Source organism: Cynocephalus volans, chromosome 5 (genome assembly GCF_027409185.1).
Source record: "Cynocephalus volans isolate mCynVol1 chromosome 5, mCynVol1.pri, whole genome shotgun sequence".
NCBI lineage: Eukaryota > Metazoa > Chordata > Mammalia > Dermoptera > Cynocephalidae > Cynocephalus > Cynocephalus volans.
In genome coordinates this window covers 6,185,206-6,256,427 of record NC_084464.1, presented here as the reverse complement: position 1 = coordinate 6,256,427, position 71,222 = coordinate 6,185,206, and the positions used below count along the sequence as shown (strand labels likewise).

The following is a 71,222-nucleotide window of genomic DNA, read 5'->3' as shown; positions in this document are numbered from 1 at the left end:
CACCACTCTGGTGGGGATGTGGATAAGGGGGGAGGCCGTCCACTTGTGGGGTCATGGAGTGTATGGGGAATCTCTGTGCCTTCTGCTTAATATTGCTGTGAACGTAAAACTGCTCTAAAAATAGTCTATTAAAAAAGACAACTGAGGTCCCCAAGGTTGAGGTCGTGCTCCTCCGATGGCCTGTGACCTGCGGCTGCAGTGGCTCCTCCCTGGGTCTGCAGCCCCCTCCTGCCCTGCAGACGTGGGGCTTGCTGACCCCCAAAATCATGTGAGCCAATTCATAAACATAAACCTCTCTTGATGTATATAAACACATCCTTTTGGTTCTGTTTCTGGAGAACACTGTCTAACATGCCCCGCATCGGAGCGTATGCAGCCTTGGTGACGGCCCTGTGACTTTCAGATGTCTTCTTGTGGTGCCTCCCTCCCAGCTATCTAGGTTCTGCCTCAATTGGCTATGGTTCTCCCATCCCGTGTGCGGGCTCCAACTTCCATGGACTCACATGCACAGGTTTTCCCACCCAAAATATTTGTATTTGCTTATAATCTAAACCCTCAGAGAGCAGTTGAATTTTGGTAAGGGACCTCAGCTCCCCGGGCATCAGCTGGAAGCCCCATGGGGGTAGAGCAGAGCCTTGACCACATTCTTGACTTGTTCAGCATGTCACGTCCACTGCTGGGGGCATGCTTTCCAGACCATAGATCAAGTTCAGACACCTGAACCTGCCATAAAGGGGCCTTGACAGCTTCGGGGCCTCCCACCTGGTTTCACCACCACCCTCTCATAGGAAACGACACAGACCTGTCCCTGGGCCCCACCCAAAGTGGCTCTTCCTGCTGTTAGCAAGCACAGGCCACTGCAACCCTGTATGTGTGCATGTGGTCTCCCTTGGGTGTGAGCTCCAGGCCTGGACCTGGTTTTCATTTCCTTCCCCCAAGACACATGTGAATAGTCCTGCGTAAATGTGCTTTGAATAAACTCATCTTCAGGAGTGTGCATGGGGGTGCAGGTGGGGTGGAGCTGGGAGTTCATGGGCGTCCAAGCCTCCCAGGAGAACAATGCCACGTGCCGTACTTGGAAGCAGAAGGCTTGCTCTTGAGGCTGACCTGCTGCTCTTTCTATGAGATCTGAGGACAGCAATGTATGTCATTGTCCCAGGCCTTTCTGTTCACGTTTGAAAGAAAACTGGTTTGGTGCCAGTTTGTTTTAATGGATGGAGAGCAATCATCTCCACACTGCATTGTGCGTGTGGCACTGGCACCCCCCTGTACTGTTTTGTGTTATATTGAGATGAATGCTTCTTTAGGTTTAGTGGGAGAGGCCCATGTTTAAAGTCCCAACTCTCTCAAAAGCTTTCATGTGAAAATGGGACTGAAGCACCCAGAAGAACCGGTGGAAGGAGAAGCACTCTGTTACCTCACTCCTGGCTCTGCCGACCTTCAGTGTGAGCTGGGACACGCCCTGGAGGTACATGTGAGTGAGCGTGTGTGTCCCTGCTGTGGGGTGGAGTATGACAGGAGATAGCATGCTGGGAGACCTTCAGTGTGAGCTGGGACACGCCCTGGAGGCACATGTGAGTGAGCGTGTGTGTCCCTGCTGTGGGGTGGAGTATGACAGGAGATAGCATGCTGCTGACCAGCGCCTGGACACTGGAAGTGACGCTGGAAGCGAGTGGAGGGGAGGGGAGAGAAGAGGAAAGACAGGAGAAGCCAGAAGGAGGCGACTGCAGGGAATTAAGAGCAGTAAAAAGGAAGAGTCGAGATGTATGGGTTCGCAAGGTCATTCCTCTGCCTGTTCAGCTTGCACATGTGCGCGCGCGCGCGCGCGCACACACACACACACACACACACACACACACACACACACACACACACACACACACACACACACACACACACACACACACACACACACACACACACACACACACACACACACACACACACAGCCTAGCTCCATGTCTGCCTCGCCTGGAGGGCAATGCTGTCATGCTCAGGTAGAAGCAAATTCCGATTTTATCTGTGTTTTCATTTTACCTGTTTCATTTACCTGCTTTCATTTTACCTCTTTGGGTCTGTAGAGCTAGGGCTGGGTCTGGAGCTCACAGACCCCTCGAGCCCATTCACAAACCCTTCACATGCAGGTCTATGAGCTAGGTAACCAGCAAAAAGGTCCTTGGAGCCTTGGTTGAAGAAGAAATAGTCTTTATTCAGCACACACAACACTAGGAGCTAGGCAGTACAAAAAGAAACTCAGAAACTCAACTGCTACTGGCAAAGTCCAAACAAAAACTAAGCAGCTGCCAGCAGAGTAAACATGCTCTATTTTTAGACACCAGCTCTGCTGGCCAGCTCTGTTTCACAAACTGAAGAACACACAATAGCAGCAAACTAAAAAGATACATGGGAGCTCATGCGCACTAACTCCACCCACACACAACTTGTTTACAAAGAAATGTGCTGCTCCACCCCCAACCGGAGCTGAGCTGAGGGAGCCTGACTAAATTATCCTATTTTCCCCACAGGGTCTCTTTTGCTGGTGCCACCCTCTGGTAGGCCCAGTGCCTCCAAGTTTGAATACCCCTTGCTGGCCCCCAGTCCTTTATTTACTGAAATGTCCTCAGGTGTCACGTGAGGCTGGCCCTGCTCTGCTAGGGACTTGTCCACGACAGACAGACGCACTGGCCTTCCAGCAGCAGAGCCCTTGGAGAGGCTTTATGATTTGAGGACAAGTGACGAACTTTAACATTTTGTTCTAGAGTAAGTGACCTATTGTGCATAGGGTATTGTTGTGCAAATTATTTCACTGCTGCCCATTCTCGGTTGACATCTGCACACACTGGATCTTGAAAGAATTTGCACTGGTTGACCTGGCATTCTATGTTTAGAGAGTGACTTTCACACTTTTTTTTTTTAAGTGTGAGACACTCCCTTCTAAAAAATAAATCGTTCTATGTTTAGAGGGTGACCTTCACACTTTTTTTTTTTTAAGTGTGAGACCCTCCCTTCTAAAAAATATTTTAGGAGGAAGCTTAAAATAAAACATTTAACAGTGGCGGATGCTCTGTTTGAGATAGTTGTTTCCCCAGGCCCCAGCCCTCACACTCAGCTCTGCTTTCCTTCCATTGTGCCCCTGAGAGACTGAGAAGACCCTGGGAAGGCTTAACAGAGCACAGCTTTAAAACTGCTCTGCCAGGTGCTTGGGGTCCTCTGGGACCTGGAATAAGAAAGACCAGGTGATGACCCCTCTGTGTATGTAGGTGAGCACAGGTACCGTGATCCTTATCTCTGGGTGGAGCTTCCTGTCACTTTTGTCTTGCTGATTTTCTTTCTTTCTATTTTTTTTTTTTTTTTTTTTGGTGGCTGGCCAGTATGGGGATCCGAATGTTTGACCTTGGTATTGTAACATCACATTCTAACCAGCTGAGCTAACTGGTCAGCCCCATGTCTTGCATATTTTCTAATTTGCCAAACTGGAACATGTATTTCTTGTGTGGCTTCCAAAAAAATTAAGCAAAAATGTATGTGCCTATAAAAGAAAAAGAGGATACCACAATAGGGAAAAACAGCTAGTAGGGTTATGGGATTATGGATGATTTGTCTCTTTCCCCATAATATCCTCAATAATAACAGCAAAGGGACTCAGGGAAGTAGAGGTACATTGATGAATTTTAATATTTTGAGAAGTAGCCCAGCCCCAAAGAACCCTATTATTATTAAATAAGACTTAATAGAAATAAACAATTAATGCTGGACTTGTAATAATTTGCTAAAATTATAACCCCCACTAGCAAGCTGTAATCACTTTTGATTTAGTAGAAAAGCTTCTTCAGGTTCATCTTCTCCTTCTGCTTTCCAGGTACGTATGGGTGAGTCCTACTGTGTCTTCCCAGGAGATGCCTCCTGGAGCTGCCCCAAGAGACACAGCAGCTGGACCCAAGTCAACGCCTCTACCTCAGAGTGTCCCCTTGGCATTAGGGCTTTGTATGTGATGTTGTAGGGGTCAAGGGATACTTCCCCTTTAACCTCATGAAGACTCACTGAAAAACCAGCTGACAAACACAGATTAATAGGGAAAAGGTATAACAAATGCATTTGATCAGAGCTTTACGTGAGATGGGAACCTTCAGAATGAAGATCCAGAGATATAGGGAAAATTGTCTGTATTTATGCTTAGGTTCTGTGAGGCAGGCACAGCATGTAGAAACGTGATTGGGAAAGTATGACCTAATGCTTGCAGACTGAGTGGGGACTCCCAGCGAGGCCTGTCTGTCCAGATGCTTCTCAGCCTCTCTGTGCAGCATTCCTCCCTCCAGGGTATGGGGCAGGACCCTCTCTGGAATGGGGGTCATATGACCTACCATCAGACAAGGGAGTCAGAGAATGTTTTTATGTCCAGCTCCAAGACAGAGAGGGGGGTGGGGTGGGTGGGAAAGATTAGAGTTGTTTCTGTGACCCAAGCTGGGAAAGAGAGCTTCTGGTTTCTCTGTGTGCCTCGGGAGAATGTGGCTGGGAGTCAGGAGGCAGGAGGAGGTCAGAGGAAAACTTTGCTTTGAGGCTGCTTCTGAGGCTTTCATTTTGTCACTTTATGATGTCCATGCTAAGGGCCTCCTAGACGGCTCCCTTATCCAGTTTCAGCAATTCTAGTGGAAAACGGTGTTATCTCTTTGGACTCCCCCGATTCAAAGTAATTGTCTCTTCAACATAGCCCATATTTTAGGTCAGACTGTCTCAGACAAACCCTCTAGATTTGGTGAAATCTGCCCAGCTGTTTTCACAATACCATGGTAACAGAGATGTAGTTTTTATTTACAAAAAAATTACACTCTTTATTCATAGAGCATTGCTCATAAATTATACAGCAACATGAAGCTGAGAGAGAACCAGCAGCAACAGGGGATTGCAGGGAGTGATCAAGGACGCGGGCTCTGGAGTCCCACTGTGGGCTGCAGCCTGACTTCAGCAGTGGCAAGGACCTATGGGGTCTGGAACGAGCTCAGTCTCCTCATGTCAGCAGGGTGGTGACATCCGGACCTCTGCGTGCTGATGCGTGTGAAGTGCTTAGAAGCTCCTGGCACACAAAAGTGTGGCAGTTGTTACACTAAGGGAGGGTACAGGTCTCGGAGGGTGTTGGTGAGCCCTGCAGATGCCTGTTGCTGAGGGTCACCAGGGTTGGCTCCTCACGAATAAACCAGCATTAGTTTCCTATTGCCGCTATAACAAATTACTACAAACTGAATGGCTGAAAACAACCCAAACTTATATTACAGTTCTGAAAGTCCGAAGTCCAGACTGGCTCAGCAGGGCTGGCTCCTTCTGGAAGCTCTAGGAGAGAATCTGTGTCCCTGCATTTCCCAGCGTCCGGAGGCCACCTGCTTGTGGCCCCACATTACTCAGACCTCACATCTCCTCTGACTCCAACCCTCCCGCCTCTGTCTTCTGAGGATCCTGTGATTGCACTGAGCCCAGCCAGGTAACCAGTGTCATCTCCCATCTCCAGATCCTTCACTCAGAGGACCGCATCTGCAAAGTCCCTTACACCATGTAAGGTGACACAGTCACAGGGTTAGGGATTGAGAAGTGGATATATCTTTGGAGCCATTATTCTGCTGACCATGCCCAGTGTCCACTGACAGGGGGACTAATGACCAGCAGATTGCAGGAGGGCTTGGCTGATGTGCTTCCGGGCTGGCTTGGTCCAGACTTTCCCTGGTGGATGAACTCTGTGGCTCAGGTGGTACTTTTGCCATCAGTTTATCAAGAATGTTGGGTGATGAGGGCAACTCATGACATGTGCTTTTCTTGCCCCGAGATCTCCTCTGCCCAGGGGCAAAAAGAACACACCCGCCACTTAGGAAGAACGGTGACATGTTTTTCCTGTGCTTCCACAGAGAGGCTTCTCATACCTGCACATCACTGATGAAAGCGGGTGACCTGCAACGGAAGGAGGGACACCGTGGTGCCAGCAAGAAGGCAGACACAGGTAGAAAGGTGAACTGTGTAGAACAGGAAATCTTCCCATAGTGTTTATGGGAGAAATCAAGGGACCAAATTACTCTCTCTAGACAAAGCATCAATAGATTACCCCTGATAAGTAAGGGAAAACTACCAATTCTATTCTACAAAAATGCAAAGAGTTTTAACCTTGTTATATTTTAAACCTTTTGTTAAAATTGTATTTAAAATGGAAAGACATTTCTCTGTAAACCTAAAGCTGCTATGAAAATAAAGTCTTTTACTTAAGAGAGTAAAATAGAAACGTAGCTGTGTAAATGAACTTTTTGTAAAATGTGTTATTTTTAGTGTATGATTATGCACAAGTGAAAAAAGAATAAACACAAGTGAGAACTTATATCTCTTGGAGTTATTTAAAGGAAATATATAATCTGATTGCTCTGAAATGGATTGTGTGTGACCTCATGTACAAATGAGGTAGTGGAGTAGGGAATAGTCATAACCTCTCTGAGTCTTAGGTTTCTTTGATAATCTGGTGAAAGTCTTACTATAGGCACAATCTTTTGCAAATAATATTAGGGGTGTATGGACAATCTCCTGAAGTGCATCCACAGACCCCAGTTGAAATCCCCCTGTGGTGTTTCTTCCAGCTCACTGGAGGAGGGAGGCCTTGGGCTGGGATGGGAGGAAGACACAGGAACAAAGTTAATTCTCAGTCTGACTTGAGATTTAAGTCACAGTCTGGCCTGGAGAGCTTCTTTAAAACTGCTGGTGAGACATGTTTATTTTTACGGCTCTTTTTTGTCTTCTCTTGGGCCATGTCAGATTTCATCACTAAGATTTATTTTTTCTGTTCTGCCTCCCTCTTGCTATCATGACTTGGTGGCATGAATAAATCTGCTAGACCAAGGATTTTTCACCTGGGGGAGACTGCACACTTCTAGAAAACATTTGGCAATGTCTGGTGACATCTTTGGTTGTCATAATTGAGGGGCGTGCTCCTGACATCTACGGGGTAGAGGCCAGGGATGCTGCCAACCATCCTAACAGCACAGAACTGTCCCCACAACAAAGAGTTATCTGGCCCCAAATGTCATCAATGCTGCAGTTGAGAAACCCTGTGCTACACAATTAAATCAAACTCTTTATCACACAGGAACTTACATAATTTTCAGTACAGAGGTTTGTTTGGAGGCTGTTCCTTGAGGAATTAAGAGGGCAACGTTCAAAGCTGGTGGTGGTGTTTTCTACTACCAGGCGCTGTGTTTAAACAAGGATGGAGATGTTCGCCAAGGCTTCCAAGAAACACGCCTGGCACGCTGTACTTCCTTATAAACGCTGACAGACTCTTTGGAGAAAAAAACACGTTTCTGTAAGTAGTGTTCACACCCTGATAAAAAGGAAAATAAAATAGAAACTGCTGAATAGTAAAGAATGAGGTAAAACTCCACTGCCTTAAAATGTACCTAGAATTCCACTTCTGTAATCATGATGTTGAATTTTAATATTGCTTCTGAATTATGCCTGTCTTTTCTGTTTTTTCAGGTAAGTCCTTCCTGCTGTAATTTCGGTATGTCTGTCCCCCTGCTTCTCCCCTGTGGCTCCCTCCTCTCCGACGTGCTGTTCTAGAGAAGCTCAGCCACCAGGCCTCCTCCCAACCTCACCTCTGGTTCTTGGGCTCCTTCCTTCTCAAGGTCTCTTACACTCGCCCCCTTTCTGAGTTACCACGCTCTTGTCTGGGTTCACAGTCACACTGTATCCTGTACACTTCTATTTTACCTGCTTTTTGACTGTTCTCTCCAAGTGCAGCTGGTCCTTTCCTCTGTCTCACTACTGACAGAATAGTCTCTCTATTCATGACACTTTCTGTTCATGAAACTGAAACTTTAAATGTGAGTAACTTCTGTTTATTTAAACATGCAATTACAAAACTCCTTAGACTAGAAAAAGCTTCCATAATGCAGTAAGTGAGGTCCAAACAAATTCTACCTGGTAATATATGCAGGGTGATGTTACTGGGAGAGTAAGGAACTGATGGGGTGATCCTGGCCATGTGACGGCTGGATTCCAAGGGTTCTTCTGTAAGATTGAAATACATCCCCATCACCTGCAGTTGGGGGCTGCCCCTTCGAGTTCGCCTGCTCTGGGCTTAAATCCCACTGGGGGTGGTTCTGGGTCCATTGGCTGGCTAGGTCTTCTAGGATAAGCACTAGTCATTCCAGGAATCATTTCAGAACATCAGCCTCGTCTTTGACTACTGTAATGTGGAATATGGGGACGCAGGGAACCATCTGCCACCACTTGTGGTTGCCTGGCCCCTTCTCCCTTCTACATCCTCTTTCTTCTGTAGAAGCTACAATATTCAAGAACAAGAGATGGTGAAGGCTGGGAGCCAACTGCCAAGCACCTTGTGTCTGAAACCAAGTGCTCACAGGGTAGCTGAGTTATCTCTTGGTTTCCATGTATTGCACAAGGCACTTTCCGATTTCACCTCAACTTACATTTCAAGGCTCATCTCCTGCCACTGTGCTCTCCTTAACCTCCTACACACACCCACACACCCACCCACACACCACACACACACACACACACAGCCCACCCCAGGGACCTTCCTAACTCCCTGTTCTCTCAAGCCACTATGATGCCCCAGGTGGAAAATGCCACCTCCCTCTTTGCCCACTTGGAGATCTCTGAGGTTTCTCGAACATCTAGTCCATGAAGTCTCTCAATCGCTCGAAAAGTACGTCTCAACAAATACGGTGCTACTGATACAAAAACTAGTAAAGGAGGGTTGGGCTGTCCCGAGGCTCATACTCTAGTGGGGGAGACAGAAGATTAAACAGAATGTCCACACAGAGCGTCAGTGTTTGGCAGGGGTGTTCCTGGGGTGCTCGGGGTGTGGCTGCCTCTATCCGTTTTCTCCTAGCCCCTGGGAAGTAGCTCTGTGTGTCCCCTCCTCTCCAGACTGTGGCCACCTCGGGCCTGCTACTGTGCCTTCACCTCGGTGCCAAGCGCCTGGTTGGTTGATCATTTTTTGTGAATTTAGTTATTGAGTCTTGACTTACTGATCAAAAGAGACACTGATCAAAATTCCATATGAATTTATGGCAGAAACATGTGAAGAGGGGGGAAATGTTTCAAAGTTGTGGAAACCTTTGCAGAATAGGGCCAAACAGTGTTGTTCTCCGTACAGGCCTTTAAGAAATCCTGTGAGGTGTCCTCTCAGGCAGAGAGGAGGAGCTGTCCTTTGCTAGAGATGCAGAAGAATCCAGAAATACATCATGATGACTGGGTCACAGAAAAGACTGTTGGTGAGAGATTTTATTTTCAGTAAACTCTGAGCCAATGAAGAAAAGAGTAGCTGGGCTTTGCTGGGGAGTGGACTCCCCAGGTTGCTACTGGGCCCGGTTTCCGGAGGTCTCATGTGTGTGTGCATGTGTGTGTGCATGCATGTGTGCATGTGTGTGTGCATGCATGTGTGCCGGGTTTTCAGGCCAGTAATGCAACCCTGTTATTTCTGTTGGTCTTGTCCCATCATGAAGTGGTGATTTTCGAAAAGAACTTAATCCTAGTGCTAGGGTGTCAGACTTCCTCCCTGCTGACAATGCCAGAAAGTCCTGGAAAAATGCATCCTCTTTCGGGCCCTGTTTCTCTTCTAACTGGGAGGACCCTTAAAATCAACCAGATGAGAAGTATTTTTCAGATATACGAGTACTGTGACTTTCTTAAAGTAATAAGGTAGGAAAGATTTTGAATAGGAAACAGATAATGTATTTCAAAATCTCTTGATTCTTAATCTATTTCTGAATGGCTCTCAAGGCCTCTGTATATCTTTTAGTGGGGGAAGGAGGAGAAAAGAAAAACTATAGTAATTTTCATATTGATAGTTCTGTTTTTTCATCCTTGGACAAATCTCTCTTCCATCACTGGCTCTATCACTCAGGTTGGAGGCAAGTCTCCACTGGGCCTTGGAGTGCAGAGGCCGCCGGCATATTTGTGCCGTCCATCCTGATCTACACTGACTCTCACACTTTCTTGCAGTGCTAATGACATCCATACCTATTGGTTGCCTTAAAATTCATGGCTATACTGTTCGGAGCCCAGGAGAAAAGTGTTATCTGATGCTAAAGCTAACTCTAAACACTTTTCTATATTTCTTTTGACTGTGATAATAGCAGAGGTCAACAGCATGACTTTGACCCCATCAGTTTAATAATAGGATATTGCTCAAAGACATAAAAGCATACAATATATTTGATGTAAGTTTTAAAAATGGCTGACCCTACATACCTTGTCGAGTTCTCCACTCCCAGAAAAACAAAGCCACGAGACCAATTATACGACTGGATAACTTTTCAGGATAAAAGTGTCACTCCCTTTGGGCTATAAAATCTTTTCTCACCACATCCTTCATCCCAAAGGCTTGAATGTTAGTGGATGCTCCTCTTAACTTGGAGAAATAATTTTTAATTATAAGTTCCACGGAGTGCTTCTCTATGCAGCTTCTCAAACGGAAAGACAGAACAACTCCTTCCAACACTAATTACAGAAAGTAATAAAGGGCTGATATAGAAATACTTCCCAACCCTTTCTCTCTCACTTGGTAATATTTGATCTACTGGAACCATAGAACTTTGTACTCAATACTAGGATGTATTAATAAGGATTTTAAGTTCATCAACATAAAGAGAAAGATATAAAAACTCTTATCTGTACCTTGGGGGTTCTTGGAGTTAAGAGGTTTTTTGGGTTTTTTTTTTTTTTTTTTTATAAACTATCCTCATCTTTCAGTAATCTCATTTTAATTATATGTTTTCATTAGGAGGAAGAGACAATACAGAAGATATCTAAGCACACTACACCTAAAATGGAGCATATAGGCAGGTACACTCCCAGGTCCTTGAGCTGCCCCGAGGAGCTAACGTGGTCCTTCCGCTTCACCATGACAGCACTGTGTCGCACAGTGAGCCTGGGCAGTGAGTCTGTGTGTCTGTTCATCCCAGCCTGAGTGCATTTCTTTAAGTCCGCCCTCCAGAAAGAATTTGAGGAGTTTTACTACCTGAAATAATCCAGTTTAGGATTATTTCAGGTAGTACTGGATGAACCCCACTGTGTGTGTTTGGTGAACATATGTATGCATTTCTGTTGAGTATCTAATAGTGGAATTGCTAGTAAGGACAAATTTTGATGAAGCTAACGAGAGAGTTCCAAAAATATAAGAACATCATTCTTTGTTGGTGAAGGGAGGGGCTGCTATTGAACATGAGTCTTGGAAGAGAGGGTAGGGGTTGAGGGAGTCAGTGTTTATATGAATTGCTCTGAGTTGAATTGTGTCCCCCCAAATTCACATGCTGAAGTCTTAACACACAATACCTCAGAATGTGTTGGAGAAAGGGTCTTTTGGAGGTAATTACATTAAAATGAGGTCAGTAGGGGTAGGCCTCAATCCAGAATGACTGGTGTCTTATAAGAAGAGGAAATTTGGACACAGATAGATGCAGAGGGAAGATCACATGAAGATGCAGCAAGAATGCAGCCATCTACAAGCTGTTCGTCCCACCAAACCTGTGGCTGGAATTGCTCCAAAAGTGGCAGCTGCGGGGTTCCCATGAGGGAGTGCCCCAAACTGTCCAGAGATGGGACAGGTTGGGATTCCAAAGAAAGAAGCACTAAACACCAGGGTGACCATCCCAAAGCATTTATTAGTGGAACTTAGGTACAGAGTGCTGCAGCACAGGCTCACGATGGACAGCGAGAGAAAGGAATGTTCTACCTAGTTACGTCTGCAGCGAGGGGGCCAGGGTATGGAGTTTATGTGAGAGTTTAAGGAATTGGGCTCAGGGCCGGGGCTTCTTTCAGTGTTACAGGCAACCACCTAAGTACCTTTATCAGTGCCTGGGAATGTTTGAGACCCTGGATTTGTTCTGAGCCTGCTGGGAGGAACCAGCTGCTGGCTGGGTCACAGAGAGGTCAAGGCCCTCTGTGATTTTCGATCAGTGCTCAGAAAGAAAGTGGGGGACCCGGAGGTCCCATACAAGCCAAAGAGAGAGGCCTGGAGCAGATCTTCCTCACAGCCCTCAGCAGGGGTCGCGGACTTGGACGTCCTCCAGACCCTGAGAAGATGCATTTCTGTTGTTCACGCGGCTCAGTCTGTGCTGCTTTATTATGGCAGCCCTGGGAAACAAACACACGGTACTTCAGGGATCTTGTTAAAATGCAGATTCCGACTCAGTAGGTCTGGGGCGTGGCCTGAGATTTTTAGTTTCTAAGAAGATTCCACAAGGAGCGGGGGTGCTCAGCCAGGAGGAGAGAGAGCTCTTGCACGGCTCGGGGAGGAGGCTCCCTGGTGCGGGGATAATGTTGGCGGATTCCCGCGGTGTAAATGCCACCGCCACGGCTGATTCTAGGTTACCAGAGTCTATCCACCGGCTCGCAAAGCTCCTCTGGCCGCCGGGAGGAGCCAGCGCCGGCTCACACCTGCCCAGGATGCTGAGGCGGGGCTGCCCGACCTCCCTGGTGTCCCCTATGGGATCGGGAGGCTCTTGTCAAAAGCCCTCTAGGAGCTGTGCCGTGCACTTAAGAAGGGAGTTAGGAGAGGCTGGAATGGAGCCCGAGGCCCAGGGGCTGTCGCCGGAGGCCAGGCGGTGGGCGAGGGGCAGGGTGAGCGGAAGCCCCCTCCCCTCCTTTCTTCCTTCCTGTGGATAAGCAGAGCCGGGGCTGGATCTCGAGGCCGGAAGCTCCCCGGGCACAGTGGCTCGGGGTGAGGGCCGACAGCCACCCCCGCGAACCGGCTGCCCTCCCCGGCAGCGCGCCACGTCCTGCTGCGAGGGTCCCCGGCGCCTCCTCGTGGGCGGGCGGAGTGCGGGGCCGGATCTTCTCTCTGCTGTGCCCAACCATCACTCCCGCTCGTGCACATGTGGCTCGCACGGATGCAAACGTAACCAACCGGCCGTGAACATTTTCAAAATTAAAAACACATTTGAAATCAGTTTGCAGCAGACAGGCCTTTTCTGAAATCTCTGCTTGTATCAGGTGTTTTCTAGGTATTATTACAGTATATTCTTACAATTGTTCTATTTTATTATTAGTTATTGTTGTTAATCTACGGTGCTTAGTTTATAAATTAGACTTTACTATAGATATGTATGTACAGGGAAAACATAGTGTATATAGGATTTGTTACCCTTCAGGGTTTTAGGCAATCACCCGGGGCCTTGAAACTTATCTTCCACTTACAAGGGGGTGCTGATGTACTATTGACCCTGTGTGGGTGCCACCTTGTGAACGTGAGTGTCTGCGTAAGAGTGAGGCACCAAGAGTCTTATCTCCTTTCCCACAACTGTCATCTCATTTCCACCTTGTGAGTTTTGCAGGGGTGAATGAGCTTGGTGGAAGCGAATCGAATGTACAGCTAGCGACAAAAGAATCTTAAGGTGTTTTTAGCTTTTCAGCCTCCACAGAAGACATAGCAGAAAGGGCACGAGTGGAGGCTGAGCAAGCCAACCGACAGGGAAGGTTACCAAATTACCCAAGAAGACTTACTTAATTTACATAGTGAGTAAGCATCTACCCCTGGGAAGATTTAGAACTGACTGCAGAGATGACGAAGTAAATCAGAACTCAGGCTGGTAAAAACGTGGTGTTATACGATTCAACAATAAAAAACCAAATAACCCAATTTAAAAAATGGATAAAAGCATTTGAATAGATATTTCAGAGGAAGACATATAAAGAGCCAATAAGGACAAGAAGAAATGCTCAACATCATTAGTCATCAGATAAATATAACTCGAAACCACAATGAGAAATTTCATGCCTCCTAGAATGGCAAAAATAAGAAAAGATAGACAATAGACATGGAAGAATTGAAACCTTCATATGTTGCTGGTGGGAATGTAAAATCGCACAGTCGCCTTGCAAACCAGTTTGGCAGTTCTTCAAAAAGTTAGTTAAATATACAATTACCATATGACCCAGCGATTCTTCTCTTAGGTATATACCCAAGATAAGTCCAGAAAACATATGTCTACACAAAAGTTTGTACGTGAGTGCTCATAACAGCAGTATTCATAACAGACAAAAGACAAAAACAACCAAATGTCTATCAACTGATGGATGAATAAACAAAATGCTATATATAAACAATGTGATTATAAACATTATTCAGCTATAAAAAGAAATCAAGTACTGATTAATGCTATTTGAACCATCAAAGACGAACCTAAAAACATTATACTAAGTGAAAGAAGGCACTCAGAAAAGACCACATATTGTATGATCTCATTTACATGAGATGTCCACAGTAGGTAAATCCATGGAGAGAGAAGATGGATCAGTGGTCTCCAGGGGGATGGCGTTGGGGGTGGGGGGGGGTGGCGGGACGGGAATGGAGAATAATTGCTAATGATATCACATTTCTTTTTGAGGTGATGAAGTGTTCTGCAGTTAGATAGTGGTGATAGTTGTACATCTTTGTGAATATACTAAAAACCACTGAATTGTATTCTTTGAAAGAATGAATATTATGGTATGTGAGTTACATCTTAATAAAGGCGATATTAAAAAAAAAAAAAAAAGAGCTAGGCACCTAGGGTGCAAACGCGGGGTTGGCACCTACGAGGGGGCGCCTCCTTCAGTGCTGCGCGTGAGGCACCGGGCTCGCCTCATCCTATTTCAGGCCCTCACGAGAATGCACTAGTTCCGGCGAATTTGAAACGGGAGCGGCAATCTGCTGAGGGACAAGGCTTTTGGGGAAAGCTCCCTGCTTCAGAGAGAAAGTCCTGCGGTCTGTTCCTTCCTCTGGACATCGCGGTGACAGAATGAAAAGCTTCCCACGTCTCGCCACCTGAGGATGCAGCCGGCGCAGGCAAGGATGGGGCGTGAGGTGTCCGATGACATCCCGAACTGCTCAATCACCTGAAGCGGGAGCTGCCTCTGATCCCCGGGTGGAGGATGCAGAAGCGTCCTGAGCCAGGCTGACTCACTATGTTTGTGTCACCTTCCCGGCGAACGTGAGCGACCCTTGGCAGCCGCTCGCACACCAGCGCCGCAGCCCAAGCAGCCGAGGTCGCAAAGGGCTCGGGTACCAGGAGTCAGGCCTCCAGGGTCCTGCATCTGAGCCCGGGACTGGTACTGATGAGTGGAGCTGGAACGAGCGCTTTCCTTCCAGCCGACTCCCTCGTGTGTGTAAGAGAAGGGGCGTGGAACACAGCCCCACGGGACCTTCTACCCCACCGTCCGAGCCTGTCACTCCCCGGGGTTCCGAGCTCGCCCCTCCCTCCCTCCGCCCCCCTGTGTCACTCACAGCGAGGCCTGGCCCCGCCCCTCCAGGCCCCGCCCCGCCCCGCCGCCCCGGCCGGAAGACGGGAAGTCCCGGGGCCCGCGGGGATAAACGGCCGCGGGTGGCCGAGGCCGAGCGGGAAGGTGTGGCGCGCGCAGCTCGGGGACCGGCGTCCAGGCTCGGGGCGCGGCGGCGGAGGCGCTGGCGGCGGCAGGTGGGGGCGTCTCTGCGCAGGGCGGGCGCGGGGAACCGGGAGAGGGGAGCTTCGGGGACCCGGGACGCGGGAGGCAGCGGAGTGCGGCGCAGCTGGGCTCGGCCTCGGGCTGGTCCCAGAGCCGCGCGGCGGGTCCCCAGCAGCCGCTGCCGCTCCTCAGTACCCTCTGCTGGCCTGTCCCCGACCCTCCCCCTCAGGGACCCGCAGAGTGACGTCTGTCCTCCCCTTTCTCTGTCCTTTTGAAAGCACCAGTCTCCTGTCGCAAGGCCGAGCACTCTCATCCACTGTCGTCCTTTCAATAATTCAACATAAAGTGACGAGCCCTCCTGTCCCCTGACCTCTCGTCCAGGTCCTTAGAATCAGCGGTGGCAGACACAGCCCTCGCCTTCAGAGGACGTCCAGTCTGGTGGGGGCCTCAATCAATGAGATAAGGGCTCGCAATGAGCAGCGACAGGGGGTGCTTAGGAGGGGTCCAGGGAAGTCCCCTCTCCGGTGGGGAACCAGTAGCCAGTGAGATGGGAAGGGTGACCGGGGTCAACCAGGTGCCGGGTGGGTCAGGGGCCCTCTGAGTGGGATAAACGGGGCTTGCAAAGGCCCTGAGGTGACTCTGAAAGGGTTCAGGAGGCTGGAGGTGGAGGCTGGGAGAGGGCAGGTGGTAGGGAGCCATTGAAATGGACCAGCTGTGAGCTCATCCTGAGGGGGAGGGGGATGAAGAAACCACTTTCCTCTCAGGATGTCCTGTTTGTGTCTGTGTGTCTGTCTGTCTTGCGGTCGGGGTGGAGCTGGCTGTTCACTGCTCAGAGGCTCTCAGCAGTTTGATCTGTATTTTAGTGAGCACAGGCTCATTACAGTGGGGCAGGCTGCAGGGAGATCAGCAGCGCTGGAGAGGAGTCCAGGTGGGATGGACCAGGCACCGCATGAGGAGAAGCGGACAGGTGGGAGAGAGCTTCAGGGGGACAGAGGCAGGCCTTGGTGATGGGGATGGGGGAGCCAGGGAGAGATGGGAAGGAGTTAGGGAGGTGTCCCAGGGTCTTAGACAAGCAGCTGGGTGAGTGAGGGTCTCATTTCCTGGGGGCTGCGCTGGTTTCAGGCATGTGCCCAGCACACCTGCCTGCTGGCATTCCCACTTTGGCGTCCACTAGCTTCCCAGGTCCCCCCCTCCCTGTTGTGGCCGTTTCCCGTCCTCCTCTTGGCTGTTCTCTCTGGGACCCTTCCGTTCCTCCTTGCCTTTCCATTCTGGCATCTGCAGGGATCAGTCCCTCCCTCTCATGCTCAGGCCACTCTCATGGCTTTTGCTGGGACACACGAGGAAAGCTCCCAAGTCTATGTTTCTGAGTTAGCAAGAAAATTGAAAACAAAACAAAACAGAGCCAAGACAATGCACAGTTGTCTCAGCTTCATTTCTAATGTTGAAAGGTCACATGACATCAGAGGATAGTGAGGTGTAGGAACTCTGAGATTGTGGGACGTCAGGAGATGCCAGCCTGGGGCCAGGCCATCCTCAGGAGTGAGGGCTGCTCTGCAGGAGGCAGACGGCCCACTGGGCAGCCACCACAGAGGAAAGTTCCTTGCCTCACAGATGATTTTGCAGTAACTTCAGCCTGTCTCTGGGTGCCATTCAGCATCTCAGTACCTCGTGTCTACCAGCTGAGACAGGGAGGCCACAGCCTGGTGTGCAACTGACGATCTCACAAGGACTCTTCACAGATGTGTGCAAGAATAAGCAGTGTTGGGGAGGCCAGGCCAGAGAACTAGACATTCATCACTCTAGGTACCGTCCTCCTGCTCCTCAGAGGGGAGGAGCTGGTCCTCATGGGAAGGGATCAGAGGTTACCACGCCCACCTGTGTCCTCTTTGTATGTATGTGTGTCTCTGTCTGTCTGCCTGTGGGCAAGCCAGTTCTGTTGATTTTCCTGAAGCTCTCAAGCTGGTTTAGTCTGCTGTCACTACCACACTTAGCTCATAACCTTAAAAACTGGGGCTTATTTTTTGGATGGAGAGTGACAGTAAGTGGATTTTCCTCCAACTTAAAATATGTGTGAGCTTTGAGATAAAAACAAAAAGTACCATTCTAAAACTGCCATGGGCTAGGTCATAAACACACAGGGTGTGCTGAAGCAGCATCAGTCTTTATTCTTTGATTCCAGACCCTGCATCATGGACACTCTTTCTGAAGCAAATGGCACCTTTGCCATCAGCCTTTTAAAGATACTGTGTCAAGACAACCCTTCGCACAACCTGTTTTATTCTCCTGTGAGCATCTCCTCTGCCCTGGCCATGGTCCTCCTGGGAGCAAGGGGAAACACTGAAGCCCAGATGTCCCAGGTAAGCTGACTTGTCATCCAAGAGGTACTGGCTTGCAGCTGCTGTGTTCTGTCACCAGCTTCACTCCAGAACTGCTGATGGAGGGTGGGTGTGGGGCTCAGTGCATGCACACACCATTTCAGGAGGTGGGGTGGACTGGGGAAGAAGTTGCAAAGGGGAAGGAAGGCAAGGGGTCTCCTCTACGGAATGATTTTTTGGGGGGTAGGGGGAAATTTTCCCAATTAACCTGGAGACAACTCTCAGAATTTTGTCCTGGCACTTTATCTTTGTTTAGAAAAGGATGCTGAAGTTACTTGAAACACAAGTTGCTAGGATCTATCTCTTCTTGGAGCAAAAGTCTTTTGCTCCAAAACCTTTTGCTGTCCAAACCTAAATAACAGACAGAGAGAGAGGCTCTCTAGAAGAAATGATGTTTATTTGGGAGTAAGTGTTGCAATGGGAATATGGTGGGCATATTCAGGGAGGTAAAGGAAGACAAGGGTTTTTAAAGGGAAAATGAGAAGAGTTACATAAGTTATTTTGAGACAATCATCCTTGGCTGCAAGAGCCAAGAACAAGGGCAGCACGAGCCCAAGGTTAGACCAGCATTTGCTGGGCAGATGTCCTTGCAGAAGTGTGTGTGTGTGTGTGTGTGTGTGTGTGTGTGTGTGTAAGGTTGTGGTGGCTGGGCAGATGTCCTTGCAGAAGTGTGTGTGTGTGTGTGTGTGTGTGTGTGTGTGTGTGTGTGTGTGTGTGTGTGTGTAAGGTTGTGGTGGCTGGGCAGATGTCCTTGCAGAAGTGTGTGTGTGTGTGTGTGTGTGTGTGTGTGTGTGTAAGGTTGTGGTGGCCTTTGTGCAAAGTTGTGGTTTTTGCAGAGGCTTTGTGCTAGTTCTCGTCATCAGGTATATATGCATGAGAACCCTCCCTTCATGGCTTTCCCCAGCTCCATTTGTCAGGTTTGACTCAAGTGACTGCATTTTGATTCGGACAACTTTTGCAGTAGCTATCATCATGCACTGGTAAGGAAGGTTAATACCTGTTTCAAATCGTTTCTATACATACATGCCTTCCTAGCTCAGTAAGGGAATAAATAGAAACAAGCATGTTTAGAAAAAAGAAATGTACATTAGAAAGAAAGGCATGTACTTGATTACACGTGTATGACTGTGTATGCACTGGTTAAGTCAGTTTAACACTCAGTGAATATCTGGAAATGATTAAGAATTAGTCCTTTTCCCCAGGGTTTACAGAGTGGGCCAGAGACATGATTAAGACCAAATCTGAAAGCTTGTGTGGTTAGTGGACCCTATGCACACCTTCATTGCAGGGTGTTAGTCATTGTTGCTTTTTATTTCAATATGATTTTCTTTTCCATTGAGGATCCTTTGAGTAACAATTACTCGTTTTAATAATTTCCCAGCACATTGTGTGAGGGAGTAAAGGTTTCTGTGTAGAGGGAAGTTTTGTTTTTTTTTTTTTTTTTTTTTGCTTAAATCTCTATGATACTTTTCGTTTTAGGCTCACTTTAAATCCTTACAGGGAGCTTTTCTTTGAGAGCCCCAGACTGTCTGGTTTCTTCATGAGGGGTGATGCTGGGAGTTCCTCATGCCTCCCGCGTTCCACTAGATAGTAACAAGGCACCCAGCACGCGACTCACACATGGAGGGAAGCTCTAATAGCAGCAGACATATTTTTAAAAATGATTTGTTTCTCGTTCATTATATAAGTGGTAAGAGCTCATTATAAAAATCTTAAAAGATGAAAGTGGGAAGAAGGGGAAAAGCCCCTATGGACCCATCACACAGAGACCACCACCTTTCATAATGTAAAGCATTTTCTTCCAGTCCTAATTTCCTATTTTGCCTTTAAATTTTATACTTTGGCGATCATACCGTATCTTTACTTTTATAAATGTTCTTTCAGTTAACGTGAGGATTCAGTGAGATAATCCCAGTAAAGCAAGTGCCCGATGTCTTAGCTGTTAACAGTAATGGTGGGGTCACAGTCTGCAGTGACATTGCTTTCAGCTTTCACTGTTGTTCTAGTTCTGACAGTTTCTTATCTGTATAAAATGAATTCAGTAGTTTTCTATCTTTTTCTATGTTATAGAACAGTGTGTATTGCATGGCAAGTATAAATTTCCTGAATATTAGAAAAAATTCCCTCAAAAGACCATGGGAGCCTTTTTAGAAGTAGTTTTCTGTTATCTTTGGTTGTTTCTTCATTGTTGCTGGTAAAGTCACATTCTTGACTTCCATTTGGTAAGTCGCAATCTACGCCTGGCTGAAAATAATCATACACGGTTTTCATTATTTTAACATTTCCTCTGTATTCATTCCTGTACCGTCTTTTTCATTTATAACTTTCCTTTTGGGTGCTTTCAATTACTTTTTCTTACATTCTCCAGATGTTTGTCTGTTTTGAGTGTGTGCATGTATGTTCTTTTTAAAGAACCAACTCTTGGATTCATTGACCATTTTATATTTTTCTCAAATTCTTTAGGAATTTTTCTGTACCTTTTCTTTTTCTTTCTTTCTTTCTTTTTTTTTTTTTTTTTTTTAAAGATGACCGGTAAGGGGATCTTAACCCTTGACGTGGTGTTGTTAGCACCACGCTCAGCCAGTGAGCTAACCGGCCATCCCTATATGGGATCCGAACCCGTGGCCTTGGCGTTATCAGCACCACACTCTCCCGAGTGAGCCACGGGCCAGCCCTTCTGTATCTTTTCTAACATCATGAGTTGAAAGTTTTGTCATTTCATTATTTCCTTGGTAATATTAAAAACTGTTAGTGCTATGTTTTTGCTTATTTTGGGCCAAACCCTTTGGTCTGACATATTGCACTTCTATTTCGATTATTTTCTAAATCATCTGTCATATAGTTATTTAGAAGACTATTTTAAATTATTACTTAGAAGCATTAGTCATTTAGAAGAGCATTTGAACGGTTGCTTATAAGGTTTATATAGAAAAGTGTTCTCAATATTTATTTATTTTTAATTTTTATTTTTTTGGCGGGCTGGCTGGTACAGAGATCCGCACCTTTGACCCTGGCGTTAGAACACTGCCCTCTAATTGGCTGAGCGAACCTCAACAGTTATTTAGAAGACTCATTTCCAAGTTGTTGTTGTTCTGTTTATAATTATTGATTTCTAGTTCACAACACTGAGGTCAGAGAACATAACCTGTATAATTTCTGTATTTCAGAATCAACTGAGACTTTCCTTATGACCTAAAATGTAATGCAGTTTTTGAAATAGTAAAGTCAAATTTAAAAATATCTATGTTGTCTCTCTAGGGTACAATTTTAATAGCTATGGTTTAGTATTATTAGTCATATTGCTAATTTTATACCTTTATTTCCTTCTGAAGAGTCCCATTATGGTTGTATTTGTGTCCACTCTTCCTTGCATTTTTAGTGCTTTTAACTGCATTGTGGCTTTTGGGGGGGATAAATTTTAGAAGTAAGTTTTCCTCTATTTAAGGCACATCATCCTTTCCTTGGGATGCGGGATTTTATAATAGTTCCTGAATCTCTCTTCCCTTTTCATCTTTTCCTGTTACTCATCTTTAAGCAGGAGAGGAAAGAGCCGAATCTTTTCCTCACCTGTTTTCTGTCCTCCCTCCCTCTTCTCTCTCCACCCACCTGCCAGTGCCCCTTTCCTAGTGTGCATTAAATACTGTCAAAATAAGAACAACCCCTTTCAAAGGATAATTTTATGAAGTATTTGAGAAAAAAATTTGCTTACAAATTTTTATTTTGAAACCAAAGAGCATTATTGATGTTTTTGGTTATTTTTCTCAACAGGTGCTTTCTTTAAACCCAGAGGAAGACGTTCATCAGGGTTTCCAGTCACTCCTCACCGAACTGAACAAACCTGGCACCTGCTACTTGCTTAGAATGGCCAACAGGCTCTTTGGAGAGAAAACTTGTGAATTCCTCTCAGTAAGTTATATCAACCCAACAATAAAAGCTGTATTCAAAATCCCTGGTGCTGTAGAGTCCAGGAGAAGACCCTAGAGGAATCTGGAAACTTATGTGAACTATTTTTAAAAAGAACACAATTCTGTAATTATACCTTGCAGTATTTAAAATTTGACTGCTTCTGTGGGCCAGCCCATGGCTCACTCGGGAGAGTGTGGTGCTGACAACACCAAGACCCTGGGTTCGGATCCCATCTAGGGATGGCCGGTTAGCTCACTGGGTGAGCGTGGTGCTGACAACACCAAGTCAAGGGTTAAGATCCCCGTACCGGTCATCTTTTTTAAAAAAACAAATAAATAAAATTTGACTACTTCTATAATTCACTTATTCATCTCTGGTTATTCAGATATGGTTATACATACCTGTTTACAAACCCAGATATTTTAACATCTTGTATACTAAGTGATCACTTTTAGGGGATATGTATGCTCTTTTTAATTTAAAAAAAGGATATAATATTCAGAGTTTTGGGAAGCTTGCTGACATTTTATTTAGCAATGTAGCCTCACTGAACACTTTTCTCTCCAAAGACATTTAAGAAATCCTGTCTTCAGTTCTACCACGCTGAGCTGGAGCAGCTTTCCTTTGTCAAAGCTGCAGAGGAGTCCAGGAAACATATAAACTCTTGGGTCTCAAAAAAGACTGAAGGTCAGAATTATGAGTTTCTTCATCCTCCTCTCCCTTGCCTCCTCCCCCTCCCTTCTCCTCTGCTCTCCCTCCTTCCCTTCCCCTCCCCCTCCCCTTGGCTCCTCTGATTTCACTGATGTTTCAGGTGGTCAGAGTGACCTTGACTGGCTGGGCCTCGTGGCATACGTGAACCTTAGTGGACTCATAAAGTTCCGCTCAGACGTTCAGGTTTCTAAAGACACTTAATTTTGTCTACTCTCCCAGGACTAGAGTGGCTAATACAAATAACCTCCAAAGAACGTCATATGACTGATTTCCAGTTTAATAATTTGCATTAAAACATACCTTCGCTGGCCTGTAATGTTCACATGTAAGGTGACCATAACAGCACCACGAGAAGGAGATTGATGGACAGATCTTCCCTGAATCCTACACTTGGGCTGCCTCTTCCTAAATTCTGCTGGACCACCGTCACCACTGCCTTTACGTGTCGAAGTTTCTGATGCTTCTTTCACATCTTCCACTTCCTCTCCCTTGATCAGACTTGATAAACCTGTACTTGACTGGTCATCTGCTGACCCCCTCTCCGGGCTGATCAATTCCACATAATGAAAACACCCTCCATTTGGGGTTGAACCCTGTTCGTTTCTATTTCAGAGTGATATGTTCCAACCTTGGCTCCCAAGTTCAATGGTGGGTCGGGTGTTTGAACTATACTGCTCTGCACTAATTATGCTTAGTACCACTAGGACACTTCTATTTCTACTAATATAAGAGACAGTGAAGAATGAGAGGTGGTGTTTCCTTAAAGACTAAGCAATTATTTCCACCATTTCTTCTTGGAATCCTTACCGCTTAAACCCTCTTGAGGCAGTGAATTTAGCAGGGATGCTCTTAGCTTGTTGCAAAGGCACCACTTGCTTTCCAGGGGAAGAAGGGAGTATCTTCGCTTGTTCACATTATATTTTCCAGGGATAGCTGGTGCTTTGTTTAGAAGATCTAACAGTAATATCTCTTCCAGAGGCTTCCAGAAGCACCTCCTGTCCTCATTGCCAGTTCTTCCCCCTTTGAGCCCTTCATTCTGGCTGCCTGTGATGCAGTCACAGAACATTAGCAGTGGGTGTGACCTTGGAGTGCAAGATCACACACGCCCTTCAACCACACGCGGTAACCGCGGCCCCTCCAGCCCTGCTCTCGTTTCCTGCTTGATTTGTTCTCTAACATGGTGTAGAGTTTCTTTCCCTGAGAAACTTAGCAGTCTTTTATCATCCTCATCTTGGTGGATGAGTGAATACCACTCATATGTGTTCTTTTATTTCTGTACATAGCAATCCAAACTCAGCGAATTAGAAATCAGAATGTTTGGTTCTTGCCTCATAATATAAGATCTGCCAATAAGATGCATCATGGTTTATTCATCTCATGTTTATAAAAAGCAACTGCATGCAGTCTCTTCCTTTCTCCAAAGATAAAATTCAGGAGTTGTTGCCGGGTAACTCAATCGATGCACAGACCAGGCTTGTCCTTGTCAATGCCATCTACTTCAAAGGAAGGTGGAATGAACAGTTCGACAAAGAATACACAAGGGAAATGCCTTTTAAAATAAACCAGGTGAGGGGAAGCTTTAAAAAATCATGCTAGTCTGATAAAGAAATTGAATGGAAAAGTTTAATTTTGTAAAAGCATAAAAGTTAAAAATAATGTGAAACATATTTCTGAATTAATTTTTAAACTCAGTAGAAAAAATTGAAGGAATAAAAAATATTTGCTGCCTGTAATTGTTTGCATTTTATTACTGCTCTTACTGCCTCTGAGAATTTCTCATACATTCATTGTTGCCACCTAGTTCTGGAAACTAAAGATTTTCCTTTAAGTCTAAATTGCTTAAATAGAAAGCAAAAAAACCCAGGTGTTAAGGTAATATGATGTGGGGGAAAGAGCGAAGAGCAGGGCAGGGTTGAGGGAGAGGATGTGAAAACACATTTCTTTAATCAGGTATTTTAAAAATTAAAATACTCTGTGTGGCTGTGTTATTCTGTACATTTGCAGTCAGAAATATTAAAGATTTACTTAGCTATTTAAAAAAATTAAAATAAGTATTGATTTGAGTTGTTTAATTAATTTGCCATTATTACTTTAGTGTTTGCAGCTCTCTAATATTAAAACTGAGTGACCTTAGTCTTGACATTGAGGTATAACTTTCATTAAGGCAGGCATTAGAATACTTTGCCAAACCCCCCCTCCCCTAAAAAGTACCATTTTAATGCAGTTAGGAAACTTATACAGGTAAACCTCCTCCCTTTTTAAAAATAAGGTGTACTTTAAACAGCTTTAAAAAAATCAGTTTTCTAGTCGCAAGTGGGGGGGGAAGGAGAACTTTTCTACATTGATTTTAGAAACTATTTCAATTTTTATAATAGTTATTTCAATTTTTAAAAATGGATTTAATGAATGTAAAACTTTAACTTCTGCATGCATATATCTACTTTGTATTTTTTAAAAAATTATTTCCTTATATTAGAATATCTGAATTGGGACAATTGGGTTAAAGTACATGAAGATACGTGTGGTTCTCTCCTCTCGTTGCCAGGCCGCTTTCTGAGAGGGCATCCATCCGTATTCCCAGTCACACGGTTGTTGATGATGAAACTACAAGTTTCATCCCACTTTATAAAAATTTTTTTCAAATTAAATGGAAATGATTTTCGATTTGATTTCATTTGATCGTATTATTTCCTTAAATATATTTGCTGAGCATATTTTAAATAAGGAAAAATCTTACTTTCTCCTCTGGAAAATTCAGAGTATCACATTTTATTTTGCTGAATAAAACATCTGCGCCAGGCTAGCACTGTATCTGCTGACAGTCGATGACTTTCAGTGACGATGGGAAGCAGCCGGCTGCTAACTTGTGATGGTGACCTGGGGCACCAGCAGTGCTGCCGTCCGTGAGTGCTGAAAACGCTCCTGGAGGCCACTGCGCCTCGTTTGTAAATTTTTATTGCCTCTGTCAATCAGCTGTTTAAAATTCCGCGCCGCTCTGCTCATTCTCATCAGGAGGAGCAGAGGCCGGTGCAGATGATGTCCCAGGAGGCCACCTTCAGACTGGCCTACGTCCGCGAGGTGCACGCGCAGGTGCTGGAGCTGCCCTACGAGGGCGGGGAGCTGAGCATGCTCGTGCTGCTCCCGGCCCCGGGCGTGGAGCTGGCCACGGTGAGCGGCGGTGGGGCCTTCTGGGGGGCAGGCCTCGAGCGCCTCTGCCACCTGTCGTGTGGCCCTTCGGGGGTGGTGACGAGGCCAGACCAGCCCGCAGAGCACGGTGCACAGGCGCCTGGGTCTGGGGTCGCGCCGTGGGGACAGAGCAGCCGCCGCCCTCCCTCTGCCCGCCTCCCCTGCTGTGCCGTCTCTGCCCAGGCAGGGTTCCCTCCCGGGGTGGCTCGCACCGACAGCCCTTTCGTTTCCCATCTTTTATTTCTTACCGGCAACGGTTTGCTGCCTTAAAAAATAACCATAGTTAATAATATAATAAAAGCATAGCCGTCTGGGCATTGACACTTGTCAGAATAAACGATGTCTCAGAAGTTGCTGGGTAAGGAGGGGACGGCCACAGTCTTCCTGCCTCCAGGCTGCTCGGTGTCTCCCCTGATTGTCCGAGTCGTGGCACGTGGGTTAGCCAGGGGAAGCGGGACCAGTAGGAGAGCCACGAGCTTCCTGGCAGAAAAAGGAGCCAGAAAAGGGGGACACTGCAGGAGGAGGAAGGGGTGTCTGATTCTGAACGTCTCATTCTGGTCTTTCAGGTGGAAAAAAATCTCACTTTTGAAAAATTCGTAGCCTGGACCCATCCAGACCGTATGGAGAGTACTGAAGTTGAAGTTCTCCTTCCAAGATTTAATCTGCAAGAGAATTACGATATGGAATCTGTGCTTCGGCGTTTGGGAATGGTTGATGCCTTTCAACAGGGCAGGGCTGATTTATCTGCATTGTCTGCTGAGAAAGACCTGTGTCTGTCCAAGTTTGTGCACAAGAGTTTCGTGGAGGTGAATGAGGAAGGGACGGAGGCCGTGGCGTCTTCTGCCATGCTGGTGGTGGAATGCTGCATGGAAAACGGGCCCAGGTTCTGCGCTGACCACCCCTTCCTTTTCTTCATCAGGCACAACAGAACCAATAGCCTTCTGTTCTGCGGCAGGTTCTCATCTCCATAAGGGGTGCACTTACAGAGCACTCGAGCATTTCCTTCTTTCAGTGTCCCCAGACCCCTCCCTACAGCTCCATGAGGATGGCCCTGGAAAGCCAGTGCAAAGATGAGGGCAGATTCCTCATCATCGGAACGATTTACTTGCCTAATTCCACGATGCTCCACTCAGCTCACTCCATACTGACCACTCATTTATGCTGCCTAATCAAGATCATGGGACAACAGATTGTAATGATTCCCTGTTGTATTTAACATTCAGTCCAAATCCCATGGGATGGCATGCAGAGGCTCCAAATGTATTGCCCATTCATTCCACATGCAACTCATTCTAGTTACACATTGCTTTCCTGGTACCTTAGATCTTGTCTCATACTGGCCTTAACCTGACTGTCTCAATAGCAGTACGTGCTGCTAGATATTACTACTATTATATAGTTTTCCTGGTGCTTGGACTTTTTAAAAAATTTCTTTAACGCACATTTTTATTTTATATTTTTTCCACGTTCACCAATCACCATGTATGTACTAAACACTGCATTAGGCACTGGGGGTCCAAAGCAGACAAAGTCATGGTCCTTTGACACTTGGTCTTTAATATCTCTGCCCCACTTAGATGGCTTTTATGACAACCAGGTTGGACTATGTAATGTCTTTAAACTTATCCTGTGAGCCTCTTGTAGGGAATCTCACCTTTCTTGATGTTATCATATTTCTCTACCTCCAATGCTAACAGTAAAAATTTTATTCAACTATTAAAGTTCATTTCAAATGTCATCTTCTTTGAAAACTTCCTTTTCTCCATAACCAGCTGTACATCTTTGAACTTTCATTGCACACTAAGGGCACTTCTCTTATGGTAGTTGTTTTATTTATTAATCTTCTGTTGTCCTCCAACTAGGCCTTAAGTTCATCAAGGGTTGGGATCATATCTTACATATATGTGGGTGACTTAAAGTGTGATGATAAGTGCTTTGATCATATGAGAGCTCTGTAATTTTCTTAATGGCTCGATATCACCAACTTTATTGTCTTTCTTTTTTAGAAATTTTTTTTATTGAGGTGACAGTCACGTAATATAAAATTATCTATTTTAAAGTGTATAATAGTTCAGTGCATTTTGTATGTTAGCAACGTTGTTCAACCACCACCTATATCTATTTCTAAAAAAATTTCATCACCCCGAAAAGAAACTTCCTACGCCTTAAGCAGTTACTGTCCACTCCCTTCTCCTTCCAGACACTGGCAACCACCAATCTGCTTTCTGTCTCTATGGATTTATCTATTCTGGATATTTCATATAAACGGATTCATATAATATGTGACCTTTTGTGTCTGGCTTCTTTCCTTTGGTATAATGTTTTCTAGGTTCATACATGTTGTAGCATGTGTCAGTACTTTATTCCTTTTTATGACCGAATAGTATTCTATTGTATGGACATGGCACAGTTTATTTATCTACCCACCCATTCATGGGCATTTGGGATGTTTCCCCCTTTGGGCTATTTGTGAATAGTGCTGCTGTGAATATACATGTACATGTATTTGTTGGAATACCTGTTTTCCATTCTTCTGGATATATACCTAAGAGTGGAGTTGTTGGGTCATACGGTAATTCTATGTTTCACTTTTTGAGGAACCACTGAACTGTTTTCCACAGCAGCTGGACTATGTGACTTTCCAACCAGCAGTGTATGACAATTCAAATCTTTCTCCACATCCTCAGCAACACTGATTTTTCTTTTCCTTTTCTTTTTTATTAAGAAAATTATGCCCACACTAATGGGAGTGAAGTGGTATCTCGTTGTGTTTTTGGCTTTCATTTTCCCAATGACTGGTGACATTGAGCATCTTTTCATGTGCTTATTGGCCATTTGTATATTTTCTTGGGCGAAGAACTTCAATAAACATTTTTACAATTTTTAATTGGGTTGTTTGTCTTTTTGTTATTGGGTCAAGAGTTATTTGTATATATTGGATAATAGACCCCTATCATATAAATGATTTACAAATGCTTTCTCCCATTCTTTAGGTGTCTTTTCACTTTCTGGATTATGCTCTTTGATGCACCGAAGTTTTAATTTCAATGACATCCGGTTTATTTTTGTTTTCATTGTTTACACTTTTGGTATCATATCTGAGAATCCATTGCTAAATGCGAGGTCTTGAGGATTCACCCCTATTTTTTCTTCTAAGACTTTTATGGTTTTAACTCATATTTAGGTCATTGATCCATTTTGAGTTAATTTTTTTAAATGACGTGTAGTAGGGGTCCAACTTAATTCTTTTGTACATAGATATCCAGTTGTCCCAACACCTGTACTGTTTTTGAATTAGAAGAAGTGTTCATAATAGACAAAAAAGAAAGATGGGAAAATTACTCAGTTTGCATATATCAGATCCATTACATGAAGAACACCATAACCAGACAAACAAAATATTATGAAAAATCAACAAGGAATTATACTAGGATATACAAAGAACTCCTGAAAATCAAACAGAATAAGGCAGTAAATTAATAATCAGAGAAATACAGATGAAATACCATGAGATACTGCTGTGCACCCATCAGACTGGTGTCAGTTAGGAAGTTGGATACTACCTAGGTCACCCAGAAAGTACGGAAATAGGGCCCTTCATGGGAACATGAACTGATACAGCCAAACTAGGAAATAATCCGGCAGTGACCTCAGGGAGTGTTTGTTCTGGGCTCCAGCAGGCTCACTTCTGCATACATCTCCCAGAAGTCATTGCTCAAGTTATGTCATTGCTCAAGTGCATGAAAGGACAGGGACTAGGGTGCTCACTGCAGCCTCATTTGAAGCAGCAGAGATGGACCTAGGTGTCCATCTCAAATGGAGTAGATAAGGAAAATGCGGTGCACACTTGGGAGTACCATGTAGGAGTTAGAAAGTAAAGTACAAACTAAATGTACATCCAGTCTCATGGACAGAGGATGCTGAGTCAGAAAAGAGATGGCAGGAGGCAGACAGTCCAATACCTTTTACATAAATCATAAACATCTATGCCATCATGTATCATACCAGGATACACACTTATTGCATTTCTTTTATTATTGGTGAGAATTTTTCATGTGTTCATTGGCTCTTGAATTTCTTCTCCAAGGAATTGTCTGTCCACACATCTACTCTTCCGTTTGGTTGTTAGTTTTATTGATTTTTACATTCCTCTTTGCTTATTAAAGATATTATCCCTCTGTGTTATGTATTTTTTTCATTCTGTTACTAGCTTTTACATTTTTTATGGTGGTTTCACAGTAAACATGGTTTTTCCCCTCTTGTCAAGTTTAGGTTTTCCCCTTTATGACTTCTGACACTGCTTGCTTTCTTAGAAATACTTCCTCATTTAGAAACCAATTAAATAGTCACCTATTTTTTCTTTTAAACTTTTATTTTTTAAATTGAATTAACTACATTTAAGAGCCATTTTTATTTCCTGTTGTGTGAACTAACTTATACTTTGCCCATATTTTTCTCTAGTGTTGTAGGTCTATTATGTATGGATGAGTAGGAACATTATATATATTAAAGAAATTAGCCTTTTGTCTACGAAATGAATTATAAATATGTTTCTAGTTTCTTATTTGCCTTTTTTCTTGTTTATGGTGCTTTCATCATGTAAAATTATAAAGAAAAGTGTTTATGTAGTCAAATTTAGCAATCTTTTAGCTTCCAGTTTGTGAATGCTTACTGCTGACTCCTTACTTGGCTGGCTCTAATCTGCCTGTGCTCCATCATTGTACTAAATGCTCACCTCTTTATTTTTAAATTTGGTAGACACCTGATTTCTCAGGAGACTTCTTCCTCAGAATACTCTCTGCCTTGAGTCCTGATCTTCCTTCTACCTTCCTGGTCTCTTGGGCTTAGTCTCACTGTCCCGCTCTTTCCTCCGTCTGTTCTTTAAAGGTTGCTATCCCTAGCAGGGCTGGCCTGGGCCCTCTTCCAAGCGCTTTTTCAGATCTCTCTCCTGAGCTCCAGACCCACATCTCCAGTTGCCCATTTCATCCTTCCATGTGGACACCCACCCAGTACTTCTATCTCAATTTATCCAAAGCCGAGATCATCGTCCACCTGCCCAAACCTCCTTCTTTAACTTTTAGTCTAGGACTGGATTCACCAGGGCAGGAATCAGGTTCGCTTCATCAGTTGTGCATACTGGGCACACAGCCCAGTGTCTGGTACTCTTTATTAATTATTAGTTGGATTAAACTGAGAGATGAGACAATCCACACAGTTGCCCAAGCCAGGCAACAGGACATCTTCTCTCTGTCACTCCATCATGCAAATTTAGATGGCACCTTTTGATGCTGCTTTGGGGCCACCATTAATGTTCAGCTGATTCCTGAAAAAGCGTCCTCACCTGTCTTCCTTCCTCTTCTTGCCTCCTCCAACCCATTCTCCACATTACTGGCAGAGAGGTCTTTCCTGAATGTAAATCTGGGTAATGCTAGCTGCTACAACATAAACCTGCAGTCTCAGTAGCTTAACGCAGTAGAAACCTATTTCTTGTTCACATGAAGTGAAAATGGCTGTTCCACGTGGTGACTCAGAGACCTAAAACCCTCCCACATCCAATACCCGCCTTCTACAGATGCTGCAGAAGAGCGAGCTGGAGGGCAGTGCATGGACAGGTCTCACATCACATCTGCCTGCCTTCCGCTGGCGGGAATTCAGCCTCATTGCTGATTGCAAAGAGCCTCGAACATGTGGTCCAGCTGCGTGCCCAGGCAGGAGAGGACCTGGGCCTTGTGATCAGCTTTGGTAGTACCCCATCACTTTTAGGATAAAGAAAGTCCTTTGGAAGAGCTAACAAGGCATTTCCTGATGGAACTCATTTTCCTCTCCTTCCTTTGCCAGTTCACCATGGCAACCCTCTACCCTCCCGGGACTATTTGTAGCTTCCTGACTATTCTATGCTCTGTCTCACCTCTGGGGCTTTGCATTTTCCTCCTTCTACTTAGAACCCCCTTCTTTCCTACTCTTCACCCTCCCAGCCTCCCCAGCCCCACATCCCACAGCACCAGCTAACCCCCACTAATCCTTGCCAGAGTAAACACTCCGCCTGTGTTTTTAATTCTCTTGAAGCAGGAGCATTTAGTACACTGAATCAAAACAGGCTCTTCTCCCATCTGCCTGCCCTAGATTGCAGACTCCCTGAGGATGTAAGTTTTCCCGTAATTGGACCCCACAGTTTTCTCACAGTTGTACCTAATTTATGAGGCCCAGTACAATATGCAAACGAGGGGCCTCTTGTTTGAATTTCAGGAGGGCCACAGCAGAGCAGCAGAGCAAAGGCGAGCCCTTCTGAGTGTGTGGTCTTTGGGGACTACCCAGGTCACAAGCTGGCTCTACCTGGAGAATGCTAACCACACAAGCCAGATCACACTGTGGGTCTGTAGTTGACCTAAGGTTTGAGCTCACGTTCCAGTTTTCTCATCCTTGGCTGAAAGCGAAAAGAGACAGCACATTTTTTTCTGAACAGTGTTGCAACAGGATGTTAGAGGGGGAATCTTTCTGTTTCAGTTTTGCTGGAAACACCAACAAAATCAATGTTAAAGAGTAAAAGCAACAGGACCACGTCGAAGGCCTCGCTTGTCAGGCCAGGTCCAGTCAGCAACTGCTGAGGGGTTTGCAGGGAGGGAAAGGTCAGCGGTGTCTGGAGGCTGGACAGGGGAAGGAAGCCCACGGTGGTTGTGTCAATAAGACACTGAGACCCGGCACTGTGGTCAGGACAGAGTCTGAGTTCACTGATCACCAGTGTCTTCAGGGTCGCTCCAAGTACAAGTTCCCTCTATCAGTGGCCAGGCCACTGTAAGAAAGTGCAAGGGGAGGTTTTGGCAAGTGCTGCGGAAAGGGGGAAGTTTCCTTCACAGCGACCGGACGTTCAGCTGATCTCCTGCCCTTGTGCAGATCTGTAAAGGGGACGGCCCGGACCGCGGGACCCCGCTCAGATGGGAGGTACCAGAGAGAAGCTCCCCGGAGTGCTGGCCGAGAGCTTTTGCCTGACTCGGCCGTTGCACGCGCGAGGGAGGGGACGGCTCGTCCACAGAGCCCTGCGGCCCAGCAGCTCCCCCGCGGCAGGGACGTGCCGCCAGGGTTTCCCTTGTTTTCTTCACACGTGACCGAGTCTCTGCTGCCGGAAGTTTCGGGCTCGGGGAGGGCGGGGGGAGCTGGGGTCTCCGGCGCGGGGCCTGTCCTAGGAGGGAGGGGTCCGGGTGCCCTGGTCCCCGCAACCCCCATCCTGGGCGCCCGGGCCAGCGCCATCCAGGCCACCGGTGCTGGGATGGGGGACGGATGGCTGCTTTGCGGCGGGGACAAGCTCTGCAAAGGTCCTGCGCCGCCGCGGGCAGCGGGGAAGGGAGGCCGTGTGAGGAGTGACCGAGCAGGGTGGACAGACGCCCGCTCCCCTGGCCGCCGCCTCCGCCCGCCTTGAGCCTGAGGGTGGCCCTGAGCCCGGCCTGCAGCGGCGGGGACCGGGCCGGGGAAGGGGAGAAGCGGCGGCGGGAGGTTTGGGGGACAGGGAGCCTGGGGCACCGCTGCCGGCCCGCCACCCTCTGAGGGTCTCCTCCGGCTTCCCTGGGGCCCCAGGGGACTTCCTCCCGGCTGTGGGGCAGGGCAAGGAGGGACCAAGCGGATAAAGGGACGTGGTGTACGTCTGTGATCAGAAAACAAAGTCAGAGGGCTGGCTTAACCGGTTGGTCAAAAGACAAAGTTACAAGGAATTTAGCTTAAAGATCGTAATTGGCTTTCTTTTCGATTCTAGAATCTGGCAACACTTCATTCTGTGAAATAGAATGCGTGTTCCTATGGGCCCAGCAGGGGAGGTTGGTTTTATAGTCAGGAAAGGGCTAAGGAAAACATCACAAAATAAAAAGCAATCTCGGTCGCTTCAAAGTTACTTGTCTTGTGAAGATTGAAGCAGACGGGATTCCTTATCATGCTGGCCAAAACTGGCCTGTTTGGGGCTTTGGCTGTTATCTCTCTCTCCTGATTTCTGGGAAGGGCAGAGTCTTGGTCTCTTGGGCCTGGTGCAGGAGCTCAGTTCAACCGATGGCCTTGCTATGGGTGGAAGGTTTTCCCCAAAGGTTCATGTATCAGAAACTCAATCCCCACTGTGACAGAGGGTGGGAAATCCTATTATGGTCATTGAGAGGTGGGGCCTTTAAGAGGTGATTAGATTGTGAGGACTGTACCCTTGTGTATGGATTGATCCCTTCATGGAGTAGTGGGTGTGGTTCTGATGGCTTTGTAAGGAGAGGGCGTGAGCAGCTTAGCTCTCTCTTTCTCAGCCATTTCACCATGTGACACCCTGTGTCACCATAGAGGGTCACCACCAAGAACAAGGCCCTCACCAGATGTATTCCCTGGACTTTGGACTTCCCACCCTCTAATACTGTAAGGAATAAATTATATTTCTTTATAAATTACCCAGTTTCTTCTATTCATATTTTGGGTAAAAGCAATAGAGACAGACTAACATAGGTCTTCTAGAAATTTTATTTAACAAGTTAAACAGTCAGGGACAACACCTCAATGTCCATTTTCTTTAGGGCATGGCTTCTTGATTCCTATTTATTAGGCCTGGCTTGCCAGAGAGAAGCATGGAATAGAAGCTGAAAAGGGTCACAGAGGGAGGCCATGAGAGCCACAGTGGTGATGTCCTTATATGAGCACAGATTTTAGAAACTGACTGCATGGAACCAGGGATTAGTCAATGAATGGCCCTCTCCCACCTCCTAGGAGGTACCTACTGTGAGTCAGTGGAGCCTCCCAGGACAAGGGCTGAAGATGGCAGCCAGGGCTGGGTCCCCAGGAAAGACTCCTGTGACTCTGTCCAGCCAAAACCTGGGGAAGCAGAGCCCCAGCCAGGCATCCAGTTTTTCAGAGCCCATTCAGGAGGACCAGGACACAGGCGAGGGCTGGGAGGACATGGGTCCTGAAAGAGCAAGAACTGGGAGAAACGTTCTGGGCTTACCTAAGTCAAGGAGAGGAGAGGCAAGGCAGGAGACCCTCTGGGGTCAGTGTGCCAGAAGACCATGGTCTGAGAATGCTCTGGCCAGGGATGATCAAACCTCTGCTCCAGAATGTCTCCCCTGCGTAGCCTGAGATTCTAGAAATCAAGATTATGTGGAGTGTGTTGATGTTAGCTATCAGTCATGTATGTCAGCATGGCTGTGAGGCAGCATAGCTGATAGGTGTGTGAGTTCTGCAGCCAGATAGCCCGAGTTGGCCCTTGCTCTGCCACTCACAGATTGCATCTTAGGTAAGTGACTGTAGCTCTCCACTGTAGGATACCCCAAGGAGTTGTTTTGAAAACTAGGGTTGTGAAAGAGTCAAAGAGAGATGGAAGAGAAATACATTGTTAGTGCCTGGTACAACGTGGGAAAGGCTCTGCATAAAAAGGCAGCTGCAGATCTGGCTAGCACAGGCTCGGGGCAGTCATTCCCGGCTAGGCAAAGAGAAGCAGCTAGCATAAGCAGATCCTATCCCGGCCGTGTGCGACGAGCCATAGCAAGGTAGGGGACTCTAAGAAATCAAAAGCAACCTGCATTCAAAGAATACTTCTGTTACATATAACAGCATTTCAGGAAATTCAGCCAGCTTATTTTTTTTTTTCCTCTTCTATGTTAGTGTTTAGTGTTAGTTATTTGAGGACTTTTTCTCTTTCCTGTATCTTTGTTTTAGTTTCTTTGTTTTTTATTTTGTAGTCCTTTCTGTTCCTTTTATTTATTTTTTTTGGCAGCTGGCTGGTACGGGGATGTAAACCATTGACCTTGGTGTTTTAACGCCATGCTCTAACCAACTGAGTTAACAGGCCAGCCCTTAGTTACTTTTAATGTGTCAAAAATTTGTTAATGTCCAATTAAAGGTATTATATAAAAAAAAAAAATAAGGGTTGTGATATATACTAGGACAATACTTGGACCATAGTAAATGCTTAATATAAATGTTAGCTTCTGTTATTATTTTAAATTAGATGAATCAGATTGCTCTGTTCCTAATGCACAGTTAAGGCCACAGAAAGTGCAGGATGAAACTTTGGACAGCCCGAGGCAGCACAAGGGAAGGGCTGCAGTGCTGGGGCAGAGCAGGGGTGAGGTGTGTGCAGGCCAGCAGGGCCGGAAGGGGCAGTAACTTAGCTCTCACTGGCTGTGCCCTTCCTCCCTGACGCTAGATGGCCTTGGGAGCTTCCCGATGCATTGCTGTGCCCTTGGCAAGCACAACCTCCTGCTTCCCCACTGCCCAGCCTTCCTGGTCATCACCTGCCCTGCAGAAATCTCTGCCTGAGGGTGAAGGAGAAAAGAGAAGGGTCACTTCTCAACAGACCCCTCTCCTTCTGTTCCCTGGGCGGTAGCAGCCAACAGCCACTCCTCTCCTCCGACCCTGTCAACATTCTGCTGGCTCTGTTTCACCTGTGCCCCTCGAGGACAGCTGCCTGTCAGACACACCGTTATACATCACCTCTCTGTGTGCTCTGGTTCCAGACTCTCCCCCAGGAACACCCTCTCTGAAGCAAATGGCACAATTGTCACCTGTCTTTTAAAAAAGCCATGCAGAGAAAACCCTCATGCAGTGTGTTTCTGTCTCTCCGAGTGTCTCCTCTGCCCTAGCCACTCTCTTCCTGGGGACAGAAGGAAACACGGCTGCCCAAATGGCCCAGGCAAGGAGGCCTCCACTGCAAAAGGAAGAGGAATTGTGTGCAGTCATTAGAATTGTTTGCCAAAAGTTTCTGGTTTTCCTCCCGTCCAGCACATGGTAGGTATAGTGGATCGAATTATGTTCACCCAAAACTCCCTGAAGCTTGAATTGTGTCCCCCAAGTTTTATGTATTAGAAACAGCCTCCACTGTGACTGTTAAGATGGTGGGAAATCCTATTATGGTAACTGAAAGGTGGAGCCTTGAAGAGGAGATTGGATTGTAGGACCGTGCCATAGGGAATGGATTAAACATGGTGGATATGGATGAGGTTCTGAGGGCTTTAAAAGAAGAGGAAAGTCTGTCTGTCTCTCTCTCTGGTCTCTCTGCTTCCACCATCTTGCAATGTGAGACCTCTGGGTCACTGTCGCCACCACCAGATGGCCTTTGGACTTCTCAGCCTCAGAAACTGTAAGCGATAAATTTCATTTTCTTTATAAATCACCCAGTTCTGTGTATCCTGTTATCAGCAGCACAAACGGACTAATGCAGTAGGATTGTTCTTTTCCGTGCCCTAGTGGGGCCATGTGACCAGTTCTGGGCAAGGAGTTGTATGCAGAGGTGCCACATACAGAAGTATTTAACTTACAGTTTGAGACCCTCTGGAATTCTTTCTGTCCCTCTGGTACAGTATTAGCAACAGTTGAGATGATGGCTGCTCCCTTGCCTGGGTCCCCAAGTAGCCCTGCCTACCCATGATGGACTTGTACCCTGAAACATAAATGACCCTTTGTTATTTTAAGCCACTTAGATTTGGGGGATTATTTATTACCACCATGTAACCCAGCCTATCGTGACTGATACAAATCACATTTTTTTCTTCCACGCCATTATAGAGCTGCTCATGAGGACTTTTGCCAGTGCTGTTGGAATGGGAAAGGAATTTTCAAAATGTGGTAGGACCTTGCACATCTGTGATAATTTTCTTCATGGCTGACTTTTTACATAAGCTCAGAGGCTTTGTTGTCTTGAGGGAATGCACTAGGCTTAGAGTGAGTCGATTAGCTTTAAAGTCCAGGTAGTGCCTCTGATTCACTGTGAAATCTTTCCTAAGCCACATAACTTCTCAGAGCTTAAAAAAGAGAGATAGGGCTGGCCAGTTAGCTCACTCAGTAGAGCATGGCACTGATAACACCAAGGTCAAGGGTTCAGATCCCTATACCCAGCTAGCTGCCAAAAGAGTAAACAAATAAAATAAAAGAGAAATAATATTGGCGTGCTTATTGCTTCACCAAATATTTGTAATCAGTGAAATATGTATCTGAAAGTGTTTATAAAATGTAAAATATTCATCTATTAGCTATAAAAACATTGGCTATTGCTATGGTTTGATTATTTGTTCTTTCTGAAATTCATTTTGAAACTTAATCCCCATTATAACAGTATTAAGAGGATGGGAAATCTGGCTATGGTATTTGAGAGATGGGACCTTTCGGAGGTAATTACTATTAAGTGGGGTCATGAGAGTGAGGCTTTAGTGTCTTTATGAAAGGAGAAAGAGAAACTTGAGCTAGCATGCTCAGCTCCCTTCCATGTGATGCCCTGCACCACCTCAGGACTCTGCAGAGACTCTCTACCACAAGAAGGCCCTCACCAGATGCACCCCCTTGACCTTGGACTTACCAGCCTCCAGAACTGCAAGAAATATATTTATTTTCCTTATAAATTACCCAGTCTCATGCATTCAGTTACGGCAACAGAAAATGGGCCAAGACAGCTATTCTGGAGAATCTTCTAGCTCAAAAAGTTTCCATGACTACATAAGAGTATATTCAAGAGGACAAATCCACCTTTTGCACTGGAAACCTACTGTAGATAGAGAAAGTGTTGCCTGACCTGAGAAATAATTCTGACTATGGGCAGGATCATACACCAGAGGTGACAGCTTTGGGAGCATGAGGACCTGCACCCAATTCAAAACTGCTACAGTTTTGAGAGTCCCTTCTTGGATGCCATCTCTACCAGGGTGCTTGTGTGCCCCTCTTTTGGAGTTGGGGTTCTAATTGGCAAGCCTTCCTTGTCCCACTGTCTTGCTTTCCCTCCCCCGGACAAGTTACCTTCCTGCCCCTCCTTCCCCTTGGCAAGTTCTCCTTGTATATAATTCCTGTATGGAATTATAGACAGTCAGAGCTGGAATGGACACTAGAGACCACCAAACCCAGGGGTTTTCTACTTTGGCTACATAGTAAAATCCCCTGGGGGGCTATTAATCCTATACAGGCCTGGATTTTTTTTTTTTTTCAGTAAACTCTTTGCAGTGTTTGAATTTTTATTTGTCATGCATGTAGTTTTAGCAATCAATATACTTAAATCAGTAAAAAGAAAATGGCCGTGTTCACATTAAAGTTTGTACATGGGATTAGTTGTTCTCTTCGGCCTTCTGGATACAGGAGTGAGGATGGGTGAAACAATTTTAAAGACTGGCCTTCTATTGAAAAACAAACAAACAAACAAAAATCCTACGCCTAGCTTCCACTGAGAATTCTAACTTAATTATTTTAGGTTGGTGCCTGATTGTTGATGTTTTTTAAAACTTTCCTAGGTGGTTTTAATGTCTACCAGGGTTAAAAAACATGGATGTAGTCCAGTGGTTTTCAAAGTGTGGTCTCTGTATGAGCAGCATTGGAATTGTCTGGGAACTTGTTAGACCTGCGAATTCTCAAGCTGAGGATGGAACCCTTCAGGAGGCTCTGATGCATGCTGCAGGTTGAGAACCACTGATCTAGCCCAACTAGATCATGCCACAGGTGGTGATGAACCTGAGGTACAGAGGTTAATACGGAAGTTCATGTTACTTCTAGTTCCAGGCAAGACGGAGTAACGCATACTGAATTTACCTTCCCATTGTTGTTACCCATGAAACTGGACAGGGTATATAAAACAACTGCTTTCAGGTATTGGGCAGACAGTGCAAGGCTGTGATCTTTGAGAGGAAAGCAGCACATGAAATGAGTTTCATGTCCTGCCTGGATACACTTTCCAAATTATGGCTCAGGGAAGAGGAGCCCAATCAAAAAGGAAAAGTCTCGCTGGACAGAACAGAGGCTGGAGTCCAAGGTTGCTGAAGCAACTAGCATTTGCAGGACATGGTACCACAGAAAAGGGAGCAACACAGGAAAGTAGCCCCCAGAATATTTACAGTGGTTCCCTTCAGTCTTTGACTGAATACCAAGCTGTGCAAGCACAGGATGAGATTCTGAAAGACTAGACAGAGAAAAAACTGGGTCATGAGAGCTGAACTGAGATTCCAGATTGCGCAGTGCTGGACAGTGTTAGATTTCTGTCCAGACAGAGTTAAGAAACCCTTGCTGAACAACTTGGGCATGTAGTTGAGAGTCCAGAAAGTTCAGGCTTTAGGAGTAGGGCTAGTATACCCTAAAATAAGGGCTACTGTAAACTCTCCCTCATAAAACAAAACTTCAGCAAGATCAAGCTGAGCCACCATGCAAGAACAAAACAACACTAAAGGATGACAATATAATCAACAATGTCCAGCATATAGTAAAAAATTACTAAACATTCAAAAATGTAAGTAAATATGACTCATAAGCAGGAAAAATAAGCAATTGATAGAAACAGACACAAAAATGACACAAATGTTGGCATTAGCAGCCAAAGACTGTAACAGAGCCTTTATAAATATGTTAAATGATTTAAGGAAGAGATGGCATAGTCAGTGAACAGATGGAGAAACTCAACAGAGAAATAGAAACTAAACAAAAAAAGAATTCTAGAACTGAAAAATCTGAAATATTTGATAGATTGGATTGAACATTGCATAAAAAATTCAGTGAACATTATTACTTGTAACCCTTTATACTTCAGTATGTATTTTTTATTTTTAAAAAGGACATTTTCCTGTACAATCATAACACCATCTTCACGCTTAGCAAAGTGAACAATTATTTTCTCATACCCAATCCATACTCAAATTTTCCTGTGATCCTGGAAATATCTCTTACAGCAGGCTTTTTCAAACAGGAATCCATTCAAGGGTTACACATCAAATTTCACTGTTATGTCTTTTAAAACTCTTTGAATCCAGAACAGCTTCTCTGAGTGCTCTGTCCCCTTCATTTTCTGGTAAAATTGACATTGACTTGTTGAAAAGATCTTTCTTGTATAATGTCCCACAAATGAGATTGCCGTTGGTATTCATTTTAGTTTATTTCAGCTAGAATAGGGTTGGGAGAAGAGAAGATGATCAAAATAAAATGTTTTTTGATCGAATAAAATATTTGTCTTTAGCTGCTAAATCAGCTAGAGGTGTCCTACCTGTGCATATATCACTTAATGAAATATCACATGGACTTTGTTGACTGTCTGTAAATACATTTCTACGGCATCATCTACAATGGTACATAGTGTTCCATTACGTAATACACCATAATTTATTAATCAATCATTAAAAATAGACATTTAGGCTATTTATAATGTTTTTACTATTACAAACATCACTTTGACAATTTGATGGGAGGGAACTGTGTGTCATCATTATTTAAATTTTTATAAATTTAGCCATTCATTTTTCTTCTTTTAGAATTAGCCTATTTTTATTATTTGCCTACTTTTTTACTTAGAATACTTTTTTCTTTTTTTCGTTTTTAAGCACTCTCTCTTGATTAAATAGGTTTTTTCTTTGTCACATACATATTACAGATATTTTTTCATGCCTTTTAGTTACACTTGGTGTTATGAATATTTTAAGTAAAGAACTTTTTCTATTTAATAGTCAAATTTACCACTTTTTCTTTATGTTTTCTTCTTTGGGAGGCATACAGTAAAAGTTTTCTTGACACTAAGAGTATACAAATATTCACCTATATTATTCTTTAGGGCCTTTATAGTTTTATGTTTGCATTAATTCATTTGAAATTTCTTTAAGACTACCACGAGAAACCTAATTTTTAAGGTAATTTTTGTGTGTGTTTATTAAAAATAGCAAAGATATTAGTTGATCTGGTTTTACTGGACAAAGACATGGTTTGGTAGGATCCCCCAAAATACCCTGTATATGTATATGACTTATGCCTTGAGGAATAAGTCGACTTGTTGACTACGGCAGGGATAGGGCAGGGAGACCACAAAGTGATCCATATGTCTTTTATTAATTAACCACAAATGACTGACACAAATATGTTAATAGAACAGCTTAATGATAGCTTGTGCTTAGGGCACTACTGTACCCAATTGGGTTAGATGTTCTCACTGTCCTTTTGTTCATTGCTGATGACCTATGAGCAGGGCGAGTTTCAGTCTACCAAATGTTAACACGGCCACTTGGTCTCTTTCTGATTTGATCACATGATCTTTCCTTGAATTTTCAAAGCTCCAAGACAGAGTCAATCTACCTCTATTAAGACAGGAAAGACCCAGTAGAGCTCAGTAAAAAGATTTTACTTGGGGAACACTCACTGTTCTTTGGGAAACTGAAAGGCGACCCTTAGGTTGCTCTATTTTTCTTTCTTTGACAGATGCTTTCTTTAAATAGAGCTGAAGACATTCATCAGGGTTTCCTGTCACTTCTCACTGGACATTAGCAAACTGGGAGCTGAGCACTTGCTTAGGATGGCTAACAGGTTCTTTGGAGAGAAGTCATATGATTTCCTCCCAGTAAGTCATGCCTAATGAGGTCATGACTGATAAGAGAAAATAGTTATGAACTTAGCAATGCTATCAGTAAGTGGGAGTGAAGACCTTTGACAGGTTTTTTCTTTTTTTCCCCCACTTCCTGGAGTTAAAGGGCTCAGCACCCCAGGACTGCCCCCAGCTCAGATGCCAATTGCACGTGAGGTGCCCAGGCTACTCACAGTTCTGCCTGGCCAACTACAAATGTGGAAGTTCCCACTACTCCCCCCCTCTGCTTCAGGTTTGATATTTTTCTGTAATGGTTCTCAGAACTCAAGAAAGCACTTTACTTACAATTACCAGTTTGTTATAAAGGATACAGCTCAGGAACAACCAAATGCACAGGGCAAGGTGTGCGGGAGTGTGTAGAACTTCCACACCCTCTCTGCGCACAACATCTTTCCAGCACCTCAGTCTCTCCACCAATCCAGATGCTACCAAAATCCTGTCTTTGAGGTTTTTATGTAGGTTCCATTACAATCATTGATTAAATCATTGGCCGTTGGTGATTAACTCCATCTTCAGCCCTTCTCTCCTCCCCTAGGGGCCCACCAAGAGTCACCTTGTTCGCATAAACTCAGGCTGTAGTGGATTGAATAATGTCCCCCAAAACTCATTGAAGCTTGAATTGTGTTCCCAAGTTTTATGTATTGGAAACTTAGCCCCCACTGTGACTGTTAAGAGGGTGGGAAATCATATGGTAATTGAAAGGTGGGACCTTGAAGAGGTGATTGGACTATAGGACCATGCCCTAGTGAATGGATTAAAAATGGTGGTCAAGGGCGTGGTTCTGAGGGCTTTAAAAGAGAAGGAGAGTCTGTCTCTCTCTGTGCTGCTCTCTCTGCTTCCCCCATCTTAAGATGTGAGACCCTGGGTCACTGTTGCCACCCCCAGATGGAATTTGGACTTCTCAGCCTCAGAAACTGTGAGCAATAAATGTCGTTTTTCTTTATAAACCACCCAGTTCCAGGTATTTTGTTACAGCAACACAGAAATGGACTAATACACAGCCATAGTTAGAAGGGCTCATTATGAATAACCAAAGACACTCCTCTCACTCAAGAAATCCCAAAGGATTTAGGAGCTCTGTGCCAGGAACTGGAGACAAAGACCAGGTATACTTTTTATTGTACCACAGCCGTAAATGAAAGCAACCTCTTAGGGAGCCTGAAAAGCATGAAAATAGCTAGTTGGGAGTCAGATGCTAAAGTGTGCTTGGCGTTAGTCATTGGAGGAGGAAGGGAGAGGCACCAACATCCACGATACGGTCCCATCTTTGGTCCAGTCATGGAACGCAATGGACAATGGGCTGGTTATTTTAGGATTGGTCCTCAGCACAGCAGGCTGCCTGTCTCCACTTGTTGGTGGCTGGTCAGTTGCTGCTGCTGCTCTCTGTCCTTACGATGTGGCCACACGTGTGTGATGATCTGTGATTGTTGGTAGGAAGCTGACTCTTGTCAGGACAATATTTAGGGTTTTCGTTTCTCAGAAAAGTTGTTGGCTATGTAGGAATGAGGAGGATTTCTCTTTCCCCCAGAACTTTGAAGAATCTTGCCAGAAACTTTATCAGGCTGAGCCAGAGGGAAAAAAAGCTTTACAGAAATAGTCATCAACAAATGAGTTTTACTTTAGTTATTTCTATACTTAATAACACAGCAGTGACTTGCCTCATAGCTCAGGGTGCGACAGCCAAAGAGTCACCTGGTATTTGAGGTGGTTTCCTCGATCGATTTCAGCTTAGTTTAATAAACACATATGAATGATGACTTTGGCCCAGATGCTGGGGATGCAAAGATGAAAAAAAAAGAAAAAAAATCCTTCCCTGTAAGATCTTTGGCTTACATTGCACCTAGGAGTGATTCCTGTATTCAGTGGATCAAGCCCCCTGCCCTGGAAGAGCTGTGAGAAGCTGTGGGGTCATGTCGGTGCCTGCCTTTTAGGGGCCACATTTGGGGGACTCAATGTGTGAGGGAATCTCAAATCCTCGCTGCAGTGCCTGGGACATGATAGGTCCTGTGAAGCTGGATGTCAGTACTTAATCCCAGACGACCCACCTTCCACAGCTCTCCATGCCACACTCCAACAGATGCAGGTGCATTTTCCTCCTGCTGTCCTCCCAGACCCACCTCTGGATTTCTCACATCTGGAGTGGCAGGATTCTTTTCTTTCTTTCATTCTTTCAGTCCTGAAATGCTTTCCTTATTAAGCCAGACGAGCTACAGTATATCTGTATATCCAACCTCCTATTTGCTTATGTGGTAAATATTTCCCTATTTTATCAAACTACTTAATATTGTTCTTCTGTTTATTCCTAACCTCTTTTTAACAGAATTATAATTTGCCAACTCTCTAAACTCCACATTGTTAAGAATAGTTTCAAATTCTCTGGGAAAATGAATTACTGTTCGATGACAATAGCAAGTTTACATTCGTTTTACTTCTAGTGATTCATTTTACAGTTTCCTTAACAAAGTTTAAAAAGTCGATCTTCAGTTCGTAATATATTTCTTTGTTATCGCAGCAGGCATGCCTAATGTTGCTTAGACATATTTTCTTTCTTTTTTTAAAAAAAGACAAAATTGTAGAGGCATTGCCAAAGGACAGTGATCTAAGCAGTTTGATAAAAGAAAAAAAAACTTACAGAGCAAAAAGCTTTTCAAATTAGCAGAGGACTGACCTGTTAGCTCAGTTGGTTAGAGAGTGGTGCTGATAACACTGTGGTCCAGGGTTCAATCCCTGTACCAGCCAGCTATAAAATAAAATAAAGAAGAATAAAATAAAGTAAAATAAAATAAAGCAGAAACTGTCTTGAAACATTGGGACACTGCTGGGGGCTAAATCGTGTAGTTCCGCCTCCCCTCTTCCCATCTCTAACCCCCAGGACCTCAGAATTTGGAGACAGGGTTTTAACAGAGGTAATTAAGTTAGTTGGTAATGAATGAGTCCCGCGGGATTCCTCGTCCGGGGGACCCGTGTGGGTCCGAGTGTTTACTGCTGTAGGATCACCAACCACACCTGCCAGGCAGAAGTTAAAGGAAAGGCTTTTTATTTCAGAAGACATCAACGGGGAAACAGAGGGTAAAGTCCCGACTGCACCTGACTGACGGAAGGTTGGGGTGTCTGTAGGTAGGTGTATGCGGGAGACAGGATGTCTTCAAGCGTGGTGGCCAGTTGCTTCCTACTTTGAGAGATAGTATCAGGCAAGTCACGATGTCTGCTTTTGATACAATCTTAGTTAATCATTAAGGGCTACTATAAAGGGAAAATAAAGTTAGTTCTATAGTGTATACATGAGAGTGGGGGTTTTCTACGTTTACAAGATGAAGTTATTGGGTACAACTGGTGTCCTTATAAAAAGAGGAAATTTGGACACAGGCACTCACAGAGGGACAACACTGTGAATATACAGAGAAGTCTCTGCAAGTCCAGGAGAGAGGCCTGGAACAGATTCTCCCTCTGAATCTCAAGAAGGAACCAACGCTGCCAACACCTTGGTCTCAGACTCCCAGGTCCCCAGAACAGTGAGACAATAAATTTTCTTTGTTAATTCCCCCCTCTGTGGTATTTGACATGACTAACATAGATGACAAGGATCACAATTACTCCTTTTGAGTTTTTTAATGCAAATGTGTGACTAAACACCAGAGATGGTTTTCTCTCTAGTTGCATAATGTGAGTATTCTGGGTCAAGTTTTTATTATTCATATGCTGAAAACTTTGCCTTCCCCTTTCTATCATCTGGTGGTGGTCACCTGGTTTCAGTGACATCTACTTCCTTTTAGAACAAGAACAAAACAGATCAGATGATATGTCAGCATGCTCGGGTTCCCCGTTTTCACACACATGGTGTGGTGCTCTGCACACCCCCATCTAAAACACACTCTTCTTACCACCTGTTCTTGGGGATTAGAGATGATTTAAAAATTAAGTGCATTAAGTGGTGGCCAACCAAGGCCTACTCATGTCCTGAGATGCTGGGATCCTGTCCTTGGGGCCACCTCACATTTGTCTACCCAGCTCCAGGGGATATCATTCATATTGAGTGGCCCGGGAGGGTCATCCCTGGAGGTGGGTAACCCTGCAGCCCTGCCTGTCCATGGTGACACCTGGAGCATTGTTGACGTCAACTTCATTTCAGATGAACTCTGCACAAATGTCTTGGGTACTCCCATTGCTAGGTACTGTGGGAAACCTGAAGATAATTTTAACATGGTCCATTCTTCAAGGAGTTTACAACACACTTCAAAAGAAAAACAAGTCCACCTTTAACATGAGAGAGAACACTGTGACAAAATAAGGTGTGTAAAGCACTTTTGTAATTTAGAAAGTGCTTTAAATTCATTTGTATATTTTATTTTTTATTGAGGTATAATTAGCAAATAAAAATTATGTGGTGTACAATGTGATGTTCTGATACATGTCTTAGTCTGTTTTGTAGTGCTACAACAGAATACTACAGACTGTAATTTATAAATAACAGAAATTTATTTCCTCACGTTTCTGGAGGCCAAGAAGTCCAAGACCGAGAGGCTGCCTCTCGCAGGGGCCGTCTCGCTGCGTCATCCCACGGTGGAAGGCAGAAGAGCAAAGAGAGGGTGACAGCAAGACTGAACCCTAGAAAGGGGTCGAGCTCCTTTTTATAAGCAGCTCCTTTTATAAGGATCCCATTCTCAAGACAATGGCACCGATGCATTTGCGATGGCAGAGCCCTCATGGCCTAATCACCTCTTAGAGGTCCCACCTCTTAATACAGTTACAATGGCAGCATGAGTTTGGGAAGGGACAGACATTCAAACCACAGCAATATACGCAAATATTGTGAAAGATTACCATGATCAAGCTTGTTAACATCACCTCACACCCATTAAGCCCTCACCTCACATAGTTATCATTTTGCGTGTGTGTGGTGAGAACACTTAAGATCTTCTCGTAGTAAATTTTAAGCATACAGTACATTACCATTAACTGTAGTCACGTTAGGTCTCCAGAATTCATTAATCCTGAGTCACTGAAACTTTGTAGCCTTTGACCAACATCTTCCCATTTCCTCCCCCCGCCGCCCGGCAATCACCCGCTTCTACTTGCCGCTTCACCAGTTCTACTGCTTTGGATTCCACATACAAGTGAGATCATGCGGTATTTGTCTTCCTGTGCCTGGCTTATTTCACTTAGCATAATGTCTTCCAGGTTCATCCATGCTGTCATAAAAGACAGGATTTCCATATATATATATAATTCCATATATATATGTCCATTTATGGGTGCTTAAATGAACAAGGGAGTGCAGACATCACTTTGAGATACTGATTTAATTATTTTTGGATATGTACCCAGAAGTGGGATTGCTGGGTCATGTGGTAGTTCTATCTTTAATTTTGGGGGGAATCTTTGTATTGTTTTCCATAATGATTGTGCTTATTTATATTTACATTCCTACAGTTCCCTTTTCTCCACATCTTTGCCAACACTTATCTTGATTATTTGATTTTTATTTATTTAGATTTGTTACTTGGTTTTTATAACCCCTCTAAACCATAGGCCAGGCAGAAACCGTCACCTTCCTATTACAAATGAGGAATTGAGGACAAAAAGGTATAGTAACTTGTCTCAGATCACACAGTAAGTGACAGGGCTGGGTGCTTGATGACGTAGAGATACAACAAGAGAAAGATGGTGGAGGCTAAACTCAAAGACTCAGGGAAAGGGCTGATGAGCCGAAGGTCTGAGAGGAGGCACTGAACCAAAGGACCAGCACGAGCAAAGGTGTGCAGAGAGGAAAGCCACAGGACGGTCACACACGGGACTGGCGGGGATGGGCTCACAGGCTGCAGCCATGCTGAAACCAAGTCGGCGCTTAGTTCCAGGGCCGTTGCTCACGATCAGTGGAGTAACATCATGTCTTTGAAGTCTGGGGCATTGTTTATTTTTTTCTTGTCTTCCCAGAACCTAACCTGATATCTGGCACTTTAATAGAAAATGCACTACAAATGTTTATTTTACAAACAGCTGAAGCTCTGGTTCAGAGGGTAATCTGGCAGCCAGAAAGAAGCTGGTTTGGGTGTGGGGAAACTCAAAGGTTTCCCAGAGGTACAGCCATGGGAAAGGGACACTCATGTCAGAGAACTTGAATGTGCTCTGTTTGCTCAAGAAGATGTCATGCATTTGGACAAGGAAGCCGCCTGCAGTCAATCGGAGAAAACAAAATGAAACCACGCCGTTGTTTGCAGGTTTTGAGGTAGAACTGCCTCTTTCTAGTTGCATAATAGAAGAAAGAAGGAAAGAAAGAGGGAGGGAGAGAAAGAAAGTCTTAAGGCCTCTTCTCTGTTGACCATAAACACAGCTGGCCTTAACTGAAGGGGGTTTTCCACATTCCTTCTCCTCCGTCAGGAGTAATCTCTCCTCCCACTTCAGGGGTTTAATTCTGCTGCTTTCACCCCACCCCCATGCAAACAGGCACACAGTTTATAGCTTAGCATAGCCTTGTTGAGACCTGTTGTTCCATGACTCAAATACCTTTTCCTGCTGGAGCAGGCGGCCCCTGTCCCCGTGACCCTGGGCCCCCACTCACATCCTCTGGCTGCCTCTGCTGCACGTCCGGTTAATGGGCACCCCTCTCTGCTGAGGGGGCACCCTGCGAGGGCAGGAGCAGTGCTGTCTGGCACAGCGGCTTAGAGCCAGGGCCCTCGCTTCTACTTGTACACGGAAGGCTGCCTTCCCATCCGCAGCACCTTCTGGTGAGCACGCCACAAAATTCCTTCTCTCAAAATGGAGTTGAAGGGCTAGCCCCTAGTGAGAGGGATGTGGGGACAGTGGGCTGGGTGGTCACATGTCACATCAGCTTCTCACTCCTCCAGCCTTGCCCTTTGCAGATGACCCAAATGGCTAAAGGTCAGAAGCAATGACGCAAAGTCCCACGACCAGCCCACCCCACACACTAAGAGGCTTTTTTCAGGAAAAGCAAGCAGGAGATGCTTTAGCACCCGGTGCTGAGGTCAAGCTTGGGAGCCCCTTTTGAAAAGGCATTTGTGTTCTTTCTTTGCTCAGTTTTTCACGACCTGGCTTGGGCTGCCCGTCAGCAGACCCTCCTTCCACACCCCTGCCCACCCTCTCCTCTGGCTTCTGGTCAGCACCTCTTTTTTTGCTTCCCCAAACCTCGCCCAGAGCCTGAAGTCCTCTTGCCCTGACCCAAACATCCAGATACATATTTGGTCAGCACTACCACTGCTGTTTTCTATATAGGACATCCTGGGACACTGCCAATGTCCCCTCCCATGTCTTCCTCCCACCACAAGGCCTGTCAGAGTCTACAGAGGTGCCGCCGTGCTCCGAGGGAGATTTCTCGTTCTGTGTCACAGGCTAGACAGAGTTCAGAGAGCTCGCTGTGTGTTCTATCCATAGCAGCCCGGGCTCCCCATGAAGAGTGCTGTCTTAGTCCATCTTCTGTTGCTAGAACAGAATACCACAGACTGGGAAATTTGTAAAGAAAAGAAATCTATTTCTCACAGTCCTGGAGGCCGGGAAGTCCGAGAGCATGGCACCAGCACCTGGGCAGGGTCTTCTTGCTGCATCATAACGTGGCAGAGGACATCACAGGGCGAGAGGACAAGAGTATGCCAGCTCAGGTCTGTCTATCTTCCTCTTCTCAGAAAGTGACCGGAGAGCCCCATCACGGGGCCCCACCCCGATGATCTCATCTAATCCTAATTATTCCCAAAGGCCCCACCTCCAGAGGCCATCAACATAATGAGTTTGGGGATTAAGTATCCAACATATGAAATTTAGGGGACACATTCAAGCCATAGCAAGTGTTCATGAAGTAAATTGAAAATAGGGTGTCTTGCCCCTGCTTTCTATGGAAATGGCTTATGGGTTTAATTCTCCATAAAGGTTACTTGCTCTTTTTCTGAAATCCAGTAGGACATTGTTAGCTTCCTCCTTGTACAAGTTGTATTGGCCATTTGGTTATAGTGCAAACTTTTTGGACCAAGTTTTTTTTTTTTTTCCTTTTTTTTTTTTTTGGTGGCTGGCTGGTACAAGGATTGAACCCTGGACCTCGGTGTTATAACACCATGCTCTACCCAGCTGAGCTAACTGGCCAGCCCCTCTTTTCATTTTGAAGTGGAAGAAAATATCCTAAGAACAAAGCCTCCCAGCATTTCAAAATTACTCAAATGTCAGGTGCAAAACTGCTGACAGGATCAAAGACGTGGGCCAGTAAGATGAGAGACTCTTTATCGTTAGTTATCAAGCAATACATGAATAGATGCAGGGCAGCAGAAAAGGTAAAATGCTATAAAAATGCTGCCAGTTACTAACTAGTAGCTAATCAAGTATTTAGAATCAACTTGACCCTCATCATAAACCAGCTGTGGGGTACAGGAGACTTGAGTGTTCCTGGGCTGCAGCTCCATTTTGACTGTGGTGTACAACAAAATGGCACCTCGCTGCAGTGCCCAGGTGACAAGAGAAAGAGCACTTGGTCAAGGCTTCTACTTTGTTTAGTTATCAGTTCTGTTCCCTTTAAAGCACAGGATCTTCAAACACGGTTGACACAAAATAAGGAAAAAGGGAATTTTAGATACCCACACAAGCACGATAGACTGTCGCTTATAAGAAGAAATCACAAAGGTAATTTTACCCAGGGAAGGGGCAGTTTAATTTCTGGAGACTAAGGTTCAGATTCACTTTTTATAACTGAAAAGGAAATTTTCTAAATTTTTTGGAAATGCCAAAAATTTAATGTTAGCAGCTCACATAAACTTTCCAAGTTCCCTAACTGTAGTTGCTAGCATACTTACCCTCAAGGTTACTAAGCAGCCTCGTCATCACGCAGATCGAAGATAAGGAAATGAAACTTGGGGCATTTGGGGGGTTTCACTTGAGACATTGTGACTGTGCCACATTTCTTGCCTGGCGTCAGTGTTGTTAAATAAAAATTCTAGGAGGCTGTTGTTTTGGACTAAGCTCCTACACTAGGCCCAAACAGGTCAGAGGAAAAATAAAAATGAAATCGCCGCTGCTAAAGCTCCACGTCACCAAACCCAAGGGAAGTTGTCTGATGTTCCAAGAAATCAGAAGAGCTAACAGCCAACTTCCCAAACGGGCCGCCCGTTTAAGTCTTCAATAGGCATGATAATGAAGTCGCCTCTGCTTCAAGCCTTACTCAAAACGGCCAGCCTGAAGTAACCTGATTTCGAATAACCAGTTATGTTTCTATTGTTCTGTCTCCCTGTCCCCACCTTATAAGGAAAGTAACAGAAATGACCCATTGCTTTTTGCTCTTTGTTGCTTCTGCTTTCTTTGCCCTTTCTTGTCTATAAAGCCAACCTCTTCTGTTCAGCTCATTTGGAACACTTACTCTATTTTATGGAATGACATGTTGCCTGATTCTAGAATTGCAATAAAGCCAGTTGAGGTCTTTAAATGAATTTATTGTAATTTTGTCCTTTGACAGTATCAGGGAGTCCTGGTATGGACTCTCTGCTCTGTCTCTCTAGATTTAAACTGATATTGGTAATTGAACAATTAAGTAAGTGGACGATGGGTGGGAGGGCCGGGCTTCTCACTGTTGGAGTGGGACAGTTACAGTGCAGAAGCCTGACGAACACGACCTCCGCCAGCTGATCAAGGTCAGCATTGACACTGACTGGTCACACCGATGGCACGTGCCCTCGACGTGATGTGGTGAGAACGGCACCTACCTGTGTGGTCTTCCTCCCCAAATCCATAACCCCTGTCTAACCAGGAGAAAAACATCCAACCATGGGGAGGGGCTGCAGGAGAGGGTCAGAGGACGCACCCACAGGCAACAGCTGAAACCCCATCTCAGTCGTCCCTGACTTTTAACCCCCTGTGGGCCACACCAGCAGCTGTGTTTTGGGATTTGTTTGACTTCTTCTCCTCCCTCGCTGGGCAGGGTCCAGCCTCTCTGGGTCCTCTTCTCTCATCCGTCTTCTCCGCCTGTCCTCCCAACTTCAAATACCCCACTGCCCTGCAGGCAGGAACTCACCCTACTCACATCTGACTTCTGACATTGTACCCTCATCGCGGCGTTAGCAAGACTGTCCCTCAGCCAACAGGACAAGCCTCTTCTGAAAGCAGGCTGGCCACCCCTTCTGTTTCCTGAGCTTGATGTTTGGGGGTTTTGCCTCACTCCCACCTTCCATCCCAAACAACTCAACAAAACGGTCCACCTACTTCCCAGCGTTATTTAATAGATTACTTGAGCTGAGTTACCAAAACACTCAGATATATAGACACAGAGTGAAAGGAAAAAACCTTGGCCAGAGCACAAAAATGAAACACACCAGGAGACAGGGACTCACCCGACGTGTATCAGGCAGGCAAAATGAACAAGCGGGCTGCCCTCTCGGGAGTGGGAGCAGCAGCAGGGAGAGTCGGGTGGGCCTTTTATACCCAGTAGGCGGAGCTGGACTGTTCCTATTGGCTGAGAAGGAAGGGGCGGGAACAGCGGGCTTGAAGCTGAGCTGGGACTCTTCTATAGGTGGAGAAATTCGCGCGTGTGGGGAGGGGATGTGGTGGTGAGGAAGGGGGAGGGGATGTGGTGGTGAGGACGGGGGAGGGGTTTTTGTGATTCTTGGAAAACGTGCCCTTCTAGGGACTTGAGACTCTCCGCAGCCATTTTGAGTGTTCCTCCCGTCCACCCGCTGCCGTCTTAGACATCTGCTAAAACGTAATTGCCTAACATAGAGGGCACCCTTAGCAAAAGGCAGGCTCCTGGGAACAGAGTTGTCAAGAAGGTTTTACTTGGGGGTTAAATCTGTACACATCATTACAAAGGATTGGCACCACACTGTGACAGTGATTTATACTGTGACATAAGTACGTGGGGCAGAGCTGTAAGGCTATGGCCTCCTGGAGAGAGACTGTGTATGCTGTGTTGTTAGCCAACTGGGTAGATTTGGGCAAGAGTCTCGGAACTTCTTCATTTGCCAGGTGTCCCAAATGAAATGAACTTAACTAGGGTATGGCTAAGGACCTCTGAGATTCTAAAATGTTCTGATTTCAAGTCAGTGCTTCATGAGTTCTCCGGACTGGCCCATGATAGTGCCTGTAAGAACTGAGTTATCCCTAAGGGTAGACTTGGTATAATAAAAAATATCTTTGGTTTCTTTTTTTGGTTCCTGGCACCATGCTTCAAAAACTCTTGGAATTTCCTGAGTGATAGGACTGTCTTTGGTTAAAGACAAAAAAAAAAAAAAAGCCTCTTTTCACTATGCCTGAACTTTTGCTAATGAGGTGACTCATGGGGGCCTTTAGATGGTTTCAAGGGAGGGGCTGGCCATGTCAGAAAGACCAAGCCTGTGATCAGTGAGCAGAACTTTCAGGGCCCCTCACCTCTGACTGAGACTGAGTTCACTCATGTGGCCAGTGACTCAGTCACACTGTTGGAGTGAGCAGGACCAAAGCCATGCCAGGACCTAAAACCACATGGGCTCTAAAAGATTTGAAAAGGTTTTTTTCTTGGCATGCATTTCTCTGAGTCTCCTCTTTTTCCATGGTTATTTCATATTTTGAACCTCGGTTACAGGGCAAGATGACATTATTTACATAAATGTAAAGTTGTTTTCCAGCCAGCCTGGAGGTGCAAACTTCCAGGAGGCACATTCTACCCGGTCTCTGAAGAGCCAAGGAAGACATCAGTAAACCTGTGCTTCCACCTCTGCAGCGGGACCCTAAGATCACAGCAAGGATGGAGACAGAGGCCAGATGGAACCTTGCACTTGGCTCCTCGCAGGGAGTCCCCATGGCTCAGGTGCCCCTCCCTCCAGCTTTTCATTTCCCACGTCCCATGCCCTTACCCCACTCTTTTTTTTTTTTTTTTTTGTCTTTTTCGTGACCCACTCTTTAAAAACCCCTCAGTAAATCTGAATCTTGGAGATGGCTTTGGGCCATTCTCCCTCAGGTTTACCAGAGTGTTAGGTCAGCCCAACATCTCTCCTCAGGTCAATGGTATTCCTGAATAAAAGCTGACTTCCATTTTCACCAACATTTGATTTTCAAGTGGTTTGCTTTTGAGAGGGGGCAGGCAGCCTGACTTGGGCCTGGTAACAGGGTGGTGAGCACATGGGAGTGTGGCATCCCCAGGAGGGTGCAGACACCCACCCTGTTCATCTCTTCCACTCGCTGTTCCTGGGCTGTGTCCTTTATTGTAAACTGTCATAAACATAGCACTTTCCCAAGTTTTGTGAGTCATTTCAGCAAATTATTGAACCTGAAAGGAGGCCATGGGAGCCCCCAAATTTGTACCCGATCGAACAGAGATGTGGGTGGCTTGGGGGCCTGACACTTGCAGCTGGCATCTGAAGTGCGGCAGTGTTGTAGGACTGTGCCCTTAACCTGTGGGGGCTGTGCTACTTCTGGGTGGTTAGTGTCAGAATTGAATTGAATTGTAGGACATCCAGCTGGTGTCAGAGAATTGTTGTGTTAGAAGGAAGCTGGTGACAGGATGCCTTCTCACCTGGAGGAAGCTCCCTTGACAAAGATGAATTATGGGTTGTGAAAATATTTAAAATTGTGTCTTTCTGTGCATAGTTGGAAAATATAAAAGTATGCTGAGGAGAGAGGCTTAAAGCGGTGAAAGGGGTTACATATTCTGCTGTGCTTTTCCTGTGAAGGAAATGTCCTGTGAGATGGGGGAAGGGTCCCAAGGGCTGTCCCCTTGGCAGGTCCCAAGGTCAACACTTGGGGTGGGCCAGTTGAGCCCAGATCCAAGCCCTCCCTGCAATGCAGCTGTCACACAGAGCCCTGCCTGGAGGACACTGTGTGCTTGGTGTCACCGACAGCAGATGCATCCTCCCCTGCTTTGCTTATGGCATCTGTCACTGTCAGAGCCCAGAGGAATGGGCCCTCGCTGGGTTCCTCACAAAAATGTAGCCAGAGTTGCTGATTTCACAGGCCATTCAGAACCAAGAACAATAGTTAGAACTTTGATGTTAACTCATTCATACTTTGGTCTAAAATAGAAATTTCCTCTTCACTATCCCGGAACAGATTAGATGATCAAGTCGGCCTCTCTGGCAAAAGGAGCATCGTGTTTCCATTGTGCTTGAGGGAGGTCCTGCTGCCGCAGCAATTCTATGACATTTGTCCCTTAGTCCTCAAGCTACGTGGCTGAGTCTGTGCTCCCTGAGCCATGCTCCAGCGTCAGCACTCGTGGTTGTGGCAGGTCGAACACACACCCACACGCATACACACACGTGCAGCCACACGCACGCACACACGCTCACACTCTCACACATGCTGCCACCTGGGGTGGTGCCAGTCGAGCGCTCCAGCCTGGCTCTCCTCCAGAAGGGCTCGCTCCAATTGGCGCGTGTGTCGTTCATGGCACTGTATGTCACTAACGGGTGGGGCTGGAGGTCGCGGTCCCGGGACGTGCACTCTCACTTGTGTTAAGCTTCCTGTCGCCACACCTGCAGCACACCTTGGCCATCTCAGGCCATTGACTCGCAGCGATGACACCCAGGTCTTGCGTGTGCTCTGTGCTAGGCAGTGCCCTACCCGCTCCCTACCAGATCTGGATGACTCTAGTGTTTAGAGACGTTTCATTTAACCCACCCCCAAACCGTAGGAGGTGGCTGTTATGGTCCCCAATTCATAGACGATGCAGATGGAGCCCTGAGGATAAGAGAAATGTGCCTCAAGGTCCCAGCCAGTAGGAAGCGACGCTGGGATTCAGACCCGGGTCCTCTTGCCATAGAGGCTTCCTGTCGGTTGTGTATTGAGTCGTCTACACCTCCCTGTCGGGTTCCTCTCTGTCCATTGGGGGGTCGAATCCTCTTTGAATTAAGCAAATCCAGTTCCTTCCCCGAACCTCACCCTCATCAGCCTCTGGCTATCTGTGACACCATCTGAAAGCCACTCTAAGCAGCTCAGGCCAGAGTGTGGGGTGGCGGAGCCCCCGCCCTTAGACCATGTGGATGCTGTACCTCTACCCACACCGAGACCTTCCCAACCATAGCGGTGAATGACTGTGGTTTACAGGCAGATAAAATTTCAAATGTTTTTTCACTTGAACTGCTACTAAAACAGGTCTCTGACTTCTGGTATTTGCAAAATCGATTTTTTTAAAAAATCTCAATTTGAAACACTGCTATTCTCTTTGTCGCATTTGCTCATATTGGCTTGGAATGGCATTTCAGCTAGTGGAGTTCTTTGGAGTCTTGATCCTGTCATCCACTGCAACAGGTTTGTGCTATTTGCAAACGTATTCTCTGTGACTACACCTCCACCAAAACCGCCTGTGAAAGGGTGAGTCGGGCCACACCAAAGGCCTGTGGCGCACTTGAGAGACCTCCTTCCCAAGGGGGCCACGCTTTAGGTCTTTTCAATAACCGGCTAACCACTCTTTACTAAATCGTCATCTCACCCTTGGTTACCCTGTCCTCTGAGTAATAATGAGACGCTCTAGTAAATGCCTCTTTTTCGGTTCTTCATCCCCTGGCAGACCTTTCACGCCCTGCTTGCACCATGCACTTCATTTGCTATCGTCTGTTACCATTCATTGTACTGCGGCCTGAACTCTCCTGGTTTGGGCTCTGCTTCTGTTCAGAGTTATTTTGTCCTTCCAGTTTGAAAAGCCTTCTCTCCGCCTTACCACTTACCAAGAAACTAAAGAAAGCCCATGGAATGAGGGAAAGGAGGAGGAGGTGAGGTTGTAGGAAAAGCCCAACTGAGAGTTCACACGTATATTTGCAAGAAAAAAATCAAATTACAGGAACTTCAGCTGTCCTAGTAGGGGGAACTGAACTTGATTGACTGAAGAGGAAAAATTACACAAAGCCTGGGCATTTACATAGGTCAGTGGTGTTTATTTTATAATGATGAAATTCTGCCCTCTGGAGGACAAAGATGAAATTGCACAGATGAAATTATAATGCTTGGCAGAAAATAAAAGGATTGGAAGAAACCCTGAGAGGTTATTTTATCTGTTTCTGTGACTTTAATTACTTAAGCTACCCAATATAGAAAAACGTAAATGATTTTAGACTTTCCTAGGAGTATTTTATTACTTACCACCACAGCCAGGATCCAAAACTATTAATTGTGATGAAATTACACCCTAAAGTTTCAGACGATTGTAGGAAAGCATTGTCTGTAAAGGGGTTTTGAGTTATTTTCTGGTTGCTTTAATAAGGTAAAAATAAGTTATTAAAAACAAGTTTAAGCAAAAGCAGTACTAAGGGGGAAATTTATTGCATTAAATGCTCACCTCAGAAGAATGGAAAGATGGCAAGTGAACAACCTAACACTTCACATTAAAGAACTAGAAAAACAAGAACAATCCAAACCTAAAGTCAGCAGACGGAAAGAAATCATTAAGATCAGAGCAGAACACAATGAAATTGAAACCCAAAAAACAATACAAAAGATCAATGAATTGAAAAGTTGGTTTTTTGAGAAGATAAATAAAATTGACGAACCGTTATCATGGCTAACAAAAAAAAGAAGAGAGAAGATTCAAATAACAAAAATTAGAAATGAAAAAGGTGATATTACAACTGATTCATCTGAAATACAAGGAATCATTCAAGACTACTATAAACAACTGTACACCAACAAATTTGAAAATCTGGAGGAAATGGATAAATTTCTGGACACACACAAGCTCCCAAAACTGAGCCATGAAGACATAGAAAATCTGAACAGACCAATAACAATAAAGGAGATTGAAGCTGTTATCAGAAGGCTCCCAGCAAAGAAAAGCCCAGGACCAGATGGATTCACAGCAGAATTCTACCAAACATTCAAAGAGGAATTGACACCGATTCTTTACAAACTATTCCAAAAGATTGAAACAGACGCAAATCTCCCAAACTCATTCTATGAAGCAAACATCATCCTGATACCAAAACCAGGTAAAGATATAACCAATAAAGAAAACTACAGGCCGATATCCTTGATGAATATAGATGCAAAAATCCTCACTAAAATACTAGCAAACAGAATACAGCAACACATAAGTAAAATTATTCACCACGATCAAGTGGGATTCATCCCAGGGATGCAAGGTTGGTTCAACATATGCAAATCAATAAATGTGATACACCATATTAATAAAATCAAACACAAGGACCATGTGATCATATCTATAGATGCTGAAAAAGCATTTGATAAAGTTCAGCACTCATTCATGACAAAGACCCTCTATAAGTTAGGTATAGATGGAAAGTATCTCAACATAATTAAAGCCATATATGCCAAACCCACTGCCAATATCATCCTGAATGGGGAAAAGCTGAAAGCTTTTCCTTTAAGAACAGGAACTAGACAAGGATGCCCACTCTCACCACTCCTATTCAACATAGTGTTGGAAGTGCTAGCCAGAGCAATCAGAGAAGAGAAGGATATAAAGGGCATCCAGATTGGAAAAGATGAAGTCAAACTGTCCCTGTTTGCAGATGACATGATCCTATATATCGAACAGCCTAAAGCCTCTACAAAAAAACTCTTGGAGTTGATAAATGATTTCAGCACAGTAGCAGGATACAAAATCAACACACAAAAATCAGGAGCATTTCTATTTTTCAATAGTGAACATGCAGAAAGGGAAATCAAGAAAGCTTGCCCATTTACAATAGCCACCAAAAAAATAAAATACTTAGGAATTGAGTTAACCGAGGATGTGAAAAATCTCTATAATGAGAACTATAAACCACTGCTGAGAGAAATTAGAGAGGATACAAGAAGATGGAAAGATATCCCATGCTCTTGGATTGGAAGAATCAACATAGTGAAAATGTCCATACTACCCAAAGTGATATACAAATTCAATGCAATCCCCATCAAAATTCCAATGACATTTTTCTCAGAAATGGAAAGAACTATCCAGACATTTATATGGAATAATAAAAGACCACGCATAGCGAAAGCAATGCTGAGCAAAAAAAATAAAGCTGGAGGCATAACACTACCTGACTTTAAGCTATACTACAAAGCTATAATAACCAAAACAGTATTTTACTGGCATAAAAACAGACACACTGATCAATGGAATAGAATAGAGAATCCAGAAATCAACCCACACACCTACAGCCATCTGATCTTTGACAAAGGCACCAAGCCTATACACTGGGGAAGAGACTGCCTCTTTACCAAATGGTGCTGGGAGAACTGGATATCAATATGCAGGAGAATGAAACTAGACCCATACCTTTCACCATACACTAAAGTCAACTCAAAATGGATTAAAGAATTAAATATACACCCTGAAACAATAAAACTTCTTAAAGAAAACATAGGAGAAACACTTCAGGAAGTAGGACTGGGCACAGACTTCATGAATATGACCATAAAAGCACGGGCAACCAAAGGAAAAATAAGCAAATGGGATTATATCAAACTAAAGAGCTTCTGCCCAGCAAAAGAAACAATTAACAGAGTTAAAAGACAACCAACAGAGTGGGAAAAAATATTTTCAAAATATACATCTGACAAAGGATTAATATCCAGAATATAAAAGGAACTCAAACAACTTTACAACAAAAAAACAAGCAACCCAATTAAAAAATGGGCAAAAGAGCTAAATAGGCATTTCTCTAAGGAAGATACATGAATGGCCAACAGACACATGAAAAAATGCTCAACATCTCTCAGCATTAGGGAAATGCAAATCAAAACCACACTGAGATACCATCTCACCCTAGTGAGGATGGTTAAAATCCAAAAGACTCTGAACGATAAATGCTGGCAAGGTTGCGGAGAAAAAGGAACTCTCATACATTGTTGGTGGGACTGCAAAATGGTGCAGCCTCTATGGAAAATGGTATGGAGGTTCCTCAAACAATTGCAGATAGATCTGCCATATGACCCAGCTATCCCACTGTTGGGAATATACCCAGAGGAATGGAAATCATCAAGTCGAAGGTATACCTGTTCCCCAATGTTCATCGCAGCACTCTTTACAATAGCCAAGAGTTGGAACCAGCCCAAATGTCCATCATCAGGTGAGTGGATACAGAAAATATGGTACATCTACACAATGGAATACTACTCAGCTATAAAAAAGAATGAAATACTGCCATTTGCAACGACATGGATGGACCTAGAGAGAATTATATTAAGTGAAACAAGTCAGGCACAGAAAGAGAAATACCACATGTTCTCACTTATTGGTGGGAGCTAAAAATAAATAAATAAATACACACACACACACACACACACACACACACAAACTGGGGGCGGGGGGAAGAAGACGAAGTTGATACGACAAGCAAACAGAAAGGACATTGTTGGGTGGGAGGGGGGAGAGGTAGGAGGGAGGGAGGTTTCGGTGATGGGCCACAGTAATCAACCACATTGTATATCAACTAAATAAAATTTAAAAAATAAAAATAAAAAAATAAACATAAAATAAAGATACTTTCAGATAAAAAAAACAAGTTTAATGATTATTTATGTAAATATCAAGTTATTTTCATATTTCTGTTTTACCGTAGTTAAATACAGGCTGCTGCATACAAAAATTACTTTTTCAGTTTAAAATGTTTCCACCTGCTGAACTGCTCATGGATAATTGTAAGTTTTGTTTATGGCTTGAGGGACTGATTATCTAAAATAAAATATACCATTGTCTAGAGAGCACAATAACATAGAAATAATTTACTCCTAAGAATCATATTTAACAAATTTACAAAACACTACTGTGAGACATAATTCCACCCAGCTCCAAGTGTTGGAGCAAGCGGGGCTGAAGCCATGTTGGGACTTAAAACCACCTGGGCTGTAGGTAAATTTTTAAAAGACAGTTTTTTTCTTAGCATGCATTTCTCTGAGTTCTCTCTTTTCCCATGGTTATTTGATATTTTGAACCTTGGCTGTGGGGCAAGATGACGTTCTTTACATGAATGTAAAGTTGTTTTCCCGGCAGCCTAGCGTTGTAAACTTGCCCCAGGACACATACTATCCAGACCCTGAGAAGCCAAGGGAAACATCAGTAAAGCTGTGCGGATTCCACCCTGCAGCAGGAACCTGAGATAACATCGAGGATATTCTGAAAACAGAATCCCCAACAAGCCTTGGCAAGAATTTGCACCTGGCCCCATACGTGTCCCACTTCCTGCTGCTCTTCATTTCCCACGTTCCATTCCCTCAATCCCTTCTGTAGAAACCATTCAGTTAACCTGAGTCTTTGAGGTGGCTTTAGCCTGGCCACTCTCCTTCAGGTTTACTGGAGAGATGGGTCAGCCCGACATCTATCCTCAGGTCATCAGTATTCCTAAATAAAAGCCAACTCTCTATTCTACCAGCATTTGACTTTTAAGTTGTTTGTTTTTGTTTGGGGCAGGCAGCTGGATTTGGGTTCCGTAACAAGATTTTGGCCAGCCTCAGCCAGGAGCCGAATGCCCTCAGTTGTGTAACAGATTTTGGCAAGCCAAGCTGGGGTTTTTGCAAGGGGCAGGCAGCCGTACTTGCGATTGGTAACGCAGTTGATTAAAAGAGTCACAATTCATTTAATAGCAGTTCCTTTAACTGAAGAGGAAAACAAGGTAAACCAAAATGACTTTTGAACAGTGAAGAAAAAAAATCTCAAGATGTCTGTGAGGGTTCTGGGTGATGAGGGTCAGCTTGTTTGAAGACTGACACAAGCCTTAGAGAAAATCACTTCTCCTAGCAGGAGCTGGGAGCAGGAATAATTACTCAGGAATAATTCAAGGTGGAGGAGAATAAAGCAGACCCCTGGAGCACTGAGTTATTGCTATAGAGCAAGACCGGCCAGGAGGTTCAGAGAAAGTCACAAGGCAGGGCGCACACATTCCTGCTCGATGAGAGATCATCTTCTCAGGAAGAGCCCTGCCTTCGTCTGTTCCTGCTGCTGTAACAAAGTACTTTAGACTACGTAATGTATAAACAATTAACATTTATTTCTCACAGTTTGGGAGGCTGGGAAGTCCCAGATCAGGGTGCCAGCAGATTCAGTGTGTGGGGTGGGGGGGTGGGGTGGGATGGGGGGATGCATCTTCTCATAGCGTCCTCACATGGCAGAAAAGGTGGAAGAAACGAACGCCATGTCCTCACATGGCAAAAGAGATAAGCTATGGTCTGAATGTGTCTGCCCACCACCCCAAGTTCACAGGTTGAAACATAATCACCAGTGTAGCAGTATTAGGAGGTGGGGCCTTTAGGAGGTGATTAAGTCATGAGGGTAGAGTCCTCATGGATTGGATGGGGGAGCTTCTAAAAGGGCTTGAGGGAGTGGGTTTGTTCCCTCTGTCCCCTCCACCTTGTGAGCACCTGGCGTTGTCCCCTCTGGAGGATGCAGCAACAAGGCGCCATCTGGTAGTGGAGACTGAACCCTCATCAGACATGGAAACTGCTGGTGCCTTGACCTTGAAATCCCACCCTCTAGAACTGTGAGAAATAAATTTGTTTTCTGTAAATTACCCAGTCTCAGATATTTAGTTACAGCAGCACAAACGAGCTAAGACAGAAATTGGTACTAGGAAGTGGGGTGTTGCTATCACAAATGCCTAAAAATGTGGACGCAGCTTTGGAACTGGGTAATGGGTAGTGGCTGGAAGAGTTTGGAGGTGCATGGTAGAAAAAGCCTACCTTGTCATGACTAGAGCACTAAGGGTAGTTCTGGCGAGGGCTCAGAATGAGACAAGAGCTGAGGGAGAGCCTGAATCTTCCTACATATTACTTACATGGTCGTGATTAAAGGTGGGTTGATACATGGACAACAGAGGCGATTCTGATGAGGTCTTAGTTGGAAATGAGGAACAAGATATTGGAAACCAGGGGAAAGGACATTCTTGTTACAAAGTGGCACAGACCTGGCCTGAATTGTGTTCATGTCCTAGTGCTTTGTGGATGGCAGAAGTTAAGAGCAATGAACTAGGACACTTGCTGGAAGAAATACCCAAGCAAGGTATACAGCATGGCTCCTGTAGACGGCCTACAGTAAAATGTGAGGAGAGACAGACAGATTAACGTGGAATTTATAATCAAAAGGGAGGCAGAACTTAAAGATTTGGAAAATTCTCAGCCCGGTCATGTAAGAAGTGAATCAGCTCAGCCACAGCATTGGGAACAGCAACGCTTGATAAGGAGACTGGTATGGATAGAAGAAAGCCAGATGCTGTTTATCATGACAACAGAATGGTGACCCTGAAGACATTTCAGAGATTATCTATGCCACAGGTCCCACCACAGGCCCAGAGTGCCAGAGCTCTGAGGGCAGAATGATTTCAAGGGAGGGTCCCAGAGCACTATGGGACCTTGGGGCTTGCTGCCCGGGGTCACCTCAGGTCTCTGCTCCCCACATTCTCGTGCAGTGCTCCTTGGCCACTCCAGATGTGGCTCATGAGGCCCCAGGTGCGGCTCAGTCCACCCTTCCAATTATCCTCGGCAGTGTCCACACGGTGTGAACTCTGGAGGTGCGCAGAGTGCATGAGCTGTGGAGGTGTGGCTGCCTCCACCTAGATGTCAAAGGATGCCTTGGAGAGCCTTGGATCCCAGGCAGAGAACTGCCACAGGGGTGGGCCCACCACAGAGAGCCCCCATAGGGCAGTGCCTAGTGGAGCCATGGGAGGGGGGCCACTACAGAGTCCCCACCAGGGTAATGTCTAGCAGACCCGTGAGGGCAGGGACACTCCAGGACCCCAGAACTGTAGAGCCACCAACATGCAAATCCAGCCTGGGAGAACCACAGGCACTGGACTCCAGCCTGTGAGAGCTGCGGTTTGGCCTACATCTGGCGAAGCCATGGGGTCAGGGTCCCCTGGAGCACTGGGGACCCTATCCCCACCCCAGTGTGTCCAGAAGGTGGGACAAGACATCAAAGAGGTTTATTCTCAAGTCTCAAGATTTAATGTTGTTTGTTTTTTGGGTTTTAGACTTACTTGGGACCTGTTATTCCTTTCTTGTTTCTCCCTTCTGAAATGCAAGTGTCTCCCCTGTCCCTGTCTCACAACTGTATTTTGGGAGCACATAACGTATTAGATTTCACAGGCTCACAGCTAGAGGGGAAATGCCTCAGGATGAATCCTACCTTGAGTCTCATCTGATGTACATGATATTTAGATGAGACTTTGGACTTTAAAGTTGACGCTGGAACGAGGTAAGACTTTTAGGGCTACTAGGATGTGTCTTAGGTTGTTTTTCTGTCACTTAGAGTACGTGAAACTGGGTAATTCATAAAGAAAAGAGGTTTATATCTTACATTTGGAGGCTGGAAAGCTCAACGTTTAGGGGGTGCACCAGGCAAGGGCCTTCTTGCTGGTGGGACTCTGCAGAGTCCCAAGGTGGTGCAGGACATCAAGTGGGGGGTGGGGGGTGGCGGTGGGCACTGTTAACACGCTCACCTGCTGTCCTCATAAAGCCACTAGTGCAGATCCCACGATAACCCGTTGCTACAGGGCACATGGGTCTGGCTGCATGCACCCTTTCAGAAGCAAACCACTCGAAAGTCAAATGTCGGTGAAAATGGAGGTCAGCTTTTATTCAGGAACACCAGTGACCCGAGGAGAGATGTTGGGCTGACCCGTCTCTCCAGTAAACTTGAAGGGGAGAGGCCAGACTAAAGCCACCTCCAAGACTCAGGGTTACTGAGGGGTTTTTACAGAGGGGGGTGAGGGAACGGAACGTGGCAGATGGAAAGCAGGAGGGAGGGGCTGGGGTTGGACAGCTGTGGTCTGATGTTTGCGTCCCCTTCAGAACTCATGTGGAAACGATCCCCAATGCAACAGTATTCAGAGGTGGGGCCGTTAGGAGGTGATCAGGTCATGAGAGCTCCTCCCTTCTGAGTGGGATCAAGGCCCTTGCAGAAGAGGCTTCACCAGCTTTTGGCCCCTTTCACCTGTCCAGCTACCGCCACGGAGGGTGCAGCAATGAGGTGACATCATGGAGGCAGAGAGCAGGTGTGTGGATCTGATTCTGTCTTATCCTTCCCTGGAGGACCTTCTCTTTCCCTATGCAAAAGCCCTCAGTTTGCTTCCTCCCTCCCAGCCCCCACCTCTGAGTGTGGAGTATATAGCTGGGACTCAGAACCATTTGCCCTCTAAGAGGTGACACAATATGTCACCTCGGTCATTCTCACCTTAGTTGATCAGGTCATGCAAAGAGATCTGGGGAAAGGCATGAACTGAGAAAGGTGTGGGTCCCCTGAGGAGGGACTGCGTGGAGGCCACGCTCAGCTCTGCTTCTGCTGCGCCAGCCCTCGCAGGCGGGACTCGTAGCCGTCACCAGGGAAGGGCCCGCCCGGGCGACACTCCCCTTCTGCGGCTTAGTTAAGGGCCTCTTCCTCACAGACCTGCAGGCAGCTCAGAGCCCTGCGGCTGCGGGTAAGGCGGGGCCGGGCCGCGCACGGGGGTGGCCTGGGCACCTGAGATCAGATCGTTTTCCTTCCTCCAGGAAGTCCCCTCCTGATCCGTGTGTGACGGTTTCCAGGCAGCCCCAGGACGGGCCGCCTCTCCTTTCCACCGCCACAGCAGGGGGCAGGGGGAGGACAGCGCGATCCCGACGGCTTTCCTAGGACAGTAGAATCCAGCTCGTGCTCGCGCTGAGCAGCCCCGCACTGTTCTCTGCCTGTAAGTGGGGAGCTCAGGCTCTGACAGACGAGGTCGAAGTGGCTCAGTGTGTGACCGAGCTGGGGTCCTGCAGGAAGGGAGGACGCCTGTCCCCACCTCCCTTACCCGGCCAGCACGCCTGAAGCCGGACTGTGTTGGCTTTTCTTTCTTTCTTTCTTTTTCTAATTTATTTTAAAGAGTTCATTTGAGCAAACAGCGATTCACAGATGGGGCAGCTCCAAACCAGAAGTGGCTTGGGACTCCGCTGTGCTGGGTTTTCAAACTCTGTGTCCTGGGCCAGCTCTGAGACTGTGCACACTCGACCTCTTAAGCAGCGACTGAATCTCAAACATGAGGACAGTGATTTAGTAACTGTAATGATGTCTTTGCTGGCATGTCTTTTAATGTATAGAAATGTTCCTATTTCAGGTAAATGCAGGCAATGGATTTAGTGTCCAAACAAAGAAGAAACTTGAACCAAAGGGTCAGAAACGCGTGTGCTCCCAAACTTAGCAGGTTGGGAGCACCGAGTGCTGGGTGGCTGTGCCCAGGCGGCAGTGGCGGGGCCTGGGCTCTCCCCGGACTCACCTGTGTGAGGTGGGAGCCCAACCACATTCTGGGCCCGATCCTGTGTTACTGCTGAGCCCTTGGCCAGCCTGGTACCACACATGTGCATATGGGAAACACAGAAACAAAGAGGGGAGAAGGTACAAGTTCCAGGGTGTGCCAGGGTGGTTGGCTCAAGCTGGGAAAGAGGACGGGGAAACGCTCTTTCTAATTTGCTGGCGTGGCCTCTGTTGTGTTGTAGCCTTCACCATGGAGCAGCTGAGCACAGCAAATGCCCGTTTTGCCTTGGACCTGTTCCGTGCCTTGAGTGAAAACAATCCTGCTAGAAACATCTTCATCTCTCCCTTCAGCATTTCCTCAGCGATGGCCATGGTCTTCCTGGGGACCAGAGGCAACACTGCAGCACAGCTGTCCAAGGTCAGCAGAAACAAACAAACACAGTCTGCTTTCCCTGCCAGCTCTGTGCTCATGGAAAGTCTGCACTGAAATGTGCCCTGAGCTCTTGCGATGGGCTTTCAAGCTGTATTTCTGTGTTTACCCACCATGCGTCATGAGGTCAGACTTTCAGAACAGCCACAAGATCCTTCCGTTTGTCCTCAGGCTTTCATCCATCAGGGAGTCTTTACTGAGCACCTACTGTGTGCCAAACACTGGCTTTTGTTTTGCTGAGGATACAGCAGTGAACAAAGCCGATAGAAAATCCAGGCAGGGTGATGCTTCTGTCCCAGGGGGGGAATCTTTGACAGCTTTCCTGTGAGCCACACCTCCTCCTATTGGGCTAGCAGTTTCTGGTGTTTGCTTTACATAGGATGACCCACTACTTATAAATAATGCCTGTTATGGAACATAACCCTCGAACATAAGGAGAGTAATGAGACACAGGGGACGCACTGTGGTGGAGACCTTGCTGGTGTTGCCTTTTTATGGGGACAGATGATTCTGTGTTCTCAGGGCCTGACACTGTGTCTGGCACTGCATGGCTGTGGGGTAGCAGGAGGGCCCTGGAGGGGGAGGGGAGCAGGGAGGCCCAGTAGCTTCCAGAGCAGGGCCAAGCCCCTGGCCGTGTGGCAGGTCAGTCTCACAGCAAGAGAGGAGGTGGGGATGCCCAGCCTTCCTTCCCGTCCTTGATGGGCATGGAGGACTTTCTGTGCCTGCTGTTCTTTAATTCTGAGTGGGGACCTCCAGCTTTCTCTTGAAGCCTAGTGGAAAGGAGTGGTAAGTAGAGGCTTTTCTAACACACGTGCCACAAAATTACACTGCACCTGTTCCTCGGGAAGGTGCGGCCCTGGATTCAAGTTCAAGAAGCTGCAAAGCTTCTGTTATTCATCACTGCACATATGAAAGCATTTTTAAGTTTTAAAACACACACTTTTTTTCTTTACCACTGATACTGATTGTTAGTTGCTTCTTGCAGGGTTGTATCAGCTTCCTGCTTTGAGGCTTTCTGGGGACTTTGCGACCTCAGCAAAGGATAATTTTAAGCACCCCTCCCCCCATTTCCATTAAAGCAGATGGATCATAGTAACAAAGCAAACATCCTATATTCCAGTGAGTGATGTGGGCTCTGCACAGTGTGGGGCTTTATTCTTTGTGTCTTCAAAGCAAGGAACCAGACCAGGACTCATAAAACCATAAAGGGCTTCTTGATTTGTAATTGACACAAGGAGAATTAAACTTTTGCCAGAATGTTAAGTGTAAAGAAGTTATTTTAGTGAAGTGAATTAATGATGCTAATAGGGTAATTAAAGAAAAAAGCCTCAACCTGAGAACTTTCAGTAAAATTATATTTGATACAGAATATAAATATGAACATGCCAGTGTGATTTTTCTTGGAAAAAAGCAGACATATAAATATTGAGTGTATCAACCATTCATGTTCAATTATAACAAAAAAGTGATATAAAGCAGTTTTTAATGCTGTAATTATTATGTCTCAGCAAGCCATGAATTTTGGATTCCCTATTGTTTGTTGTCCAATGACAAATTAATAAAGTATTAGTTGGGGAATCATTGATAAAATTAGTAACAAAAACACATTTATTTTGATGGAAGCAAATACCAGAGAATCATTATATAATTTCCGAATAAATGATTGTAGAAAGAATGTTTTCTTTATTTTAGACTCTTCATTTCAATATGGTTGAGGACATTCATTCAAGATTTCAGAGTCTGAATGCTGATGTCAACAAACGTGGTGCGTCCTATATTCTGAAACTTGCGAATCGATTGTATGGAGAGAAAACCTACGCTTTCCTTCCCGTAAGCACTTTGCATTTCATATTCTAAAACTCCACTAGGCTATGGATTCTTTCCAACTCAGTCAGGTCACAGAAGTCAGTTTTACAATTTATAAACATTCAGAAAAACAATACAGGGTGAAAACACAAGGCAGAGAGCGCTCTCACTAGTTGGATAGAAGGTGGCTCCGGACCTTTCACTAAAGCCAGAGTGAATCCCACGGTTCACTTCCAAGGACAATCACTACTCGCTTATTTATGAAGACGTTAGTCAAAGGTGAGAAAACAATCAGTCAATTTTATACATCAGAAGTACAAGGGTTAGACTTACCACTGTACCCTTGAAAATAGTTAAGACAGTAAATATTATGTTATGTGTTTTTTTATCACAATAAAAAAAAGTGTGAGTTAGAATTTTTGTGTTATAATGAAATGTAGCCTTTCAGGAAATTTTCTGTTGCTTTTAAGGACTTTAGAAACCCATTTCTGTATGTCGTAGGAGCTATTCATGACATTTTCTTCTTTTTTTTGAAATAGGAGTTCTTGGCTTCGACTCAGAAAATGTACGGTGCTGACGTGGCCCCTGTGGACTTCCAGCACGCCCCGGAGGACGCGAGGAAGATCATAAACCAGTGGGTCAAAGCGCAGACGGAAGGTCAGAGACTGGGCAGAATGGAACCATGGCCAAAGGCCACTCTCCATCCATCTTCCCCTCCTGCGACTCATTCCCTCCCTGTCCTCTCCTCCCCACCCCAGTCGTGACCCAGACAGTGTCCCCTGTGTGTGAGCTCTGCACTGCCTGTCGCCGGGCAGCTTCTAAACGTTAGAGACCCGTCAGAGTGGATGCTTCAGCATGATTTCATGGGAGCACTAAATGCTTTCCCTCATCAGTTCCCCAAGATTACGTTTTAAATTTAAAACCAACATTGAATGGGAATAAAAATTTTGAGGAGAATCCAGCTTGCCCCAAATTATTTAATACTCATATGGAAAGACATGTCCTGGAATTTCATGGAATTCATGAAATCAGTGTTTACAAACTGCCGTGGGCATAAATATTTGTTGCCACTGTATCAGGTGTGGCAGATGGGGACCGACTCACTTGCGGGCTCAGTTTGTCTGTTCAATCGTGTCTCTCCTCATGCAGTCACTCTGTGAGCCGATGGCTCTCCAGCGCGCCTGTCCTCTGTCACAGGAGTTGTTCCCGGAGTGCTTGTGGTCCCGGAGGACACTTTGTTTCAGTGGAGAAATTGTTTTACCTTTTGGATATTTGTTAAATTCTTTTCTGAGAGCAGACAGATTTGAAGAAGTGATTTACTAGTGACTAAAAACATTTTCACAAAGAGATTTTTTATCCTGAAAAAGAGTGACCACGAAATGGAGCTCATTTGTTTATCAGACATCCCAGGAAGGGAGAATCCCCTGTTTTTAACTTTTCAGCACATTTGTCTGGTTGCAAAGCGCCGGCTCCTTTGGGGTCGGTTGTGTGTCGTCCTGCTGTGCCCCACAAGTTGGGTTATTTAAAGTACAAACACACGTAGGGCTTTCCTAACTTAATACCGTGCTAAATGAAAATTAATTAGAAAGTATACGTTTGAATTGCATTTCAGTGCTAATAATTTGTCAGTTCAAATTTGGAATGTCAGTATGGATCTTTTAAAAAGCTTACTCTATCATTTTAGGGAAAATCCCAGAACTGCTGGCTGCGGGTCTGGTTGACAACATGACTAAACTGGTGCTAGTGAATGCCATCTATTTCAAGGGAAGCTGGCAGGAGAAGTTCAAGAAAAAGGACACAACCAACGCGCCGTTCAGAGTGAACAAGGTGAGGAGATGTCCCTGTTCCAGCTACTCTTTGCTGTAGAAGAACAGAATCATTCCAGTCATTTTTTTTAACTGTTCAGAAAGAGACAAAGATGGTGGAAATGATGTATCAGAAGAAACAATTTCCCTACGGCTACATCCAGGACCTCAAGTGCCGTGTGCTGGAACTGCCTTACCGAGGCCGGGAGCTCAGCATGGTTATCCTGCTGCCAGTTGACATCCAGGACGAGTCCTCAGGGCTGAAGCAGGTAACAGGCTCCTGAGCTCCTGCTTTCTCTTTCCATTCGGTGTACCGTCTCTTCCTGTGTGTGCTGCATGGCAGGTGCTCGTTACGTGGTCACGGATGTCACCTGCCGTGGCTTTTCCAATACTGTGCCATTCCTTAGTAAAAGGAAGTGCAGCCCAGCAACACTGACTACTCCGAGGTCCTTGGAAAGATGCCCCGCCACGTTCGGTGAGCAGTCGTGCTGGGAACACAGCTGCAGGCCTGCCCGAGTGCAACCTCCGCCGGTGGCAGCTCACCGAAAGTCCCTTGAGTTAACTTTAGAGGAAAGCACAGCGAGATGAGGGTTGTTTCACTGAGGAAAGAAGATTTAAAAACCCACAGCATTGTAGTACAGAGCTCTGTCACGGACCATGAAGTCCTGCTGGGACGCTGTTCATTCTCACCACGATTCCTGTAGATTGTCGATGAAATTTCCAATCAGTACACGACAGGAAAAGCCTCACGTGACATGTTCGTTTGAGAATTAGGCCTGTTTCCTAATATGAACTAAATAGGGGGTTTCCATTACATGTAATTTAAAGGCTATGGCACCTCTTGCCAGGGCTAGAACTAGGCAAAATTGTGAAGATGACAGTTTCTCTTCAGCGACCCTCGCCTGCCATGACGCTTTTCTCTACCTCCTCCCGAAGCACACTTGCTGTCAGGAAGGGGTCTAATGCCAGTTATTCGCATATATTACCAGCAATGTGTTCCCTCTTTCAGTTGCATTTTCTTTTCTTTCTTTTTTTTTTTTAAGATGACCGGTAAGGGGATCTTAACCCTTGACTTGGTGTTGTCAGCACCACGCTCACCCAGTGAACAACCGGCCATCCCTATATGGGATCCGAACCCGCAGCCTTGGTGCTATCAGAACCACACTCTCCCGAGTGAGCCACG

At 45.4% G+C, this 71,222-nt stretch overlaps 2 protein-coding genes across 3 annotated transcripts in view; both read left to right on the top strand.

Annotated features, from left to right (window-relative positions):
- Window positions 1–15,319: 15,319 nt before the first annotated feature.
- SERPINB9 (serpin family B member 9) lies at window positions 15,320–28,439 on the top strand. 2 transcript variants are annotated; one of them, XM_063096361.1, is made up of 7 exons: window positions 15,320–15,449; window positions 17,597–17,774; window positions 21,561–21,698; window positions 22,268–22,385; window positions 23,833–23,975; window positions 25,422–25,577; window positions 26,162–28,439. In XM_063096361.1, the coding sequence occupies exons 2-7, from the start codon at window positions 17,607–17,609 to the stop codon at window positions 26,564–26,566; spliced, it is 1,128 nt and encodes a 375-aa protein (XP_062952431.1). In that variant the 5' UTR covers window positions 15,320–15,449; window positions 17,597–17,606; the 3' UTR covers window positions 26,567–28,439. The 2 variants fall into 2 exon arrangements, with proteins under 2 accessions (XP_062952431.1, XP_062952432.1); XM_063096362.1 differs by lacking the exons at window positions 15,320–15,449; window positions 17,597–17,774; window positions 21,561–21,698; window positions 22,268–22,385 and adding an exon at window positions 23,280–23,531.
- A 36,744-nt stretch (window positions 28,440–65,183) lies between these two features.
- LOC134378580 (leukocyte elastase inhibitor-like) overlaps window positions 65,184–71,222 on the top strand; it is a 7,279-nt gene continuing 1,240 nt past the window's right edge. The window contains exons 1-6 of the mRNA XM_063097831.1: window positions 65,184–65,207; window positions 66,241–66,416; window positions 68,121–68,258; window positions 68,774–68,891; window positions 69,919–70,061; window positions 70,141–70,308. Coding sequence (XP_062953901.1) covers window positions 66,249–66,416; window positions 68,121–68,258; window positions 68,774–68,891; window positions 69,919–70,061; window positions 70,141–70,308 — 735 coding nt within the window. The 5' untranslated portion in view covers window positions 65,184–65,207; window positions 66,241–66,248. The remainder of the gene's footprint in view (window positions 65,208–66,240; window positions 66,417–68,120; window positions 68,259–68,773; window positions 68,892–69,918; window positions 70,062–70,140; window positions 70,309–71,222) is intronic.

What these genes read in the sequence shown, in the direction of transcription:
- SERPINB9 (XM_063096361.1), top strand. Translation starts at nt 17,607, where the DNA reads ATGGACACTCTTTCTGAAGCAAATGGCACCTTTGCCATCAGCCTTTTA. An exon ending in GGTCTCAAAAAAGACTGAAG is followed by an intron (nt 22,386 to 23,832) that starts GTCAGAATTATG and finishes CTTTCTCCAAAG; the next exon opens with ATAAAATTCAGGAGTTGTTG. An exon ending in CGGGCGTGGAGCTGGCCACG is followed by an intron (nt 25,578 to 26,161) that starts GTGAGCGGCGGT and finishes CTGGTCTTTCAG; the next exon opens with GTGGAAAAAAATCTCACTTT.